Source organism: Salmo salar, chromosome ssa05 (assembly GCF_905237065.1).
Source record: "Salmo salar chromosome ssa05, Ssal_v3.1, whole genome shotgun sequence".
Classification (NCBI taxonomy): Eukaryota; Metazoa; Chordata; class Actinopteri; order Salmoniformes; family Salmonidae; genus Salmo; species Salmo salar.
The window spans coordinates 34,023,417-34,095,505 of NC_059446.1; positions in this window are offsets into that span (position 1 = coordinate 34,023,417).

Sequence of the window (72,089 nt, forward strand, 5' to 3'; positions counted from 1 at the left end):
AAATTGCCCTCAAGGATGAACCAGACTTGTGCAGGTCTACAATTTTTTTTCTGAGGTCTTGGCTGATTTCTTTTGATTTTCCCATGATGTTAAGCAATGAGGCACTGAGTTTGAAGGTAGGCCTTGAAATACATCCACAGGTACACCTCCAACTGACTCAAATGATGTCAATTAGCCTATCAGAAGCTTCTAAAGCCATGACATCATTTTCTGGAATTTTCCAAGCTGTTTAAAGGCACAGTCAACTTAGTGTATGTAAACTCCTGACCCACTGGAATTGTGATACAGTGAATTCTAAGTGAAAAAATCTGTCTGTAAACAATTCTTGGAAAAATGTCTAATGTCAATCACAATGTAGATGTCCTATCTGACTGGCCAAAACTATAGTTTGTTTAACAAGACATTTGTGGAGTGGTTGAAAAACTAGTTTTAATGACTCCATCCTAAGTGTATGCAAACTTCCGACTTTAACTGTATGTACGTAAAATATTTACGTTTAACATTTTAGTCATTTAACAGATCCTCTTATCCAGAGTGACTTACAGTACAGTTAGTGCATTTATCTTAAGATAGTTAGGTGAGACAACCACAGTCAAATATACACTATATGAACATTCCATTCCAGGTAAACAATGGAGATACACTGAGTACACAAACATTAAGAACACCTGCTCTTTCCATTACATAAACTGATAAGGTGAATGCAGATGAAAGCTATGATCCCTTACTTATGTCACATGTTAAATCCACTTCAATCAGTGTAGATAAAGGGGAGGACAATTAAGACATGGATTGTGTATGTATGCCATTGACAGGGTGAATTGGCAAGACAAAATATTGAAATGCCTTGGAACGGGGTATAGTAGTAGGTGCCAGGCTCACCGGTTTATGTCAAGAGCCACAATGCTGCTGGGTTTTTCACACTCAACATTTTCCAGTGTGTATAAGCATGGTCCACCACACAAAAGAGATCCAGCCAACTTGATACAACTGGGGGGAGCATTGGAATCAACACGGACCAGCATCCCTGTGGAACGCTTTTGACACCTTGTAGAGTCCATGCCCCACCAATATTAGGAAGGTGTTCCTAAAGTTTGGTATACTCAGTGTATAGTGCTTTCAAAACAATCTATTTTAATACACATCTAAAATGTATGAATTACGCATCTGAGAACAGTAATATTTTACACACACAAGAAGGTACTCATGAGCAATACTTTTTGGTAAAAATCACAAATCTGAAAAATTGGCAGATATAGCGTTTTGGAACTAAACTCTTAATTTTTTATAAAAACATAGAATATTACTGGTGATTCTTAGTTAGTCCCCAAGTCATGGACAGATCCATAATACATTTCCATTAGTCAATACACTGTCACGTCCTGACCAGTTAAGGGTTATTTGTTGTTGGAGTTTGGTCAGGATGTGGCAGAGGGTATTTGTTTTATATGGTTTGGGGTGGTGGTGTAGGTAGTAGGTCGTTTTATTTATGTATTCCGGGGGTTTTGGGGACTGCTCTGTGTTTATGTATGTCTATGTTTAGTTAGTTAGTTGTGGGTATAGGTTCTAGGTTCGTTTTCTATGTATAGTTAATTGGGATGGGACTCCCAGTTGAAGGCAGGTGTGTTGAGTTGCCTTTGATTGGGAGTCCTATATAATAGGGTGTGTTTGTCTTTGTGTTTGTGGGTAGTTGTTTTTGCACTGCATTTGTATAGCCTGCAAAACTGTTGCACTGTCGTTGTTTCTTGTTTTGTATAGTGTTCACGTTATTGATTAATTAAATTCAAAGATGAACGCGACCTCCGCTGCGTATTGGTCTACTTTGTCAGATGAGGACTTCTCTATTTCTTCTGAAGACGAAGACAACTGTGACATACACCTTTTTCTTCCAATTTCACATCTTTACTTTATTAAATATGTGAAATAATGAAATAATTTGTCAGACCCCAAATGAACTCAAGAGATAGTTTTATTTAATTAGGTGTTTCACAAGGAATCATTTGTAAGATCGTTTTCAACATGGATCTAATTCTAAACTTCACAGTAAAGGATTCAAATCGGAGTAATAAATATATTAATAAAATAATTTCCTTTCTCGTGCCTATTACTTATGTCTCTATAAAACTTGAGATGTGTATTAAGCTGGCAATTATGACTTTATTCAAATCTGTAAATGTAGGATAATTTGTACTGAATAAAGTATCATTCTCCTCTCTATCCCAGTCTCAGTAGCAGATATGTCTAATAAGCATACACACACACGCATACACACACACACACACACACACACACACACACACACACACACACACACACACACACACACACACACACACACACACACACACACACACACACACACACACACACACACACACACACACACACACATTGTTCCCTCCAACGTTATCAGCTTACTCCATCATATTGAACCAAATCCATCTTGGCGCCACGTCCTTCCCGGAATCCCTCCATTGCACATCTGAAGAAGAAACAAGACAAATCTTGGGTGAGTCTGAAAACAGACACACATCAATACAAACCCATGCGCACACTTGCACACATACACTCTTTCTCACTCACATGCACACACACACGTGCACACGCGCACACACACACACACACACACACACACACACACACACACACACACACACACACACACACACACACACACACACACACACACACACACACACACACACACACACACACACACACACACACACACACACATATCTAAAATAGGCAGACAATCTGACGCTGTCAGAAACCTGAATACAATGCTGTGTATTAATATTTCACGATGCTCTCCCCTCGTTGACCACAACATACCAGAAATACATAGAGAAGCAGGTTAACATCTTCTCAGACCACTAAGTGTGTGTGTGTGTGTGTGTGTGTGTGTGTGTGTGTGTGTGTGTGTGTGTGTGTGTGTGTGTGTGTGTGTGTGTGTGTGTGTGTGTGTGAGATAGAGAGAGAAAGAGAGATAAATAGAGAGATAAAGAGAGAGAGAAAGAGATTGTACATGTATGTTTGTGTGTGTTATTTAGCCTATGAGTTGAAGGCATTCAGAATAAAATAAAAATTGAGCAGCATGTATGCTGTAAAATGTATACTATTAGAATATGAATGTGCATGTGTACGTGTGTATGTGTATGTGTGTGTGTGTGACAGTTTCAGTTTCCGTCTATTTTCTCTTGCTATTAGCAGCATTGTAAAATTGCTGTAAATTTACAGCAACAAGATGACAGTTAACTAATGCAAATCTATATTACAATACAGTACTGTAAAGAGCAGTACTTTTAAAATAGCATTTTACAATAAAGAATTGTATTACCTGACGTTTTGACATCAATCTGACGTCTTCCTCAGAGATACCTGACCATTGCACTTAACTCTAGTAGCCCATTGCGACACAACAACAATATACCAAAATAATAATTATAATAAGGTAAATGGCAAATTATATCACAAAATAATAATAATAATAATAATCATAAGAGAAATAGTGTGTCTCGTTAACCAATAGGCCATGTAAAAATTTGTATACAGTGCATTCGGAAAGTATTCAGACCCCTTGACCTTTTGTTATGTTACAGCCTTATTCTAAAATGGATTAAATTGTTTTTTTCCCCCTCATCAATCTTCACACAATACCCCATAATGACAAAGCAAAAGCAGGTTTCTAGAAAAGTCTGCAAAATGTTTGCAAAAATATCACATTTACATAAGTTTTCATGAAACTTTACTCAATACTTTGTTGAAGCACCTTTGGCAGCGATTACAGCCTCGAGTGTTTTTGGGTATGACGTTACAAGCTTAGCAGACGTGAATTTGGGAAGTTTCTCCCATCTTCTCTGCAGATCCTCTCAAGCTCTGTCAGGTTGGATTGGGAGCTATTTTCAGGTCTCTCCAGAGATGTTCGGTCCAGTTCAAGTCTGGGCTCTGGCTGGGCCCCTCAAGGACATTCAGAGACTTGTCCCGTTGGAAGGTGAACCTTCGCCCCAGTCTGAGGAGCAGGTTTTTATCAAGGATCTCTCTGTACTTTGCTCTGATCATCTTTCCCTCGATCTTGATTAGTCTCCCAGTCCCTGCCGCTGAAAACCAGCCCGTTTCTCACAGTTTAAAAGTTCTTTAGGTGCCTTTTGGCAAATTCCATGCGGGCTGTCATGTGCCTTTTACTGAGGAGTGGCTTCCGTCTGGCCACTATAACATAAAGGCCTGATTGGTGGAGTGCAGCAGAGATGGTTGTCCTTCTGGAAGGTTCTCCCTTTTCCACAGAGGAACTCTGGAGCTCTGTCAGAGCGACCATTGGGTTCTTGGTCACCTTCTCCCCTGACTGCTCAATTTAGCCCGGCGGCAAACTCTAGGAAGAGTCTTGGTGGTTCCAAACATCTTCCATTTAAGAATGATGGAGACTATAGTGTTCTTGGGGAACTTCAATGCTGCAGAAATGTTTTGGTACCCTTCCCCAGATCTGTGCCTTGACACAATCCTGTTTCTGACAATTCCTTCGAACTCATGGCTTGGTTTTTGGTGTGACATGCACTGTCAACTGTGGTACCTTATATAGACAGGTGTGTGCCTTTCTAAATCATGTCCAATCAATTGAATTTACCACAGGTGGACTCAAGTTTTCGAAGCATCTGAATGACGATCAATGGAAACAGGATGCACCTGAGCTCAGTTTCGAGTCTAATAGCGAAAGGGTCTGAATATTTAAGTAAATAAGGTATTTCAGTTTTTTCTAAAAACCTGTTTTTGCTTTGTCATTATGGGGTATTGTGTGTAGATTGATGAGGAAAAACATTAATTTAATACATTTTAGAATAAGGCTGTAGTGTATCAAAATGTGGAAAAAGTCACGGGGTGTCTCCAAATTCACAGACACTCAAATATAACCTATATACACGTATATGTATTTTGACATGGCCTATTGATTAACGATACACACTATTTATCTTATTATTAGTATTATTTTGTGATATAATTTGCAATAAACCTTGAAACATATTTTCATTATTATTATGTTATATGGTTGTGACTCAATGAGCCACTAGGCTATAAGTAGGAGTTAACCTTTTCATAAGTGAGTTCCAAATATCTCTAATGGTCACCCAAGCGTCAGTTGTTTTATGCACGTGATGTCAGAATGCACTCACTGTCCCAAAATGTGATTATTACGCAACAGGACAGTTAACATGCGCTGCCTGCTAATTATCTGTAGGCTATGTTTCAACTTGTCAATTTCAAATTATTTCCTTAGAAGTTGTATTTTCTAAAAACAGTTTGAATTGAGGTGTGCCTTCTCATTAATTCACATAGAAGTAGTCCATTTCAGCGTTGTGGACAAGGTATGCTTGAGGCTTTACTCTCTTCCAGGAGAACCCACCGCACTTCACTCATGTTTGCACAGATCAAGTATGCATATATCTGCGCAGTCTTGCAAGAATTGGAAAATGTTCGTGCTGGTGCTAGCTTTGCCTTCCTTGTTGTTTTCCTTTCACATAATAACTTGTGTGTTCCTATCAAAGTAAGTTCCTTATTTTCTGTATATCGTGTTGTCGTTTCTACTGTAGGCACATACAGTATGTATTCATATATATATATGTATATATGTAATGAGCATAATGTATTTACAGTTTTATTCACATGTTTTCAATTACAAATAATGCATTTCTATTACTGCGTATATTGTAATGGACACCTATGATGTGTGTAAAATACTTTTTTGAAGGTTGTACTGATTATAATGTGCTAAGGTACTTGCCAGATATGTGTGGCGGCATGTTTGTTGACATTATATAATGCATTCTGGGTGTCATTTAATCTGCCAGACCAAAGATGTTATAATGAGGTGACAGAATGGTTCATCTTTTGGGTAAACTTCCGGAAATGAATGAAGGGAAGTGGATGATCGTAAACTACACACCCCCTTGAACATGCATACTATAAACAGACCAAACTCATCTTGTCTCCTCTTATTATCTTTGGTTGATGAGAAAAAACAAACTACTCATCGTCGTATTACATTCGATATCTAGAAATTGTTTTACAAACTTTTTCGATCAATGGTGAGCTCACCCGTAATATGATTAATTATAAATAGTAATTGCTATTAGCTAATTCATATTGTAGTTTCTGTCAGCCGAGAGTTAAACATATATGACCGCTTGTGTTATGCCAATCTTTCCTCAGTTAGCGCTAGGACAAATGTAGCCTTCATTTTCCGGTTTAGATGAATGTGTTATGCTGTAGCTACTTCTGTGAATGTCTGAACATTGCATTCAAAAATAAACTGGTCACATTCTGGACATAACTTTGTAAGGACTGTGTTTGTGCAAAATGTTTCTGTGAAAACTGGGTGGCCAGCTCAAATGCTGATTGTTGCGGCAATTGAATCTGGACGTTCTAAATAAGCACTCTAATCACACCGGTTTGAGTGTTGAATGATCACACCCGTTTGTTGGTACGTGTGAAAAGGTTAAGTGCAACGGTTAGGTCACTCTGAGGAAAAAGTCACCTTGACATCGAAACATCAGTCATCTGTCCACATCTTGTACAGTGGATTAAAGTGAGCTAAAATAAATCAATCTCTGCTTTTATTTTTATTTTATTTTTAATTTCACCTTTATTTAGCCTCTCTGGGCTAGGCGGGACGAAATCGTCCCACCTACGCAACAGCCAGTGTAATCCCGTGGCGCGATTTTCAAATACCTTAGAAATGCTATTACTTCAATTTCTCAAACATATGACTATTTTACACCATTTTAAAAACAAGACTCTCATTAATCTAACCACACTGTCCGATTTCAAAAAGGCTTTACAATGAAAGCAAAACATTAGATTATGTCAGCAGAGTACCCAGCCAGAAATAATCAGACACCCATTTTTCAAGCTAGCATATAATGTCACAAAAACCCAGAAGACAGCTAAATGCAGCACTAACCTTTGATGATCTTCATCAGATGACACACCTAGGACATTATGGTATACAATACATGCATGTTTTGTTCAATCAAGTTCATATTTATATCAAAAACGAGATTTTTACATTAGCATGTGACGTTCAGAACTAGCATACCCCCCGCAAACCTCCGGTGAATTTACTAAATTACTCACGATAAACGTTCACAAAAAGCATAACAATTATTTTAAGAATTATAGATACAGAACTCCTTTGGTGCAATCGAGGTGTCCGATTTTAAAATAGCTTTTCGGTGAAAGCACATTTTGCAATATTCTGAGTACATAGCCCAGCCATCACGGCTAGCTATTTAGACACCCACCAAGTTTAGCCCTGACCAAACTCAGATTTACTATTACAAAAGTTTGATTACCTTTGATGTTCTTCGTCAGAATGCACTCCCAGGACTACTACTTCAATAACAAATGTTGGCTTGGTCCAAAATAATCCATCGTTATATCCAAACAGCGGCGTTTTGTTCGTGCGTTCAAGACACTATCCGAAGTGTAAATAAGGGTCACGAGCATGGCGCAATTCGTGACAAAAAAATTCTAAATATTCCATTACCGTACTTTGAAGCATGTCAACTGCTGTTTAAAATCCATTTTTATGCCATTTTTCTCGTAAAAAAGCGATAATATTCCGACCGGGAATCTGCGTTTAGGTAAACAGACGAAAGAAAACAAAGCATTCTGTCGACGCGGGCACGCGCCTGAGTCTCACAGTACTGTAACCAGCCACTACCCAAACGCGCTACTTTTTTTCAGTCAGAGCCTGCAAAGCCACGATTCAGCTTTTTGCCGCCTTCTGAGAGCCCATGGGAGCCGTAGGAAGTGTCACGTAACAGCAGAGATCCTCTGTAATGGATAGAGATAATCAAGAAGGGCAAGAAATTGTCAGACAGGCCACTTCCTGCATGGAATCTTCTCAGGTTTTGGCCTGCCATATGAGTTCTGTTATACTCACAGACACCATTCAAACAGTTTTAGAAACTTTAGGGTGTTTTCTATCCAAAGCCAATAATTATATGCATATTCTAGTTACTGGGCAGGAGTAGTAACCAGATTAAATCGGGTACGTTTTTTATCCAGCCGTGTCAATACTGCCCCCTAACAGGTTAACCAGGTAGGCTAGTTGAGAACAAGTTGTCATTTACAACTGCGACCTGGCCAAGAATAAAACAAAGCAGTTCGACACATACAACAACATAGAGTTACACATGGAATAAACAAAACATACAGTCAATAATACAGTTGAAGAAAATCTATATACAGTGTGTGCAAATGAGTTAAGATATGGGAGGTAAGGCAATAAATAGGCCATGGTGGCAAAGTAATTACAATATACCAATTAGACACTGGAGTGATTGATGTGCAGAAGATGAATGTACAAGTAGAGATACTGGTGTGCAAAGGAGCAAGATAAATAAATAAATACAGAATGGGGATGAGGTAGTTGGATGGGCTATTTGCAGATGGGCTATGTAGAGGTGCAGTGATCTGTGAGCTGCTCTGACAGCTGGTGCTTAAAGCTAGTGAGGGAGATATGAGTCTCCAGCTTCAGCGCTTTTTGCAATTCGTTCCAGTCATTGGCAGCAGAGAACTGGAAGGAAAGGTGGCCAAAAGAGGAATTGGCTTTGGGAGTGACTAGTGAGATATTACTGCTGGAGCACGTGCTACAGGTGGGTGCTGCTATGGTGACCAGTGAGCTGAGATAAGGCGGGGAATTACCTAGCAGAGACTTGTAGATGACCTGGAGCCAGTGGGTTTGGCGACAAGTATGAAGCGAGGGCCAGCCAACAAGAGCGTACAGGTCGCAGTGGTGGGTGGTATATGTGGCTTTGGTGACAAAACGGATGGCACTGTGATAGACGGCATCCAATTTGTTGAGTGGAGTGTTGGAGGCTATTTTATAAATGAAATCGCCGAAGTCGAGGATCGGTAGGATGGTCAGTTTTACGATGGTATGTCTGGCAGCATGAGTGAGGGACACTTTGTTGTGAAATAGGAAGCCGATTCTAGATTTAATTTTGGATTGGAGTTGCTTAATGTGAGTCTGGAAGGAGAGTTTACAGTCTAATCAGACACCTAGGTATTTGTAGTTGTCCACATATTCTAAGTCAGGACGGGCAGGTGCGGGCAGTGACTGGTTGAAGACCATGCATTTAGTTTTACTTGCATTTAAGAGCAGTTGGAGGTCACAGAAGGAGAGTTGTATGGCATCGTCTGGAGGTTAGTTAACCTGTTGGGTCTAGGGGGCAGCATTTGCACGTCTGGATAAAAAAAATGTACCCGATTTAATCTGGTTACTAATCCTACCCAGTAATAGAATATGCATATACTTATTATATATGGATAGAAAACACTCTAAAGTTTCCAAAACTGTTTGAATGGTGTCTGTGAGTATAACAGAACTCATTTGGCAGGCAAAACCCTGAGACATTTTCTGACAGGAAGTGGATACCTGATGTGTTGTATTGACTTTAAACCTATCCCATTGAAAAACACAGGGGTTTAGGAATATTTTGGCACTTCCTATTGCTTCCACTAGATGTCACCAGCCTTTACAAAGTGTTTTGAGTCTTCTGGAGGGAGATCTGACCGAACAAGAGCCATGGAACGGTGATGTCCCATTAGACACCTGGCGCGCTAGTTCATGTTGGGTACCCTCGTTCCAATACGTTATAAAAGAGTATGCATTCGTCCACCTTGAATATTATTCATGTTCTGGTTAAAAAAGGCCCTAATGATTTATGCTATACAACGTTTGACATGTTTGAACGAACGGAAATATATTTTTTCCCCTCGTTCATGACGAGAAGTCCGGCTGGCTTACATCATGTGCTAACGAGACGGAGATTTTTGGACATAAATGATGAGCTTTTTTGAACAAAACTACATTCGTTATGGACCTGTGATACCTGGAAGTGACATCTGATGAAGAGAATCAAAGGTAATGGATTATTTACATAGTATTTTCGATTTTAGATCTCCCCAACTGTATCGCAACGCGTATTTTTCTGGGCGCAGTGCTCAGATTATTGCAAAGTGTGATTTCCCAGTAAGGTTATTTTTAAATCTGGCAAGTTGATTGCGTTCAAGAGATGTAAATCTATAATTCTTTAAATGACAATATAATATTTTACCAATGTTTTCTAATTTTAATTATTTAATTTGTGGTGCTGACTTGACTGCCGGTTATTGGAGGGAAACGATTTCCTCAACATCAATGCCATAGTAAAACGCTGTTTTTGGATATAAATATGAACTTGATAGAACTAAAAATGCATGCATTGTCTAACATAATGTCCTAGGAGTGTCATCTGATGGAGATTGTAAAAGGTTAGTGCATCATTTTAGCTGGTTTTATGGTTTTGGTGACCCTGTCTTTGACTTGACAAAACATTACACACAACTCTTGTAAATGTACTGTCCTAACATACTCTAAATTTATGCTTTCGCCGTAAAACCTTTTTGAAATCGTAAAACGTGGTTAGATTAAGGAGATGTTTATCTTTCAAATGGTGTAAAATAGTTGTATTTTTGAAAAATTTGAATTTTGACATTTATTTGGATTCAAATTTGCCGCTCTTGAAATGCACCTGCTGTTGATGGAGTGCACCACGGGTGGCACGCTAGCGTCCCACCTAGCCCCAAGAGGTTAACACAGTGTCCAACGAAGGGCCAGAAGTATACAGAATGGTGTCGTCTGCATAGAGGTGGATCAGAGAATCACCAGCAGCAAGAGCGACATCATTGAAGTATACAGAGAAGAGAGTCGGCCCGAGAATTGAACCCTGTGGCACCCCCATAGAGACTGCCAGAGGTCCGGACAACAGGCCCTCCGATTTGACACACTGAACTCTATCAGAGAAGTAGTTGGTGAACCAGGCGAGGCAGTCATTTGAGAAACCAAGGCTGTTTAGTCTGCCAATAAGAATATGGTGATTGACAGAGTCGAAAGCCTTGGCCAGGTCGATGAATACAGCTGTACAGTAATGTCTCTTATCGATGGCGGTTATGATATTGTTTAGGACCTTGAGCGTGGCTGAGGTGCACCATGACCAGCTCTGAAACCAGATTGCATAGCGGATAAGGTACGGTGGGATTCTAAATGGTCGGTAATCTGTTTGTTAACTTGGCTTTCAAAGACCTTAGAAAGGCAGGGTAGGATAGATATAGGTCTGTAGCAGTTTGGGTCTAGAGTGTCTCCCCCTTTGAAGAGGGGGATGATCGTGGCAGCTTTCCAATCTTTGGGAATCTCAGACAATATGAAAGAGAGGTTGAACAGGCTAGCAATAGGGGTTGCAACAATTTCGGCAGATCATTTTAGGAAGAAAGGGTCCAGATTTTCTAGCCCGGCTGATTTGTAGGGGTACAGATTTTGTAGCTCTTTCAGAACATCAGCTGTCTGGATTTGGGTGAAGTAGAAATGGTGGAGGCTTGGGCGAGTTGCTGTGGGGGGTGCCGGGCAATTGACCGGGGTAGGGGTAGCCAGATGGAAAGCCTGGCCAGCCATAGAAAAATGCTTACTGAAATTCTCAATTATAGTGATTTATCGGTGGTGACAGTGTTTCCTTGCCTCAGTGCAGTGGACAGCTGGGAGGAGGTGCTCTTGTTCTCCATGGATTTTACAGTGTCGCAGAACTTTTTCAGTTTGTGCTACAGGATGCAAATTTCTGTTTGAAAAAGCTAGCCTTAGCTTTCCTAACTGCCTGTGTATATTGGTTCCTAACTTCCCTGAAAAGTTGCATATCACGGGAGCTATTCGATGCTAATGCACTACACCACAGGATGTTTTTGTGCTGGTCAAGGGCAGACAGGTCTGGAGTGAACCAAGGGCTATATCTGTTCCTGGTTAAAAAAAAAAGGAATGGAGCATGCTTATTTAAGATGGTGATGAAGGCACTTTTAAAGACTAACCAGGCATCCTCTACTGACGGGATGAGGTCAATCATTCCAGGATACGCCGGCCAGGTCGATTAGAAAGGCATGCTCACTGAAGTGTTTTAGGGAGTGTTTGACAGTGATGAGGGGTGGTCGTTTGACTGCAGACCCATTACGCAATGAGGCAGTGATCGCTGAGATCTTGGTTGAAAACAGCAGAGGTGTATTTGGAGGGCGAGTTAGTTAGGATGACATCTACGAGGGTGCCCGTGTTTACAGATTTGGGGTTGTACCTGGTAGGTTCATTGATCATTTTTGTGAGATTGAGGGCATCTGCACATGCCCGCCTGTCCAGCATCACTACTCTGGACGGTTCTGACTTAGAATATGTGGACAACTACAAATACCTAGGTGTCTGGTTAGACTGTAAACTCTCCTTCCAGACTCACATCAAACATCTCCAATCCAAAGTTAAATCTAGAATTGGCTTCCTATTTCGCAACAAAGCATCCTTCACTCATGCTGCCAAACATGCTGCCAAACACTTATCTCCCTCACTAGCTTTAAGCACCAGCTGTCAGAGCAGCTCACAGATCACTGCACCTGTACATAGCCCATCTATAATTTAGCCCAAACAACTACCTCATCCCCCTACTGTATTTATTTATTTAATTTATTTTGCTCCTTTGCACCCCATTATTTATTTCTACTTTCCACTTTCTTCTACTACAAATCTACCATTCCACTGTTTTACTTGCTATATTGTATTTACTTTGCCACCATGGCCTTTTTTGCCTTTACCTCCCTTATCTCACCTCATTTGCTCACATTGTATATAGACTTATTTTTCTACTGTATTATTGACTGTATGTTTGTTTTACTCCATGTGTAACTCTGTGTTGTTGTATGTTGTCGAACTGCTTTGCTTTATCTTGGCCAGGTCGCAATTGTAAATGAGAACTTGCTCTGAACTTGCCTATGTCACGACACCGACAGATGGTGGCGCCCTTCCTCGACCGGGCGGCGCTCGGCGGTCGTCGTCGCCGGCCTACTAGCTGCCATCGATCCTTTTTTGTTTCACTTTCTGTTGGTTAGGTCTAGGTAGGCACGCACCTGTTTTGGTTTAGTTATTAGTAGGGGGGGTTATTTAGTCTAGCAAGGTATGTCTGTGTTTGTGCATGATTATTTTCATCAGGTTGTACGTCTGGGGAACAGGTGTTTTTTCCCTTCTGCCTGTGGGTTTTGTGGCAGTGTGTTTTGGGCTGTGTCCCTACGCTGTGTTTGGGCTGTTTATGGGTATTTGTTTTACCTTGCCCTGCCCTACCTGTTTTTGGCAAGTGTGGATTGTTTATTAAAGACGAGTGTTCACGGACTTGTGTCTCCTGCGCCTGACTTCAACCCTCCTGCTTCCTTGAGCATTCTGACAGCCTACCTGGTTAAATAAAGGTGAAATAAATTAAAATAAATAAATATAGGGAACAGTTCAGAATGCCAGCAAGTCTTAAACCTTTACTGGTTGAGTGTTTTGCCAAGTCCTTTTTGTCTGTTTGTCCAGGGCCAATTTGAAAGAATTTGTTTAGTGATAAAAACATCAAATACTCATAAATATGCTGTAATATACAAATATTGTACACAGCAGTCAACCTACAGTACTTGCACCAATCCCTTGTAATTACAGATAATAATGGCGCCGGAAGGGATGGCTGCCGTTTTACGGGCTCCTAACCAAATATGCTATTTTGTTTATTTCTTCGCATTGTTAGTAACTCATTTTATACATAATGTTGCTGCTACCGTCTCTTATGACCGAATAGAGCTTCTGGACAGTAGAACAGCGATTATTCACCTCGTACTGGACGAAGATTTCTTTCTTTCATGAGTCCGAAGCGAAGGACATACTGCTAAAGGCTAGAGCTGCTGCTTTCAAGGAGCGGGACACTAATCCGGATGCTAATAAGAAATCCTGATATGCCCTCAGATGAACCATCAAACAGGACAAAGATTGAATCCTACTACACCGGCTCTGACTCTCGTCGGATGTGGCAGGGTTTGAAAACTATTACGGACTACAAAGGAAAACCCAGCTGCAAGCTGCCCAGTGACGCGAGCCTACCAGACGAGCTAAATGCCTTTCATGCTCGCTTCGAGGCAAGCAACACTGAAGCATGCATGAGAGCACCAGCTGTTCTGGACGACTGTGTGATCACTCTCTCCATAGCCGATGTGCCCAAGACCTTTAAACAGGTCAACATTCACAAATCCGCAGGGCCAGACGGATTACCAGGACGTGTACTTAAAGCATGTGCGGACCAACTGGCAAGTGTCTTCACTTACATTTTCAATCTCTCCCTGGTCAAGCCTGTAATACCTACATGTTTCCAACAGACCACCATAGTCCCTGTGCCCAAGAAAGCGAAGGTAGCCTGCCTAAATGATTACCGCCCAGTAGCACTCACGTCGGTAGCCATGAAGTGCTTCAAAGGTTGGTCATGGCTCACATCAACACCATCGTGCCAGAAACCTTAGACCTACTCCAATTCGCATAACGCCCCAACAGATCCACTGATGACACAATCTCAATCGCACTCCAGAATCGCACTCCACACTGCCCAAAAGGAACACCTATGTGAGAATGCTGTTCATTGACTACAGCTCAGCGTTCAACATCATACTGCCCACAAAGCTCATAAATAAGCTAAGGACCCTGGGAATAAACACCTCCAACTGGATCCTGGAACTTCCTGACGGGCCGCCCCCAGGTGGTAAGGGTAAGCAACAACACATCTTTTTTTTTACCCCTTTTTCATGGTATCCAATTGGTAATTACAGTCCTGTCCAATCGCTGCAACACGTACGGACTCGGGAGAGGCAAAGGTCAAGAGCCGTGCTTCCTCTGAAACACAACCCAGCCAAGCCGCACTGCTTCTTGACACAATGCCCGCTTAACCCGGAAGCCAGCCTCACCAATGTGTCAGAGGAAACACCGTACACCTAGCGACCGTGTCAGCGTGCTTTGTGCCCGGACCGTCACAGGAGACGCTAGTGTGCGATGAGACAGGAACATCCCTGCCAGCCAAATCCTCCCATAACCCGGACGACCCTGGGCCAATTGTGCGCCACCCTATGGGTCTCCAGGTCGCAGCCGGCTGCGACAGAGCCTGGACACGAACCAGGTTCTCTAGTGGCACAGCTATGCAGTACCTTAGACCACTGTGCCACTTGGGAGAACCTTGGCAACAACACATCTGCCACGCTGACCCTCAACACTGGGGCCCCTGGGGGGTGCATGCTTAATCCCCTCCTGTACTCCCTGCTCACCCATGACTGCATGGCCCAGAACGACTCCAACACCATCATTAAGTTTGTTGACGACACCACAGTGGTAGGCCTGATCACTGACAACGATGAAACAGCCTATAGAGAGGAGGTCAGATACCTGGCAGTGTGGTGCCAGGACAACAACCTCTCTCTCAATGTGAGCAAGACAAAGGAGCTGATCGTGGACTATAGGAAAAGGAGGGCCGAACAGGCCCTCATTAACATCGACGGGACTGAAGTGAAGCGACTAGAGAGTTTAAAATTCCTTGGCAACACATCTGGCCACCAGTGCGCCTCCTAGGCCCAGGCTACCCTACGCCTGCTCTACGCACGGCAGCCATCGGGCCTCTGCACAGCCCAGTTCGCCCTGTGCCTGCAGTCCGCTCGTGCAGGGCTACTATTACCATCCAGCCAGAACGGGTTGTGCAGGAGGTGTGCTCCAGACCTCCAGTGCCTACTCATGGCCCGGTGTATCCAGTTCCTGCTCCTCGCACTAGCCCTGAGGTGCGTGTCTCTAGTCTGGCGCCTCCAAAGCCAGAACCACGCACCAGGCCTCCAGTGCGTCAGCCCAGTCTAGTACGTCCTGTTCCCAATCCTCGCACTAGCCTTGTGGTGTGTGTCTCCAGTCTGGTACCTCCAGTACCAGCCCCACCCACCAGGCCTCCAGTGCGTCAGCCCAGTCCAGCTCGTCCTGCTCCTGCTCCTTGCACTGGCCCTGTGGTGCGTGTCCCTAGTCTGGCGCCTCCTAAGCCAGCCCCACGCATCATGCCTTCAGTGCACAGTCCCCATCCAGAGCTTCCGGCAACAGTGCCCTGTCCAGAGTGTCTGGCAACAGTGCCTCGTCCAGAGTGTCCGGCAACAGTGCCTCGTCCAGAGTGTCTGGCAACAGTGCCTCGTCCAGAGCTTCCGGCGATAGTGCCCCGTCTAGAGATGGGCCACAGTCCGGAGCCAGCAGAGACGGCCCACAGTCCGGAGTCAGCAGAGACGGCCCACAGTCCGGAGCCAGCAGAGACGGCCCACAGTCCGGAACCGACAGAGACGGCCCACAGTCCAGAACCGGCACAGCCAGAGTTGCCCTCCAGTCCGGGGCTCCCAGAGTTGCCCTCCGTCCTAGTTTGGGATTTTTTGGGGGGGTTTATTTTTGTGTTTTTTTGTTTGAGGTGCATCCAGGGTGTGCACCTTTGGGGGGGGTACTGTCACGTCCTGACCAGTAAAGGGGTTATTTGTTATTGTAGTTTGGTCAGGACGTGGCAGGGGGTGTTTGTTTTATGTGTTTCGGGGTTTGTTGATTTATGTTCTTGTTAGTCTATTTCTATGTTAGTTCTAGTATGTCTATTTCTATGTGGTGTTTGTTGGGTTGACCTTCAGTTGGAAGCAGCTGCTCCTAGTTGCTTCTAATTGATGGTCCTATTTAAGAGGGGTGTTTTTCTATGGGATTTTGGGTGGGTAGTTGTTCCTTGTGTAGTGTGTTCCTTACAGGACTATTTCTCGTCATAGTTCTTTTTTTTGTATTTAGTGTTTTGTTTCGTTTTCTTCAAATTTAATAAAGAAGATGAGCATTCATATTCCCGCTGCACCTTGGTCCAATCCTTACGACACCCGTGACAATTGTACTAGATTGTTGCTCTGATATTACAGTAACTTACAGGAAATTGGTGGAAAATTGTTACAGATATTACAGTTACATACTTAGAACGAGCAAAGATGGGCAAAGATACATCAAAAGGCATCTTGTTAGAAATACAAAATACCTTGAAGTCCAATGTATCCTTAACTACAACAACATTATCGATTACAGAAGCGTTTTACTTGCTATGACTGATATGTTTTTTTTTATCAACCTTAGATTAACACACTGACTAAGTTGCTCTGGAGAAGAGCATCTGCTAAATATTCAACATGTAAATGTAAATTAACACTTGCACTTCTGGGTATTATTCTGAGCTATTTGTAATTTGATCAAATTGCGGCGGAGTTTATTAGAATAATACCCAGCAGTGTGCTTTGCAAGTGTTACTTTTTACATTTACATTTTGTAATTTAGTAGACACTATTGTTCAGAGCAACTTACAGTCAGTTCATTAAAATAAAGTAGATATCAATAACATATCACAGTCACAGCAAGTAAAAATATTATGTTACTGTTACTGAGAATGTTGTAGTTATGCGGGCTACTTGCAAGTTAATTTCTGTATTAGAAAATGCAAAAATACAGCTTTTCTAATTAAACTGTTACAAAATACATGAATTGTACTTCAGGCCAGTGAAATACAAATGACAAAATTTGTATCGGAACTATTGAAATACCTACGTATATAAAATTCACCTAACAGAAATACTGCCTATCGTTGGCACTATCTGCCTGCACTGTAAATCTGCAACAGTTTACTAATAACTGTGCTTCCAGCAATGCACCGTAAATTATAGAAATGTTGCATGCTACAGTATGTTGCAGTAGTCATGTGTATGTTGTAAATATGTTGTAAATTAGTGTTTCAGTAAAGGTCCTGTAAATCTACAGTCATTTACTGGCTTCTGTGCTCCCAGCATTGTACTGTAAAGTTACAGTAACCTACTGGCTACTGTGCTTCCAGTAATTAACTATAAAAGTGACAGGTAATTTTTTTCAGCGAGGTAATTGGTGTTTTTGTGTAATAAAGTGTGTTAAGGCAGTATGATTGAACTGAGCTGTGCTGGTCATGAATTGCATGCTGCTGACACAGGGGTCTTTCATCTACTTCACAACAGCTAGCGCCATCCATCTGATCCCACTGAGTCCACTGACTCCCACACACTACACACTACACACTACCACCATTAGGCTAGGTGCACTCAAAGCCCCAACAACTTCACTCAAAGAAAAAAAAGTTGGAACGACGTAACAAGAGAAGTTTAATCACTGTAAAATGGATATTGAGGGACATTTTATTTAATTTCTTTCATGACCACCCCAAGTAAAAAAACATTTGACTATGATAAATGGCCTGTTAATTGGAGAGTCATGTTTCTATCACAACACACAGTCAGAGACAAACATACACAGACCCTTCCGCCTTCCGCCTCCGTCCTCATGGGTCACTAGGGTGCATAGGTCAGTGCTGTTGGGCGGTGTTTGTGCCCATCTCTGCCTGGCATCCAGCGTGGCATACTAAACTAACTGCCGTCTCTCCATTCTACCAGCCCATGCACAGTCCCTCTCTGCCAGCTGCTGCCAAACCCAGCCTGGGCCATCTGGTGCCGTCCAACCTGCTACGGCCATGCCAAACGGAACAAGCTCTGAAGAGATCAAACCACGCTTAACTGCTGTCAACACATCTACACAGGCTATGTGAGGACAGCATGGTCACTTTCTGAGAAATTGAATGAAATTAAGTGAAATGCTGAAGGAGGAAAAACTCAAAGATGAGTGCTTCAGAGATTTGGGGAGATTTTCAAGAGAGAATCATCTGATACATTTTATTGAGGTTGTGTGTGTGTGTGTGTGTGTGTGTGTGTGTGTGTGTGTGTGTGTGTGTGTGTGTGTGTGTGTGTGTGTGTGTGTGTGTGTGTGTGTGTGTGTCTGAAATATGGTTGTTGTGAGGTGCGTGTGTGTGTGTGTGTGTGAAATATGGTTGTTGTGAGGTGCACAGTGCTCTTTCTACCAACAAATTTCATCAGACCTGCAATCCTCTCAAGAGTGGGCATCCTACTCTCTCAACCTCTTACCCAAGGCTGCTTTCACACAAAATGCATACACACAGAAAACATTCACAAACAGAATACATACACACACAGAATACATACACACAGAGAATACATGCACACACAAACATCAGGCACACACACACACACAGGCAGGCACAAATACACACATAAACAGAGAAACACACACATGGCACACAAGGACATACACACACACACACACACACACATACACAGAGATGCACTCACGCACCCACTTGAAAACAAAAGAGGACAGAAAAGCACTAAACAAAACATTGTCTCAAATCTCAGAAGACGAAGGGAATACAACATTTATGACCCTCTCCTTGCATCCCCTCCCTCTGCCTCTGAGCTGGGCTAGCTCTCAGCTCTGATCTATGGGCCAGGGGAAGCAGGGAATGCTGCTCCTTTTCTCTGTCCCTTTCTCTCTCTCTCTCTCTTTTCTTTTCTCGCACTCTCCCTCTTTTTATTGTCTTTTTTTTCTCCTCATCACTATGTTTCTTCATGTGTTCCCATTTCAGCATTTATCTTTGCGTCTGTCTGTCTGTCTGTCTGTCTGTCTGTCTGTCTGTCTGTCTGTCTGTCTGTCTGTCTGTCTGTCTGTCTGTCTGTCTGTCTGTCTGTCTGTCTGTCTGTCTGTCTGTCTGTCTGTCTGTCTGTCTGTCTGTCCCTGCTTGTATTTATTGGATCTGATCTCTTGGCTTTGGCCCATTGATTTGTGGCACTGGGATTTCTATCTGTCTCCCGGCAACCTGTCCTTTTGATCCTCAGAGACAAAGCTACACAAACATTTGTCAACCTTGGAGAAATACTCAGCTGGCCTTGAAGATCCAATCTGGATTGATGTATTCCAGACCTTGCTTAAAATACTATTTAGGGTATTTCAAAGTATTCAGGTATTTTTTTATTCAAAACCCAAGTAGCGATGTATTGGAGAATACAATTGGAAATTATTGGCATGTATTTGTAAATACTAAAATACACACTATTTATACAAATATAAAAATACTCTAACGCATTTGAACCAGGTCTGTTTGGTAGTTGAAATAATTTATTTGGAAAATAAGTATTTGAAATAGTTCCAATAGAAGTAGTTGATTCAGGCCATTGAAGTTCACAGAAAATAAGTTGTATATGTATTCCATAACTGCAGCATTGGTGTAATCTTTGATTCACTCTCGTAAGCTTAATATGTTGTATGCAATGTATGATAGCGATTAAATGACTATAGACGGACAAGCAACATTCCAGCACTAGCTTACCTGATTAAAATAATCTGTTCATTATGGTCTTTCATTCAGACCATGATTAGTTTAATCAATTGTGTTTGAGCTGGACTGGAACAAAAGCCTTTGAGGACCAGAGTTGCCCACCCCTGACTTAGATGGTGGTTAGACTAAAGGGGAAAAGTGGGAGGAAGAGAGGGATACTCTCTCACATGCAGCCAGTCTGCTCTTCGTTTGACTCACTCTGGCTCTGCTTGAGTAGCAGAGACCTCTTAGTGAGCCATGTGTTTCACACCACCCCCTAGTGGTAGTATCACTCACTGCAACCCATCCACCAAACCATAACACTCATCTTTATGAAGTCAGTACAGTATGTTACTATTTTGTTGAAAACTCTGTTTATACATTTTTACACACATTCACACATTTTAATTCAGTGTTAATTAATTTTCAACAGTGATTAGCAATTTGTAATGAATCGCTACTCTTTTACACCTTATCTCTCTCATTCTCTGTTTTTCTGTCAGTCAGTGGAGGCAACTCAGAGGAGGAAGGGGAGGACCATCCTACTCAATGAATTTCACAAAAATAAAATAGTGAAATGTTAAAACAAATTTAAAAAATGTGTGAAACTATACCAAATATACACTGCTCAAAAAAATAAAGGGAACACTTAAACAACACATCCTAGATCTGAATGAAAGAAATAATCTTATTAAATACTTTTTTCTTTACATAGTTGAATGTGCTGACAACAAAATCACACAAAAATAATCAATGGAAATCCAATTTATCAACCCATGCAGGTCTGGATTTGGAGTCACACTCAAAATTAAAGTGGAAAACCACACTACAGGCTGATCCAACTTTGATGTAATGTCCTTAAAACAAGTCAAAATGAGGCTCAGTAGTGTGTGTGGCCTCCACGTGCCTGTATGACCTCCCTACAACGCCTGGGCATGCTCCTGATGAGGTGGCGGATGGTCTCCTGAGGGATCGCCTCCCAGACCTGGACTAAAGCATCCGCCAACTCCTGGACAGTCTGTGGTGCAATGTGGCGTTGGTGGATGGAGCGAGACATGATGTTCCAGATGTGCTCAATTGGATTCAGGTCTGGGGAACGGGCGGGCCAGTCCATAGCATCAATGCCTTCCTCTTGCAGGAACTGCTGACACACTCCAGCTACATGAGGTCTAGCATTGTCTTGCATTAGGAGGAACCCAGGGCCAACCGCACCAGCATATGGTCTCACAAGGGGTCTGAGGATCTCATCTCGGTACCTAATGGCAGTCAGGCTACCTCTGGCGAGCACATGGAGGGCTGTGCGGCCCCCCAAAGAAATGCCACCCCACACCATGACTGACCCACCGCCAAACCGGTCATGCTGGAGGATGTTGCAGGCAGCAGAACGTTCTCCACGGCGTCTCCAGACTCTGTCACGTCTGTCACGTGCTCAGTGTGAACCTGCTTTCATCTTTGCCAGTGGCGAATTTGCCAATCTTGGTGTTCTCTGGCAAATGCCAAACGTCCTGCACGGTTTTAGGCTGTAAGCACAACCCCCACCTGTGGACGTCGGGCCCTCATACCACCCTCATGGAGTCTGTTTCTGACAGTGCTTCTCTTGCTCCTCCTTGCACAAAGGCGGAGGTAGCGGTCCTGCTGCTGGGTTGTTGCCCTCCTACGGCCTCCTCCACGTCTCCTGATGTACTGGCCTGTCTCCTGGTAGCGCCTCCATGCTCTGGACACTACGCTGACAGACACAGCAAACCTTCTTGCCACAGCTCGCATTGATGTGCCATCCTGGATGAGCTGCACTACCTGAGCCACTTGTGTGGGTTGTAGACTCCGTCTCATGCTACCACTAGAGTGAAAGCACCGCCAGCATTCAAAAGTGACCAAAACATCAGCCAGGAAGCATAGGAACTGAGAAGTGGTCTGTGGTCCCCACCTGCAGAACCAGTCCTTTATTGGGGGTGTCTTGCTAATTGCCTATAATTTCAACCTGTTGTCTATTCCATTTGCACAACAGCATGTGAAATTTATTGTCAATCAGTGTTGCTTCCTAAGTGGACAGTTTGATTTCACAGAAGTGTGATTGACTTGGAGTTACATTGTGTTGTTTAAGTGTTCCCTTTATTTTTTTGAGCAGTGTATATTAAAGTAAACAAATAACTGATTAAAACACACTGTTTTGCAATGAAGGTCTACAGTAGCCTCAACAGCAGTCTCTGGGGTAGCACCATGGTGTAGCCAGAGGATAGCTATTTCCAGTCCTCCTCTGGGTACATTGACTTCAATACAAACCTAGGAGACTCATGGTTCTCCCCCCCCCTTCCATAGACTTACACAGTAAGTATGATGACTTCTGGAGAAAGTCCTCCAACGTATCAGAGCTCTTGCAGCATGAACTGACATGTTGTCCACCCAATCAAAGGATCGAAGTCCACAAGCGAAGGGAAAAAGTGCGAGGAGGAGATATACAACAAGAAAAGTGATGATGCTGTTTCAATTTGGCTGCTATGAAAGTGAACTGTGTGTGCGGGTGATCAGGGGTTTATTCATTCTGCCGATTCAGTTGAAAAAAAAAATCATAAACAGAAGCGAACAAAACAGGGATAAACCTACAGTACCTGAATTTGTTCAAGAGAAACTCTCATTTGCCACAGTTTGTATTAATGATTACACCCTAGATCAGCTAGAAGCAGGCAAGAGTATGCAAGGCGGTATTGAATGTGTCACTGTCTGTCACCATGATTACTCAAAATTCTCCCGATCTGTGCACCTACATTATACATTTTCATTCGTAGTCTAGGTTGTAGCAACCTCATGATGGGTATAGGGCTAATTCTAGTATCATGTAGTAGCCTAAACGTATCGATGTTACATTAAGCTGGGTGAATGGAATATGAATGGTAGTCATCGAATATGCTGGAACAGAAATAAAGCCATGCTAATCTTCAACGGCACCGACCACCACTTCTGTCACTTTACCTTTGTTGCACTTCAGTTCATTATTTCTTCAGAGTGGACCTGTCAGTTGATGTCAGTTTGTGGAGGTGTGTGAAGAGAGACCTGGGAGTGATGAAACCGAGGCAAGCATGGTAAGTGACTGATATAAGGACTGGTTCAGAGTCTAGCTGCGTCTGTAAAGGAGCTGAACAACAAACATACAACTCATGTCAATATTTATTATTCTGCCTCAAACACACACACACACTCACACACTCACACACACACAAACATACACACCCGCACACATTCACACTCATTCACACTCATCTGAACCTGTGTCTTTAACACTTAATTTGGGCAGACAGCATGTTGATAACCCTTTGAAACACCAGTCCTCAAGTGACAATACAAACACACACATGCACGCTGGCACACACACACACACACACACACACACACACACACACACACACACACACACACACACACACACACACACACACACACACACACACACACACACACACACACACACACATACCACTCAGTTACCCCCAACCCTCAAAACACGCTGCTCAACCACCACGGCAGTCATAGATGTGTGTGTAAATGAGTGAGTGTTTAGGGATAGCTGAAACCATGAGGGGAGGACAGAGGAGAAAACTGTGATGCTCTGAAGTGTTAGACCCTCCTCACATCCTCCTCCGTTGCAATTATCCTCTTCTTGATGGGAGTGAGATAAAGTGTGTGTTCGTGTACACGCAAGGGCTGTCAGTGTCATGCTGAAACAGCCTCCTCAACTGGACTCACACTGAGTGCTCTTTGGCTGGAGTCTAGAGGGTAGAGGAGGGCTGTAGGGGGTGGAGGATTGCTGGAGGATGAGTGGAGGAGGGCTGGAGGAGGGCTAGAAGAAGGCTGGACCTGCTGCACTCCTTCTGCCTAAGATCTCACTATCTATCTTCATCGAAAAGAGGGCTGGGAGGTCTGGGAGGTGGGAAGGAGGGAAGGAGGCATACACACACAGTGCCGCCTCTAGCATTTTTGGGGCCCTAAGAGGGATTTTGTTGCCCACCCCCCTCCCCCCACCACCAACTCGAGGACATTCCATTTTAGTGCCCCACCACCCCCCTGGCAGTGGATATTTTTTTTGCAGTTTTAAAGTTACTATTCTGCAATTCTACATATGTTCATATGATATCTGAGTGAGAGTGACAAACAAAATCAATGGGGTCCCCTGGAGGTCAGGGCCCCTGGACACATGCCCTGCGTGCCCGATTGGTAATTTGGTGATGATTACTATAAGGTTTAGATAGCTGACTAGACTACCTTACCTAGCAATTAAAAAAATGTTAGCTGATATGGACTGAGTGACTGTGATTGACTGACATAACATGTAGAAAACTGCTGATGCACTACCAAATTTCAAAATTGCACATTTAATCTAGTTTTCTAACTCAGTAAATTGAGAACCCAAATGACTTCCCTATGTGCAGCGCGTAGTCTGCGTATAGGCAGAGTACACACACACACACACACACACCATTTCTTATCTGCCACAGTTCCTGCTTTATGTCTTTACTGGAGGTGTGTGTGCTGGAGCAGAGGACGGGGTCAGTTACACGGTAACATCTGTACCTCCCTGCACGTCTCTGGTCCCCTCTCTGACCTGACGTGTAAACGAGTTAGAGGAGTGGGAGGAGTGGGACGGGTAGAAAGCGGGAGGTTTGAAGGTCTGACATGGCTACATGGGCCTTGTGATCTTTGCATAGCGGGTATCTTCTCATCCTTTTTTATTTCCTCAATCCACTTTCAAAACTTAGTTTCAAAAGCTGAACAAAATGTCACCCCCACCCGAGATGTCATTCTCCGATTTTTGTCAATCTGTAACAGTCACTTGTTAAAAGAGAGGGGTAATTGTAAATGTTCCTCTCAGATGTAACAGGGTCATAGTGGCAGAGTAGCTATCTCCAGGTGTAGTGCCTGTGCCCTACTGTTAACTCAGATCTTATTGTCCCTCTTTCTGACTCTCATTTAATGCTGACAGCTTGACGGCTTGGCACATTGTTGTGTGGGCGTGTTGGCCTCACGCTGCGCTGATTAAATGCTAACGGTGTCACTTCATAAGAATCAGGGACAGGGAGGAATATGTGAAAAATAACGATTTCAGCTGGGGTGAGATATATCACACATTAAAATGCAAACAATTATGCAGTAAAACTTAGAATTAGTTGAGAAATGTTGTAGAGGGAAAGAGAGAATGCGGAAGGTATAGAGAAAAAATAATCAGGACGATGCGTTAGTTATGACTGGACCGGGCCAAAACAGAGTGAAGTGAGCCAAGCGTTGTCTCAGGCTGTAGCTTGATAAGACATCAACAACAACGTCATTTAGAATGACGATCCACTTTCATCAGTCAGCAAGAAAGTGGCATCTGCAACAATCTTGTTGTTTATTTGGGAACCGGTCCCAGCGCCTGCATGTTGGCTTGATTGAATCTACTCGTGTCTTGCCCAAATAATACACCCATCTCAGGGATCCTGGATTAATTTAATCCATAATCTACTGGGATTCTGCCCTTTATGAAATGATAGGTATTTTCTGAAATTAGGAGTATTTATGCTGGGTTGAGAGCACTTTGATGATTACAGTAGTAGAGTTGTAGAATTGGAGTGACTGTACTGTATGGTTGGGAAGTAACCCATCCTAGTGGCTTTATGACGTCCTGTATTGGAAAGCTCTTGGTAGTGTACTAACCTGCAGGGTTAGACCCTCTAAAGGGAATGAGAAAATCATTATAATGGACTGGATTGGATTTCCATTAGGAATATTGACAAACTTCATCAAGAGGTCACAGGAAGATTCAATGTATCATAAAAACACAAAAATATAAAAACATATGGCTTGTTTGTTGGTGGGAGACAGAGGGATTGAATTCATTGGTGAACACAATAGCAGATGTTGAAAGTTTATTTTGTTTTAATACTGTCGACCAGCAAAGTTGAGACGTTGAAAGGCAAAGCTTAACATATTGGATAGATCCCTGGGTGTGTGAATACAATAATTCAGCGATGCATATTGTAGCAACACACACACACACACACACATACATGCATACACACACACACACACACACTGAATGCAGACATAGTATAGTCAGAGTACATCCAGTACATACATTGACAGCCGGTTTTCTGTTTGAGACATCAGATTGCAGAATAAACTCACTCTGATCTTTTCATTCCCATGCTAAACTCATCCACCATTACGATAATGAAACCATAATCTAATCAACCCACGCTCACATAAAAGGATCATCTGCATGGATGAGAGATTAATAACAAATAAATATAAAAATAAAAAAATGACATTCCCACCAAAATAGACCATTCGACTTATTTGGGTCACCAACGCTTGGTGTATTTCGATATTGAGGCAATCAACAGTTTATGGGTTATTAGCATTTCACTGTTACTCTAATTCATGCCGTTAATATACACACGACAAAAGACATGCTAATGCTTCCTATTCAAATACATACCCATGCAGCCATAAGTGACCATTTATAATACTAACGCTTCGTATGCTATTTATCGAAGATAATTGTGAATATTTCATAGTAAAAAAGGCTTACGATAGTACCATGCGAACACCAATTACTGGCAAAAACCTGTGTTTTCAGGTGAAAGCTGTTCTGACACACATACACGTGTATTCACATCAACACACACAAACACACACACACACAGTGAATTGTGAGTTTTTTATTATTGTGCAGCTTGAGGAGCCAATTAGCTACCATCCAGACGCTGATCAGCTAATCCTTCACTGGAGGAGTGCCTGCATAGGGAACAGGCCAAACACACACACACACACACACACACACACACACACACACACACACACACACACACACACACACACACATTCTCACACACACACATGCTCACACACACACACACACACACACACACACACACACACACACATGCTCACACATGCTCACACACACACACACACACACACACATGCTCACACACACACACACACACACACACACACACACACACACACACACACACACACACACACACACACACACACACACACACACACACACACACACACACACACCAGAGAGAGTTGTTGATTGTCACAGTAATAATAGTGGCACTTCCCCCCCCCACTAAACTTCCTGGAGGACAATAGTGTTAACTGGTGCCAGCTTCATCACGGAATATAATAGAAGATGCTTCCTATTCAAACACATAGGCATACACACCGGTTGCAGCCAAAACTGACCGTTTAGAATACTAACAATTGTATGGTATTTATCTGTGATAATTGTGAACATTTCTCTGTAAAGAAAGGCTTACAATATTACCATGGTAATCCCCAATTACCGGCAAAACGTGAAAGCTGTGGTGACATACATACAAGCGTACAGACATCGACACACACACACACACACAAATGTACACACACACACACACAGTGAGGTGTGAGTTTTTTTTTATCATTGTCTAGATAGAGGAGCCAATTAGCAATGTACACACGCACACTCACTCAGACACACACACAATTAAGTGGCCACAGTTTACTTATCAGCATAAATCAATACATCCATTTCCTTAAACGCCAACTGGAGTGTTATAATTGGTCACTCTCTGGCTCTAACAAGTTTAACTTTCTTCAATAAACCAACTTCCTACTCTTTCATAAATCATTACCATAAAATATCATCAACATTGAAACGGCGTATTGACCAAGGGAGACCTCCTGGTAGTGTAAAAGTGTGATTTGATTAAAAATGTGTAATATTAGTATTGAAATATCAAATGGAACAGATGTTATGGTAATGTGGGGGCGCATTGGCTGTCCGTCAACTCCCTCTGATTGACGGTGGCATGCCATTTGAAGGGCAGCCATTTCCTACTGTATCTCAAACACTTATCCTCCACTCAGAGAAGGAACACATATGGGCTCCATAATGGCATGTCAGAGACATGCAGCTCTGTGAATCTTAATGCTGTTTCTTTAACATATCAGAAGGAAGTGGAAAGAGATGAGCTGAAGCCTGAAGTTGTGTTGCCTGGATTTATGATGTGCCATATTCCTACTGTTAACCCACCGCACAGACGGCGGGTTCAAACCCAGGCTGTGTCACAGCCAGCCGTGACCAGGAGCCCCATGGGGCGGCGCACAATTGGCCCAGCGTCGTCGAGGTTATGGAAGGGTTTGGCTGGGGGGATTTCCTTGGCTAATCGTGCTCTAGCGACTCCTTGTGGAGGGCCGGGCGCCTGCAAGCTGACCTTGGTCGTCAGTTGGACGGTATTTCTTCTGACACATTGGTGTGGCCGGCTTCCGGGTTAAGCGAGCAATGTGTTAAGAAGGAGCGTGGCTTGGCGGGGTCATGTTTCGGAGGATGCATGGCTCTTGATCTTCGCCTCTCCTGAGTCCTTTGGGGAGTGCAGCGATGAGATAAGATTGTAACTACCGATTGGATATCACGTAAAAGGGGATAAAGAAAAACAACTAAAACGTTCATTCAACCAGTGTGTGTCCATTGGGAAGTGTACTGTAAATGCACACACTGACGTACACAAAAAACAGACAATGCGCAAGCACTCCCTTTAAGCACTTCATTTCACCACATCACAATCACATTCCCAATAACAGCCTTTTATCTTGCGGTTGGGTATTGGAGGAAATGCAATTCACCCCTGGATACTATGGCTATTAACCAACAGCACCATCATTTGTGGAGAAAAGCACAGTTGAGGCCCACCAGGGATTTCCTGACAGTATAATGCTTTTTACCACAGCTCGTTTGGGAAAAATTATACCGCACATGCACAGAGAGGCACACAGAGAGGCACACACACACACACACACACACATACAAAGGAACACACGCAGAGCCACACACACACACACACAGAGCCACACACTTCGTCATCCCCCTCTGCCAGCATTATGACTGCCTATCCAATCGAAGGACTCCCCTGAGCGTACTTCCTTGCTCTGCGGAACATCACTTCATTTGACCATTTAAATAATCCCCGGGATGCATCAGAGAGATGGGCGGCGGTATAATTACCACCTGGGAGCAGTAAGGAGCCGAGCAGAGTGCAGGGAGTGAGACCTGGGACACACATGCTGAGCATAGGGTGGGAGACCTGCTGAGGAAATATAAAAGGCTTCATACTATGTATCTTTATATCAAGTACTATGTTGTACCGGGGGAAAGAGGCAGAGAGCGGAACAGAAGTGTACACACTTAGGAAAAACGTGCTATCTTGAACCTAAAATGTTCTTTGGCCATAGCTGTGGGAAAATGTTCGGGGGTGGGGTGCTGCAATTGCTTTTTCCCACGCTAGAGACGGCGATATCGGGCCGCTAATACAGGACTAGTAAAGGCCCAGTGCACTACTTTAGCAAATGATTGCATTTTTATTTTATTTATATATACATACAGTGCATTCGGCAAGTATTCAGACTCTTTCCCATTTCCACATTTTGTTACGTTACAGCCTTATTCTAAAATAGTTTAAATAACTTTTTTTCTCATCAATACCCCATAATGAAATGAAAAAGTGAAAAAGCGATAACAGGTTTTTTGAAATGTTTGCAAGTATTAAAAATGTAAAACTGAAGATGAACAGAGCAAAGTACAGAGAGATCCTTGATGAAAACCTGCTCCAGAGCGCTCAGGACCTCATACTGACAGAGCTTGAGAGGATCTGCAGAGAAGAATGGGAGAAACTCCCCAAATACAGGTGTGCCAAGCTTGTAGCATCATACCCAAGAAGACTCCAGGCTGAAATCGCTGCTAAAGGTACTTAAACAAAGTACTGAATAAAGGGTCTGAATACTTATGTAAATGTAATATTTAAGACGTTTTTTTTATACATTTGCAAACATTTCTAAAAACCTATTTTTGCTCTGTCATTATGGGGTATTGTTTGTACTGTAGATTGATGAGGGGGGAAAAAACAATTCAATCAATTATAGAATAAGGCTGTAATGTAACAAAATGTGACCCAATTCAGGAAACTAGGCGTAGGTCGCAAGTCGCAACTTCACAGGAGAGCTGTTTAAATGTAAAAAATATTTTTTTTATCAAAATTAGTTTTTGGGCAAAAATGCCTTCTTGAACATGTGAACTTCCATGTGCCTTAATATCAAACTTATATGCCATCTGTAAATATGAATAAAATTGTTAAATTACGAGCCTAGTTGGTTTAGCTAGCCATGATTGGCTGAGATAATGAGTGGGCTGGACATGCCGTGAGATGAGTTTGGATTGGTCTGTGGTGTAGCACCTTTTTGTCTATAAAATGAGCTGCTCGTGATGCGTAGATAATCCATTCTACTGCAGTTTGTTCTAAAGATACAGCCTTAGCCATGGAGAACTGCAAATATGTTGCTACTGCTCTAAATAACATTGCTGCCCTGAATTTATCAGGCGCTATCGACAAAGGGCAGTAGGAAAAAGTTATGATTTTTGGAGGATGATCATGCCATGCTGACTCTCTGACTCTGGAAATGAGTCAGACGATGAGGAAATCCCTGACTTAGGTAAAAACATTTTCATTGAAGAGTCTTCTTATGACAGTGATGGAGAAGAAACTGCGACAATCAACAGTGTCGTTCTCACGAAAGAAGTTGACAGAGTTTTGAAATCTATAATGTCTTGTAGAAGCAGAGTATGATAAGGAGATACTAGAAATCTGGTGTTTGATTTGCGAATGCATAAGGAGTCGAAAAGAGAACACAGAAGGCTGTTGTATAAAACACATGTCTCCGGACGACATCTTCAAACTAAGGGCAACCATGGCATCGGTGACAGAGATGGAGAAAGATCTGATGATTCTTATGGCATTGCACACGGTCAGTGTGAACCAGAGTGACTTGACAACGGGCCAAACAAGCTGTTCAAACTAAACGGAAATGACACAGGACATCTTATTTAATAAAAGGGGTTGCATGTATACGGGTAAGAATTGAATATTTAACCTATCTTGGTTAACTTTAGCTAGCTATGACAATCGGTGTGTATTGCTAGTTAAAGCTTGCTGTTAGCTAGCCAGCTGGAGTTTGATGGCTGGCTTGCTAACGTTACTCTATGGATAGCGATTTTAGTACATTTTTTAGCTAGCTAACTAATGTTAATGTTACATGTCTAAACAAAAGACCCCAAGTTAAGTTTGTGCTCTGGTATTGTGCCTGGCGGACCATGCACAAGCTCCACCACAGTCTGGACCTTCACTTCCTGATCACAGGCCACACCAAGTTTGCCCCCGACTGGTACTTCGGCCTCATCAAGCAGTGCTTCAGAAAGACCAGAGTGAACACTTTGTCTGAGATTTCTGGTGTTGTGAAGGACAGCACTGTGACAGGTGTCAACATCCCGCAGCTGGTTGGACTGGAGGACGGTACAGTGCTGGTGGAAAGCTATGGCTGGCAACAACACCTGACTTTGTACTTCAGGCCGCTGCCACAGATCAAGCAGTACCAGCACTTCAGATGAATATCATTTTCATTGCATTGTATGAAGTTATTCTCCTTATTTAACCTCTATGGGCTAGGTGGGACGCTTGCGTCCCACCTACGTAACAGCCACTTGCAGCCTGTGGCGCGATTTTCAAAACCTTAAAAATCCTATTACTTCAATTTCTCAAACATATGACTATTTTACAGCTATTTAAAGACAAGACTCTCGTTAATCTAACCACACTGCCCGATTTCAAAAAGGCTTTACAACGAAAGCAAAACATTAGATTATGTCAGCAGAGTACCAAGCCAGAAATAATCAGACACCCATTTTTCAAGCCAGCATATAATGTCACCAAAACCCAGAAGACAGCTAAATGCAGCACTCACCTTTGATGATCTTCATCAGATGACAACCCTAGGACATTATGTTATACAATACATGCATGTTTTGTTCAATCAAGTTCATATTTATATAAAAAACCAGCTTTTTACATTAGCATGTGACGTTCAGAACTAGCATACCCCCCGCAAACTTCCGGGGAATTCGCTAACATTTTACTAAATTACTCACGATAAACGTTCACAAAAAGCATAACAATTATTTTAAGAATTATAGATACAGACCTCCTCTATGCACTCGATATGTCCGATTTTAAAATAGCTTTTGGTGAAAGCACATTTTGCAATATTCTAAGTACATAGCCCAGGCATCACGGGCTCGCTATTTAGACACCCGGCAAGTTTAGCACTCACCATAATCATATTTACTATTATAAAAGTTTGATTACCTTTTGTTGTCTTCGTCAGAATGCACACCCAGGACTGCTACTTCAATAACAAATGTTGGTTTGGTCCAAAATAATCCATCGTTATATCCGAATAGCGGCGTTTTGTTCGTATGCGTTCCAGACACTATCCGAAATGGTAAAGAAGTGTTGCGCGCATGGCGCAATTCGTGACAATAAAATTCTAAATATTCCATTACCGTACTTCGAAGCATGTCAACCGCTGTTTAAAATCAATTTTTACGCCATTTTTCTCGTAGAAAAGCGATAATATTCCGACAGGGAATCTCCTTTTCGGCAAACAGAGGAAAAAATCACAAAGGCGGGGGCGGTCGGGTCACGCGCATAAGCCCAGAGTCCCTTGATCGGCCACTTGAGAAAGGCGATAATGTGTTTCAGCCTGGGGCTGGAATGACGACATTCTGTTTTTTCCCGGGCTCTGAGCGCCTATGGACGACGTGGGAAGTGTCACGTTAGAGCAGAGATCCTTAGTAAAAGATAGAGATGGAAAAGAAGTTCAAGAAATGGTCAGACAGGCCACTTCCTGTAAAGGAATCTCTCAGGTTTTGACCTGCCATTTGAGTTCTGTTATACTCACAGACACCATTCAAACAGTTTTAGAAACTTTAGGGTGTTTTCTATCCATATGTAATAAGTATATGCATATTCTAGTTACTGGGTAGGAGTGGTAACCAGATTAAATCGGGTATGTTTTTTATCCAGCCGTGTCAATACTTCCCCCTAGCCCTAACAGGCTAAACTTGGGAGGTGAATTGATGTTGTGCAAGGTTGTAATGTCTTCAAATTTTTGTTTTGTTATTTTCTGTTTTACAGCTTCGATGCTCTGGAGCCTGGTGTTGTGTTGTGTTGTCGGACTCAGTCTGGACCAGGTTTCAGCTGTTGCGCAACGCTGACATCCTTCCTCCCATAGATGGTCTGCATGTACAAGCACCACCTGGACTGGACGCAGCTAGACAAACGATCAGGGAGTTTGGCGACAAAGAGGCTATGAACATCACATGTCCTGCACCAAAGTCAAGGACAGGACAGAAACAGGCTCTCCGAATATAGATTCCCTTGTTCATGCGTGGTCCGGACGGACCAGTCATCAGCACTATCTGCAGTGCCTCTAGTCACATGACTCTCTCCTAACACGCCGTACGTTGCTGCTACTATTATTTGTTTATCCTGCTGCTCAGCCACTTTACTCCCGATTGTATGCATACAACTACCTTGTTTGTCACTATCGTTATTGATTTTGTTCTTGTACATACTGTATATTATTTCATTTATATTGACACTATCTATTTCTGATATTGCTGCTATGCAAGTAACAATTGGCTGTACCGTTTACACCTTCTGTAGAGACCCATCCACTTAGCAAGACTTAGCAAAATATTTATATATAAAATTAATATTGGTATGTGTGGTCGTAACATGACTTTGTGACATACCACACAGACTCATTAAACACAAATGCTTCATTTGTAAATGATGTTGGAGTGTGGCCCTGGCTATCCGTCAATAAAAAATAAACATACAAATTGAGCCGTCTGGTTTATTAAGAAATTTGACATTTTTTTACTTTTACTTTTGATACTTAAATACATTTTAGCAATTCCCTTTACTTATGATACTTTTAGACTTTTAGTCAAGAAGTATTTTACTGGATGACGTTTACTTTGACTTCAGTCATTTTCTATTAAGGTATCTCTACATCTGGACACTTTCTGTTAACCTGGAATTTTTTCTTATTGTAGACGACTACCATTTTTAGACAATCTTTACTACACTACTCACTCTTTAGTACATGACCTCAAATGTGAATCCTTAAAGAGATGTGTGGGGCTGGCTTAAGATGGTGTGAACAATTCTGAATGGATGTAGACAAAGGAGAGCTCTCGAGTAGGTACCAAAACATTCAAAGGCCTTTTCTCAAAAGTGAATTCACAAGTTTATCAACTTTCAAAGCAGAATTACTTTACTATTGTTCCTCAAAAATGCAGTGTATGAGATATCATTTTGTAGCTCTGAGTCTCTACTTTGTAAAAAACCCCATTTCAAATGTTGCTACATAAGACCACACAGTGCTGCAGCACCCTCATTACCCCATACTTCCCACGGCTATGTCTTTGGCTGTGCCTGTAAAATAACTCTTTGTAGAACCCTTTTGGGTTCCATGAAGAACCGTTTCCACAGAGGGTTCTACATGGAACACAAAAAGGTTCGATCTGAAACCAAAAAGGATTCTCCTATGGGTACAAAATAACCCTTTTGGAACCTTTTTTTCTAAGTGTATAGCTGGGTAAGATATTGTTTTAGCATACACCAGAGGTGTTATTAAAGAAATCAAATAAAGAAAGAGTATTTTAAAAGGTTGGCATTGAAGTTCAAGTAATGGTTTCAGTTGGGCGAGGTCTTAGACATCAGGTTATGAGAGAAACACACAGAAACACACCATTCACAGTGCTCATTGCATTTCAGATAGTTACACAGCCCTGGGGAGTTAGACAGATGCGGTACCCAGCTCTGAGGCATCACCCTGGGGCAAAGCTGCTGTGAGGGTGGTCCTGGGGGATCTGGAGGTCCATCAACAGAGAGTCATGGGAGTATAATCTATCATTTCAGATTGTAATGGGAAAACTGCAGAATCAAAGTGAAGAGGGTGAAGAGCCAGGTCAAGGCCTCTGGATTCAGCCGCTTATCAAACACAGCAGCCCACTGTCAGCATTTATGTGTGTCAGTCGCGTGTGTGTGTGTGTGTGTGTGTGTGTGTGTGTGTGTGTGTGTGTGTGTGTGTGTGTGTGTGTGTGTGTGTGTGTGTGTGTGTGTGTGTGTGTGTGTGTGTGAGAGTGAGTTTGTGTGTCTTTCAACACCTTTTCCTCCTTCAGGCTACTGTAGCCTGAAGGAGGGCGAGGCGGTGGAGTTTACCCTCACGAAGTCGTCTAAATGCCCAGAGTCTGTCACGGTGACGGGCCAGGGTGAGCACAGTGTATAGGCTGTGAGAAGACACCTAAGGGGCAACAGAAACGATGCTCCAATGGGGACAGGTGCTACAACTGTGGAGGAATGCCAAAGAATGCCAGCTACCTCGTCAGCCCAAAAAGTTCAATTTCTGCCAGAGCATCAGCCACATGGTGGCCAACTGTCCAGTCATAGCACAGCAGTCCTTCCCTGGCTCTCAGGGAAGAGCAGGGATTCAGCCAATCACAAGGTTTCATTGTCATGCTGCTGCTGGAGCTACATCATGTTGTCTTTATATATCGAACAAACAGCAAGAAAATTGTACTTTTATTGATGCGATAGTTGCGAGTGAGAGTTAGCTCTGTGTTTTAATGCACAGAGAGACACATCTATCCACCTTCTTTGCAACTCAACTACTTTTAAGTAATTTATTTTCTGTCTATGAAGTTATTATTTCTGTGTTAGATAAAGAAGTATCTTAGCTTAAAACTGAAACAGTCAAATCTCACTGTGTTTACAAACTGCAATAAGCCGTGTAATGTCAGTTTTACCACTGTACCTACAGTTGAAGTCTGAAGTTTACAGACACTTTAGCCAAATACATTTAAACTCAGTTTTTCACAATTCCTGACATTTAATCCAGGTAAAAAGTCTCTGTTTTAGGTCAGTTAGGATCACCACTTTATTTTTAGAATGTGAAATGTCAGAATAATAGTAGAAAGAATGATTTATTCCATCTATTTTGTGAAGTCCACCAGTCCCTCCTGCAGCAAAGCACCCCCACAACATGATGCTGTCACCCCCATGCTTCATGGTTGGGATGGTGTTCTTCGGCTTACAAACATAACGATGGTCATTATGGCCAAACAGTTCTATTTTTGTTTCATCAGACCAGAGGACATTTCTCAAAATCTTTGTCCCCATGTGCAGTTGCAAACCGTAGTCTGGCTTTTTTAAGGAGGTTTTGGAGCAGTGGCTTCTTCCTTGCTGAGCGGCCTTTCAGGTTATGTCAATATAGGACTCGTTTTACTGTGGATATAGATATCTTTGTACCTGTTTCCTCCAGCATCTTCACAAGGTCCTTTGCTGTTGTTCTGGGATTGATTTGCACTTTTCGCACCAAAGTACGTTCAACTCTAGGAGACAGAACGCGCCTCCTTCCTGAGCGGTATGACGGCTGCGTGGTCTCATGGTGTTTATACTTGCGTACTATTGTTTGTGCAGATGAACGTGGTACCTTCATGCGTTTGGAAATTGCTCCCAAGGATGAACCAGACTTGTGGAGGTCTACAATTTTTTTTGTTTAGGTCTTGGCTGATTTCTTTTGATTTCCCCATGATGTCAAGCAAAGAGGCACTGAGTTTGAAGGTAGGCCTTGAAATACATCCACAGGTACACCTCCAATTGACTCAAATAATGTCAATTAGCCTTTCAGAAGCTCCTAACGGCATGGCATCATTTTCTGGAATTTTCCAAGCTGTTTAAAGGCACAATAAACTTAGTGTATATAAACTTCTGACCCACTGGAATTGTGATACAGTGAATTATAAGTGAAATAATCTGTCTGTAAACAATTGTTGGAAAAATTACTTGTGTCATGCACAAAGTCGATGTCCTAACCGACTTGCCAAAACTGTAGTTTGTGAACAAGAAATTTGTGTAGTGGTTGAAAAACAAGTTTTAATGACTCCAACTTAAGTCTACGTAAACTTCCGACTTCAACTGTATGTGCACTGCTAACTTTATTTTCCCTGCTGCAGCTAAATCAGAGCTAGCCTATGTTGATTTTACAGGAGATGATTTTGAGTGTTTTACTCAAAACGTTATGTTAGAAAAAGGTAAAGAAAATACAATCATACAAGTGAATGTACAGAAATAGATTGTTTCTTGTTCAAAAAAAAGAGTGTCTTTGTGCTTATTGAAATGTTCTTTGGGTATTGTAAGTCATTGGCATTTCTTCAGCCAAGTGAATGTTTTAACCCTTTCTGCTGTATGAATGTTGATACAGCATGGTTGCCCATAGGACTCTGTACAATACAGCTTGTCATAACTGCCATAGCCTGGTCATTTGTCTCATTGGTGGTTGGATGTTGCCTCCTCCCATGCATTTTACAAAGCTTTGACACTAGGCTAAATGCGAGACCAGCGTTGGTTGTATGACAGACAGTGTCTTCCTGTCTATCCCATAGCTTTTGCTATAGATGTAGACATGGCTTTATAATATATTCTACATAGTAGGGGTGTTCTCATACCCTGCCCGATACATTACCTGTTTATCATTGTATCAACGAACTCGGAAACTATTTTGAAAAAAATGTGCTTTCTTGGATGGAGCTGAGGGTTCTTTTTTTTCTTCAAGGACATATTTTCATGATTGAGTGCAATGATAAAGGGACTCAGGTGTTAAGATGGTTCTACGTTTAGTCCTCATTCCTTCTTTACAGGAGTGGTTGGAGTACTTTAAACCACTTAAATGGATGTAGATATTGTCATCTTTTTTATATTGATTATTTATTCATTGTCTTAATTCTCTAAACCTCTAATTGATATTACAATTTCTAGCTCATTTCTGTTTAAACTGAAACTGGCTTTGGTTCTAGGGTCTTTAGAGCTTCATGGTGATATTTAGCAAACAATGTGCTTTACTTTTCAGTGTCTCTTTCAATGGGCTTCATTTTCAGTTGACTTCGTAATATATTGTCTGTAAACCATTGCGACAATACTCTGCACTAATCATGTGTAGGAGTATGGGCATTTCTTAAAGATACTTAATTGCTCATTGATCCTTATGACTGCAGCAAGGGTTTTGTTTCTCTGAAATCCTCATGTTGAACTCAGGGAAGCCCCTTTAAAGAGGAGCTACTTTGGAAGGAGTGGTAAAGTGTTTTATGTGTGTACCTATAGCCAATAGGCTGGGTTGCCGGAAAACCCATGCAGATCATTGATTGCCAAAAGAGCCAAAATGGCGATGCACTATTTACACGTTGCTATGACGATACAGTAGTACAGATAGCCATATTTAATGTTAGGGCTCTCGAGTGGTGCAGTGGTTTAAAGCACTGCATCTCAGTGCTAAAGGCATCACTACAGACCCTGGTTCGATTCCAGGCTGTATCACAACTGGCCGTGATTGGGAGTCCCATAGGGCGGTGCACAGTTGTCCGGGTTAGAGTTTGACCGGGGTAGGCCGTCATTGTAAATAATAATTTGTTCTTAACTGACTTGCCTAGTTACATAAAGGTTCAATAAAAATTCTGCACCACATTGTTGGATTTGAAGAACTCTAAGAATGTGCCATTGTGCAGAAATGACATTTCCTCTGAGTTACAATGACTATTCATGATCTTTGTTCCGCATCTATTGTGTCATTTTTAACCCTCTCTTCCCTTGTACTGCTCCCTGTATTTCTGAAGGTAATATTTTTCTCTCTTTGCACAGATAACTCTCTCTATCCAGAGCTGGAAATAGCCGTTTGTCGGTTCTGTGTATCCTGTTCTATCTCTGTGACCCTGCAGTCTGTGAACTCTGACCCTTGCCAACATATCCAGTGCTCCTGGGCAGGGCATGGTGTGGGTGCCGGGCCGTAGGTGCCAAGCGGCCTACAATCTGGGGAGCTGTGCTGTGGTACAGTGGTGTAGGTGGAGCATTTGTGGATGGTGCTCAGCCATTCTCTTCCGGCACGGTGCTGCTCCCTGGCACTTCCTGGCCTTTGATGGAGCACAGCCAGCCGGTATGGTGCTTCTCTCTCTCTGACCCTGTGCAGTGTGTCTGTCTCCCAGGCTTTCACAAACACAACCTCTGCTCCCAGAGAAGGATATAAAATGAATGAAAATGAGGCTATTTGCCTCTTTCTCTTTCCCTCTCTCCCCCTCTATCTATATCTTTCTTTCTCCCACAGTCTCTCTCCGTTTTTCTCTCCCTGAACCCTATAAACTCATACCTTGGGTGGGTCTCCAAACATTGGGTAAACATTGCCTCCACATTGTAAACAAGACAGTTTGAACAACTCCTGTCAGGGAAAGTATTATGAAAGATGGATGGTTCCTAACTATACTTATGTCTGACATTGACTACTACTACAACTTTGATGGATGATGCAATATTGATTAATTTGAATACTGAAAATAACCCAGAGCTCATGAATATATGATGTAAAAGCCTGAATTCACCAGCGAATATACCAGTGGGGAACCGTCAGGGCCCTATACGCCCTCAGAGAGGGCCTAAGGATAGATACAAATCTGTATATATTTTAATATATTATAATTTGTAATTTTCATTGATTTAATCTTTTTTTGTCTTAATTGTAATAATCTTCCTATTGAATTTCTTCCGTTTGTGTTGGAAAAAGAAGGGTTAATATCCAAGAGAAAAAAATATCCAATCAGAATTTTTCTTTGGTAGTCTCTTGGTAGAAATAATCTAGCTGGGCTCAACGCTCATTGGCTAGGTCCTCAGGCTTTGACATCAATTAGAGCAGCATTTTGGAATGACAGTAGAATCAACCAATCACAAATTGTCTTGTAATAAGTGGGACAATTGTATGATGCCTCAAGGCCCTCTAGAGGGCCTAAGTATACGTCACTAATTCAGAGCTAATTGTGAGCCTTGAGCCGAGCTAGCTGGCTATCTTTTTGCAGGGAGTGTATGTAACAACGGCAGTGGCAACTGCAGAGAGAGTAATCGAGGACAATGTGCTGACTAAATTGTTAACATCGCCCTTTTCAAGACTAACTTTTAATGAAAAGTTAAATCTTGTACAGACCGGGAGACCAACTCCTGCACTGCCTGATTTGGTGCAACGAGGAAAGAGTTTTGAAAGGCATTTTCAAGTTAATAATTATGAGCGCTATCTGTGAGCTGACAAAAACGCTTTACTGTTGGAATTTCCTACTCTTCAGCACAGATAATAGCTCAAGCTGGACAACTGGTTTCAAAGTTTGAGAGTCAGCACTTCGACACCAAAACTGAACTTCACACCTGCGAGCTACAGTGAGTTTAAAAACATTTGGGGAAACAAGAGTAGACCTTCTTCTTAACGAGCAGCGGCGGAATGAGACACTTGCTCACAATGATGAAGTCAGACACAACAGGGAGATTCTAAAGTGCCTTATTCATAAGGTTGTGTTTTTAGGCAAGCAAGAATTTGCATTCAGAAGACATGGGTAGGGTAAAGAATCAGCTAATAAGGGAAACTACTTGGAAATACTGGATTTTTTGGTTGAGTATGACAGCACGTTAAACTGCCATTTGGCTATGGCTACCGTGTCCACTTCCAGCAAAATCCAAAATGACCGGTTGCAAATGTAATGACAGGAATATTGAAGAAAAGCCCCTTTGTAACCATCGTGGTTGACAAGACGACAGACATCAGCAGTGTAGCCCAAATGTCTTATGTGTTGCGTTACACTACCAACGGTGGTGTGAAGGAAAGGTTTTTCAAATTTGAGGATGTATGTAACTGAGAAAAAAATTAGCAGAAGCGGTTGCTGCCCGAATGATCATCTTTTTAGAGGAGTGTGAATGCGCGGCCAAAGTTGTGGCACAGTGTTACGATGCGGCCGCAGTCATGGCCTCTGGTATAAACGGAGTACAAGCCAAGGTGAAAGAAACTATCCCGCAAGCTCTGTTCATTCATTGCTATGCGCACACTCTTAATCTGGTGATGTCACAAGGTGCTGGTAAAGTAAAAGAATGCAATCATTTTTTTCTCATCTTAGTGGCCTAGAAGCGTTTTTCTCAAGATCTGTCAAATGAAGAAAACCTCACGATGAAATATGCCATCAAAGACTAGCCAGAGTGGCGCCAACACGATGGAACTTCTCCTCACGCTTAGTTTGCACTGTGTATGAAAAAACGGCGGAACTCATTGATCTCTATGAATACATAGGGGGCCATCACGATGCCTTTGATGAAGACACAGTTCACAGCGCAGATGGATACATGATGCACCTAACAAGCTTCGAGTTCTGCTTCCTGCTATCGGCGATCTACTCCATGTTTGCATAGTCCGACGTGCTATTTGGTATATTGCAGAACAGGGAGTTTGACATGCAGTTCTGCTTGTCCAGGGTGGATGACTTCTGCAACACCACAGAAAGGGAAAAAGGAAAATTCGATTTCATTGACGAGGACACTGAGTGAGATTGAAGTTCCTAGGGGGCGCAGGACACATGTGCAAGGAGACGTTCGTGGGCAGTACCAACAGCTACACAGTGCGATCATGGACAACATTGTCACTCAGCTAAGAAACAGGTTCAATGACCATGAAATGCTCATGTTCCTTTCCCTCCTTGACCCATAAAAGTTTCCAATAGATAGGGAAACACCAAACTTTCCAAACGCTGCGTTCTCAAATCTCAAGGAAAGCTATGGCCTTCATTTTGATTTGTCGCGGCTTAAAACAGAACTTACCGTTATGTACTCAATGTCTGACTTCGAGGGTAAGAGCCCAGCTGATCTGCTCCACTTTCTCCAGCAGAAGAGACTAATTGATAGTATGCACCAATTGTATCTGCTTACCTGTCTAGTTTTGACCATTCCAGTGTCCACTGCATCAGTAGAAAGAACATTTTCTGCACTAAAAAGGCTACAGACATATTCCAGGAACACCACTGGACAGGCCCGACTGTCAGCCCTGGCTTTAATCACAATCGAAAAAGAACTTATTTTGGATTTAAAATCAAAAGACAAGCTATATGAACCTGCCATTGCCCATTTCAGAAGAAAGGAAAGGAGAATGGACTTCGGTTTTAAATGTCAATCATAATGGTGAGTGGACGTTTTGTTTTAATCTAGAGCTTGATTTTTGTTGCTATATCGTTCATATCATTTTGAATACAATGTGTAAAATATTATTTCAACTTTAGATCACTGGTTGTGTGGTAAAAACAAAGGTAATGACGTTTCGTGTTGTGGTGCATTTTCTTTTATTGTTGCATGCTGGAGATAGAACATTGAATACAGCGCAACTTTTTTCTCTCTGACAGCACATACTGTCCGTGGTCTTGAAACAATGTGAGTAGTTGTGTGGTTGAATTTATTCCGCCACTATTTGAGTGACTGTTTGTTTTGGAAAATGTTTCTTTGAAACGACACAACTGTATTTTCTTCTAAAGTGGTTCTTGCTATCGATTTTTGCAACCGTTGTATACGTGTGCTGCTTCTGTGAGCCACAGCCGAGGCATGGCTTAGGACCATTTGACTCTGTCATCAAAGAATTGCTTCTCCTACATACTGTAGGTCTGCAAAAGAAAGGTCTCAAGTCATGCTCTGTATACACAGGCATCCGAGTTCTCTATCTATACGTATGATGACAGATATTTTTCCGCAACTGAGGAACTAGCTCCAATAGTCAAGGTTCGCCACTGGAATATACGGTGCCTTCTGAAAGTATTCAGGCCACTTGACTTTTTCCACGTTTTGATCATCCTTGAGATGTTTCTACAACTTCATTGGAGCCCACCTGTGGTAAATTCAATTGATTGGACATGATTTGGAAAGGTACAAACCTGTCTATATAAGGTCCCACAGTTGACAGTGCATGTCAGTTTGGAACAACCATAACTCTTCCTAGAGATGGCCACCCGGCCAAACTGAGCAATCGGGGGGAGACGGGCCTTGGTCAGGGAGGTGACCAAGAACCCATGGTCACTCTGACAGATATCCAGAGTTCCTCTGTGGAGACCTTCAAGAAGGACAACCATCTCTGCAGCACTCCACCAAAAAAACCTTTATGTTATAGTGGCCAGACAGAAGCCACTCCTCAGTAAAAGGCAAGTGACAGCCCACTTGGAGTTTGCCAAAAGGCACCTAAAGACTCTCAGACCATGAGAAACAAGATTCTCTGGTCTGATGAAACCAAGATTGAACTCTTTGGCCTGAATGCCAAGCGTCACGTCCGGAGGAAACTTAGCACCATCCCTATGGGGAAGAATGGTGGTGGCAGCATCATGCTGTGGTGATGTTTTTCAGCAGCCGGGACTGGGAGACTAGTCAGGATCAAGGCAAAAATGACTGAAGCAAAGTACTGAGAGATTCTTGATAAAAACCTGCTCCAGAGTGCTCAGGATCAGAGAGAAATCAGAGATTGCAACATTCTCTGCTTCATGGCTCACTCGGGATACATTATCAGTCGGTACAGCCACCTGGTATCTTCACGCATCGCGCCGACAAAAACAAACATATCTCTGGTAAGAAGAAGGGCGGGGGTGTATGCCTTATGATTAACGAGTCGTGGTGTGATCATAACAACATACAGGAACTCAAGTCCTTTTGTTCACCTGACCTAGGATTCCGCATTATCTACCAAGAGAATTCTCTTCAATTATAATCACAGTCGTGTGTTCCCCCCCACCCCACCCCCCCCAAGCAGACACCTCGACGGCCCTGAAATAACTTGATTGGACTATGTAAACTGGAAACCACATATCCTGAGGGTGCATTAATTGTAGCTGGGGATTTTAACAAGGCTAATCTGAAAACAAGGCTCCCTAAATATTATCAGCATATCGAATGCGCGACCCAGGCTGGAAAAAACCTGGATCATTGTTACTCTAACTTCCACGACGCATTCAAAGCCCTCCCTCGCCCTTCTTTGGGCAAATCTGACCACGACTCCATTTTGTTGCTCCAAGCCTATAGACAGAAACTAAAACAGGAAACACCATGCTCAGGTCTGTTTAATGCTGGTCCGACCAATCTGATTCCAAGCTTCAAGATTGCTTCGATCACGAAGACTGGGATATGTTCCGGATAGCGTCGAACAACAACATTGATGTATATGCTGATTCAGTGTGCGAGTTTATTAGCAAGTGCATCAGTGATGTTGTACCCACGGCGACCATTAAAATCTTTCCCAACCAGAAACCGTGGATTGATGGCAGCATTTGCGCAAAACTGAAAGCACGAACCACTGCTTTTAATCAGGGCAAGGCGACCGGAAACATGACCGAATACAAACAGTGTAGCTATTCCCTCTGCAAGGCAATCAAACAAGCTATGCGTGAGTATAGAGACAAAGTAGAGTCGCAATTCAATGGCTCAGACATGAGAGGTATGTGGGAGGGTCTACAGTCAATCACGGACTCCAAAAAGAAAACCAGCCTCGTCGCAGACCCCGATGTCTTGCTCCCATACAAACTAAACAGCTTCTGTGCTCGCTTTGAGGACAATACAGTACCACCGACATGGCCCGCAACCAAAACCTGCAGGCTCTCCTTCACTGCAGCCAACGTGAGTAAAACATTTAAATGTGTTAACCCTCGCAAGGCTGCTGGCCAAGACGGCATCCCTAGCCGCGTCCTCAGACCATGCGCAGACCAGCTGGCTAGGGTGTTTACGGACATATTTAATCAATCCCTATCCCAGTCTCCTGGTCTCACATGCTTCAAGAGGGCCACCATTGTTCCTGTTCCCAAGAAAGCTAAGGTAACTGAGCTAAACGACTATCGCCCCGTAGCACTCACTTCCGTCATCATGAAGTGCTTTGAGAGACTAGTCAAGGATCATATCACCTCCACCCTACCTGACACCCTAGACCCACTCCAATTTGCTTACCGCCCCAATAGGTCCACAGACGACGCAATCGCAATCACACTGCACACTGCCCTAACCCATCTGGACAAGAGGAATACCTATGTAAGAATGCTGTTCATCGACTACAGCTCAGCATTTAACACCATAGTACCCTCAGAACTCGTCATTAAGCTCGAGACCCTGGGTCTTGAACCCACCCTGTGCAACTGGGTCCTGGACATTCTGACGGGTCGCCCCCAGGTGGTGAGGGTAGGAAACAACATCTCCCCCCCGCTGATCCTCAACACTGGATCCCCACAAGGGTGCATTCTCAGCCCTCTCCAGTACTCCAGTAAAATTTGACTGGGGTGAAGGTTCACCTTCCAGGACAATGACCCTAAGCACACAGCCAGGTCAACGTAGAAGTGGCTTTGGGACAAGTTTCTGAATGTCCTTGAGTTGCCCAGCCAGAGCCCGAACTTAAACCTGATCGAACAGCTCTGGAGAGACCTAAAAAGGTACTGTATGTAACTAAATATGTAAATTGTAGTTCAAGTTTAATTTTAATGTAAGTGCCATTTGTAAGTGCAAGTACATACTGGAATGTCTATATGTGACGGAATATACCAAGAATGAAGGAGGTATTGTAGTTCAAGATCAACGCCTAGATTCAATCAGATCAAGCATTAACTGACGATAGCCGACACCCGCATCACTAATGTTTTGGCGGTGCCATAAGTGTAACTGCGATGACCAGCTGCTCTTTATAATTGTCACAAAGCCGCACCCATCCTACTCGCGTTAGAAGTTCAGAACGAGAAAGTGTAGGCTATATAGAAATAATGACACTCACATTGAAAATCATCGAACTAAATAATGAGCCTAATTGAGGTGTAGATTACATCTCACATTCCTGTGTTCGAACAAGTAAACAAGGCTGCATGGGATTTCTCTACTCCGTGCAGCCAGTGGCAATGTCCGCCTTAGGTAACATTCCAAGAGCCACTTACGGATTTGTCAACTTTAAGTCAGTTCCACTCTATGTTAATGTATGCCATTTGTAAATATGAGTACTGTACATACATTGGAATGTCTCTTACCCTGACCATGAAATTGTTATTTGTCACCTCTGACACTTATTATGTTCTTGAGCAGATTACTATCTAGTCAAAACCACTCTAGGGGTTAAAAACTTTTCTGAGGTCAGATCTTAGCTATTGAATGACGCTGATCTAGCAATATCCTCCAGCTGAAATACCATAGTAAATATTAGCAATTCACACAACCCTGTCATAACATATTATACAAATGAATAAGCTTTGAAGACATATCTTATCAGAGTGAGAGATTACTTTTCTCTCTCTGGGGAGGTTCACTAAGCAAAGCACACCTTCTCTCACTCTCCCTTCAACCCATTTCCTCTGAGCCTGAGTGGCTTTTCAGCTGTCGCAGGGTTAAACTATGTGTAATACCCAGGGACCAAACACATGGTCGGAAAGGAGGCCACTTTATTTTTCTTACTTCCCTGACCTGTCTCGATTTGATCCCCTGAGCTATCATTTCTAGACCTTGCCATTTATTTTATTTATCTCCAAATGGCACTGTTCATTTCCCCCAAGATAATCAGGTTGCAAATTATTTCAGACAAATGTAGCACTTCAGGAAACAGCAGGAATTATTTTCTGAAAGGTCAAGCAAAAATATTGTATTTCACATTTCAGGGACATACTTCCATAAGGACGAAGCTTTAGCTTAATTAAGCATGGGTTATGTATAGCAACACAGAACATTATTCGAAACATTTGCATTTTTCGGAAATGTGAACAAATAACAGGAAGCCATTTTGAGAATTTGGGGTTCATGATTGAGTCAATGAATGAAGAAGGCCTTCCTTGGTCAGTCTTTCTGCTGGTCTGTAGTCTAGTCCTTAATGCAGCGGTCTGGCTGTCTGAGACAGGGCCTGAAGGAAGTGCTTGATACTGTCAGCCGGTGTTTGGCTCCGACTGGGCGATGGAAAATCTGTGTCAGTTTGGATCCCCGGCGCTCCAGAGAGGCTTTGGCCACAGCAGGATCCTTCCCGCTTGAGCCTGAAGAGACCTGGCGTCTTCTATTCCGCCGACGCTCCCTGGCTGTCTCCAAGGAAACCAGGAATTCTGCAGGAATAGTAGACCACCAGGGGTGGAAAGAGGACTGAAATATCCTGCTCAATTAGAAGGACTGTTACTTTAATGACATTTTACTGAATTAGAAGTACAATGACTGATTACTAAGAAAATTATCAAAAAAGTACAAGTACTTAGAAAACTACTCAATTACAGTAACGAGAGTAGTTGTAATTAGTTACTTTAAACCTCTGAAGACCAGGAGGGTTGGTAATATTAAGGGAAAATAAAAACATTGTCTCTCATTTCAGATCATCAAGTTTTCTTAAGGGCTCCTGAGTGGCGCAGATGTCTAAGGCACTGCATCTCAGTACTAGATGGGTCACTACAGATCCTGGTTCGATTCCAGGCTGTATCACAACCGGCCATGATTGGGAGTCCCATAGGGCGGCACACAATTGCCCATCGTCGTCCGTGTTTGGCCGGGGTAGGCTGTCATTGTAAATAAGAATGTGTTCTTAACTGACTTGCCTAGTTAAATAAATAAAAAGTAACATATGTCATTTATTTTTAAATGACAAATATACAGTTGAAGTCAGAAGTTTACATACACCTTTGTACCTGTTTCCTCCAGCATCTTCACAAGGTCCTTTGCTGTTGTTCTGGGATTGATTTGCACTTTTCGCACCAAAGTATGTTCACCTCTAGGAGACAGAATGCGTCTCCTTCCTGAGCGGTATGACGGCTACTCGATCTCATGGTGTTTATACTTGCGTACTATTGTTTGTACAGATGAACGTAGTACCTTCAGGCGTTTAGAAATTGCTCCCAAGGATGAACCAGACTTGTGGAGGTCTACAATTGTTTTATGAGGTCTTGGCTGATTTCTCTTGATTTTCCCATGATGTCAAGCAAAGAGGCACTGAGTTTGAAGGTAGGCCTTGAAATACATCTGCAGGTACACCTCCAATTGACTCAAATGATGTCAATTAGCCTATCAGAAGCTTCTTACGGCATGACATCATTTTCTGGAATTTTCCAAGCTATTTCAAAGCACATTCAACTTAGTATATGTAAACTTCTGACCCACTGGAATTGTGATACAGTGAATTATAAGTGAAATAATCTGTCTGTAAACAATTGTTGGAAAAATTACTTGTGTCATGCACAATGTAGATGTCCTAACCGACTTGCCAAAACTATAGTTTGTTAACAAGAAATTGTGAAGTGGTTGAAAAACGAGTTTTAATGACTCCAACCTAAGTGTATGTAAACTTCCGACTTCAACTTTATATACTAATTAACAATAATTAGGTGGGTGCTTATATTTGTCCTATTTCATACATGTACAAGTGTGTATTAATACGCACGTGTGAATTGGAAATGTGTTTTACGCGTATCCCAACTCTCCTCTGAGAGTGGGGTCACGGCCAGGGTCAGTACAGTACATACAGGTACTCCTTCTCTAAATAACAGTTAGAAAATGAAGACTTCCTGTATGAAAATGTATCATTGTATTAGGGGGAGAGGTATTTTGGGGGGATACTGTGGTTTAACTGGATAATACCTCTGAATTGGACACTTAACAGAGCTAACTCTGACACTATCGTCACTATCATCAATCTCAACATAAAGATAATCACTTATGAGCCAGCCTCTTCCTAGTATTCCTCCTCTTCCTCATCATCATCCCTACCACCAGCACAACCACCACCACAACCTCCACCCTAATCTGCATCACAACAACTCTGGCCCCTCTAAAACTTTTGTTTGTTTAAAAATTTGAAGAGGCTGTTTCCCTTTGACCGTAATGTATCGCTACATTCGCCCCCACTGCATCGGCTTAATGTGCACTTAGTATGCAGGCAAGGGCCTCATTAAAATGCAAAGTGCGTTCTGGGAAAACTAGCTCATCTGTAAACACGGAACTGTGATTTTCTCCGACCCGAGCCCGAGCAAAACGGAAGCAGGCGGCTCCTCTCCCTCTCTCCCTCTCTCCTTGGTGCTCCATGGAAGGATGTCTCAATCCAGAGGGGCCGGGACTCGAACGGACACAGCAAGGCCTCTAAATTATGCAGGCTGGAACAGTGAGGCATTGTTGCACTTTTAGCAGGGACTAATCTCTCCTCTTATGTGTTTTCCCTCTTTGTTTTTTACTTATTTACGGAGTGCGATCCCTCTCTCTGCTTTGTCCCATGATGTTAAATATTTAGAAGATGCTGTCGTGTCGAATGCCTCTCACCCGGGTTGTGCTACCGGTCTGGGCTGATGGTAATGGAATGAGAGCAGCGCATTTAGAGAAACACAAAGTGTTTGCTTAGTGATTTAATAAAACAAAGAGGTATTAGAATGTGATCCGGACCATTCTGTCACTTAGGGAGTGTGTCTAACTCAAAGCCTAATTTGATGCTCTCCTTCGGAAGGCTTTGTTCACTGCAACTACCGACCTAGGCGGTTCAGTGTCATTTGGAGATGCAACGTGTGTTTTCAATGAACGACACATAAATCTATGTTTTGCTCTTTGATGCCCATCAGGTTCATATGAGGAATATTAGATACAATGAAAAAGAAATGGATCTAATACAGGAAAACCAAGTCAGGGAAAATGGAATACATATAAAAAACAAATCAATCAGATCAATAAACAGCATGTTTTGATGTTCTTGTAGCCTGAATTCCTGAGGTGCTTCAGTAAACAACCCTACTCAGTTAGCCACTTCAACATCTGCAAGTAGTTTACCATGGAATCAATTGCCTCTTCTTTCTACTGTAGCTGTTGAGAGATGAATGAATATCATTTTGTGAATTTTACAGTAAGTATGGCTTTCCATATCTGTAAAAAAAAATATCCCTACAAAATGCATTACCCTGTCTGGTGCCATTGGGCAGATTGTCAAATATTATAAAGTATATATTAAAAATTCTGTGTGACGTCTCATGTGTAGACACTGTGCCTGCTCATGCAAATAAATTCATGAATATTTAACAGAGATGCAAATGAGTACACATGACAAGCAAGGCTTTTAGCTTGGAATTTAATTATAAGTGTAGTCGCTTGCAAATGAGTTTACTTTTTCCCTTTCCTTTTCTTTCTTTCACTCCTTTTCCCTTCACAATATTCCCTATAACCAATTATGTTCCCCATGTTATGAATTCCAATATCTCTGGTGTGACAGGAGGAGGAAATACTTCTCTATTCCAAATACACATCTTGTATTTTTTACAACAAAGTCGCTCTCGTTAGTGGCAGAGAGAGAGGCAACTAAGACGGTAAACGGGGTCTATGCAACAGGTTTTATCGTGTGATGTTCTGACATTCTGATTGTCTAACTCCTAGGTTTCAACCTTCAGGGTGAGTGACTAACCATAATAAGAGATTGGATAAGACGAGCTAACCACTCTTTAAAAAAAAGAAATCTCTCTCTCTCTTTTTTCTTTTTTTCTCCCTTGGCCTAGTTTGGTAGAGGCCCTTATACAATGTGACTGCTCATTAGCACATCTCAAATAAAGGTAACGCTGAAGGTTGGCCCTAACGCCAAGGTCAAGGCCTTTTTAAAGTCTGGGCCAGCCAGCTCTCCTTTTTAGCTCTTTTTCTTCTTTATTTTTTCCTTCTGTTCTGTTTTTTTATTCTCCATTCACAGGAAGGATGAGCCTCTTTCAGGCTGGAGAGAATGTGTTGTGTCTGTCTCGCATACAGACTTCACCAAACTTGATATTTAGAGTTTCCAGAATCAGACAGCTAGAGACAGAGATGATAGCTCGGAAAGGTGAATGTCCTGCAGGATTCATCTCATCCTAACACACCACACTGTATCTAGGTCTCCTTACGGCAATTTAGGACCTTTCTAATCTCATATAGTATTTCAAGATTATAACATAAAGTAAACCTGATCTGAGTCTCTAAGACACTTTCAAACTACTCTGAGGTGTATATGACAGTGCTAGAGAGTCTGAAAGGAACGTTATACTGGAAAGTGAGACTTGTCAGAGACTCCAAAACATATTCGACCCAACGGCAGCACTCATGGCCCTTGGTGTACACACCCGCAGCACTTTGTCTATGTGTCGGTACAGAGAGGAAGGGTTGTAAATAGCACTTCATCTAATTCTCCGTCTTTGAAAGGGCACGGAAATGGCTGCTTTATAGCAGGCAGGGTGAGAAATCTCCTCCTCGTCGATACTAATGCCAACCCAGGCGGTTGAGGAAGAGGCCAGGGGCCAATCAATAGGAGACATATAAAGTATTTCAGATGGTTTCATGGGTCTATGTGAAGCGTCACTATTTATTTGAGTCTCTGTCAGATAGAGAAGGCAGAGTGGAGGAGGGGAGGAGTTGTCTTTGTCCGAGTCATTGAGGAAGACAAACTGGGGTGAACTTTACTGGGCGGAGAGGAGGTCAAAGAGACAGAAGAAAGGAGGAGAGGAGGCAGGACTGATTTAGTGGGCAGTGGAAATGTTTGGTATGAATCACAGAGTAAAGGACAATCAAGTAAATAATGCTTCAGGGAAGTGATTTGCCCATGAGCGCCACCATAACGCATGAGAGGTCATGAGATCCAGAAAATGGTGTCTCTGTAATCAAATACCCAACAAACAGCAACCACAACAACCAAAATTGGATCACTAAGTCTCTATCCTTCCCCTCTCCCCCTCTCAAGCCCCCTCCCCCTCTCTCCCATCCCCCTGTCCCACTCCCTCCTCTCCCATCTCTCAGGCCCTCTCCCCCTCTCAAGCCCCCTCTCTCCCCTCCCCTGTCCCCACTCCCCCCTCTCCCATCTCTCAGGCCCTCTCCCCCTCTCAGGCTCCTTCCCCTCTCTCACCTCTCTCCCCTTTCCCCTTTCCACTCTTCCCTCTCCCCCTCTCAGGCCATATTCCCTATCTCCCCCTCGGGCCCTACCCCCTCTCCCCTTTTCAGGCCCTATCCCATCACCCTCTCTCCCTCTCAGGCACTCTCCCCTATCCCATCTCCCCTCTCTCAAGCCCTCTCCCCCCACTCAGGCCCAGAGAGCCTGTGGCTGTGTGTGTGTGGCCATGGGTTAATCATTTTCTCTGGTCTGCCTCTCTCTTTCTCTCTTTCTCTTTCTCTGCTGTAATTGGGTCAAGAGGAACCTGATAACACTCAAGTAGCAGGCTGACCTAATGTGGACCCATCTCCTCACCCCCTTTTCCCCTCATCATCATCCACAACCCTGCCTCCCATCATTCCCCTACCCGTGACCCTCGACCCCAACCCTCACCCCCACATCCCATCTCTCCTTATCCCACGGTCGTTCTCCTTAGCCCTCCTGCCACTCTCCCTCTTCTCATCCCCCTTTCTGCCCTCATTCCTCACTCTAAAGGAGTGATGGAGGGAGAAGAGAGGAGCGAGAGAAGGAGAAGGAATGAAACATTGACATAGGAAGCTCCTGCAGTTTATTTCATATCAAAGTCAGGATTCATTTGGCCCTGCTTGCCCAGGTCTGCACAGGTTTAGACAGGGGCCAGACCATCAATTAGAAAGTAATTGTGGAGCTAAAGTGTGTGTGTTTTTGTGTGTTATATGAGTGTGTGTCTGTTTGGTTGATGCCAGACAGAGAGAGAGAAAGCATTCCCCAGAACACACTTGGATGCGGTTGGCCTTGGGTCAAGGGTTTTAACTCTGATTCTATATGGATTCGACCTACCGTATCTCATTCATTGCCATGAGGATAGACCACAACATACTGTCAGCCATTTTGTGGTAAGAGAGGAGCAGTCAGAAACACCTGGTTCAGACATCTCTGCCTGTAGATGGTCTCTATCTCTTCCTGTCTGGGGTTATACTGGCCATGCAACTAGACACATAAACTGAGTGTAAAAAACATTAAGAACAGCTGGTTTTTCCATGAAATTGACTGAGCAGGTGAATCCAGTTGAAAGCTTATGATGCTTTATTGATGTCACTTGATAAATCAATTTCAATCAGTGTAAATGAAAGGGAGGAGACAGGTTAAATAAGGATTTTTAAGCCTTGAGTCAATTGAGACATGGATTGTGTCTGTGTGCCATTCAGAGGGTGAATGGGCAAGACAAAATATTTAAGTGCTTTTGAAAGGGGTATGGTAGTAGGTGCCAGACACACCAGTTTGTGTCAAGAACTGCAATGCTGATTGGTTATTCACGCTCAACAGTTTCCAGTGTGTATCAAGAATGCTCCACCACCCAAAGGACAACCAGCCAACTTGACAAAATTGTGGTATCATTGGAGTCAACATGGACAACCATCCCTGTGGAATGCTTTCGACACCTTGTGGAATCCATGCCCCAACTAATTGAGGCTGTTCTGAGGGCAACAGCGGGAGGGGTGCAACTCAATATTAGGAAGGTGCTCTTGCCATGTTGTACAATCAGTGTGGCTCAGTTGGTAGAGCATGGTGCTTGCAACGCCGGGGTTGTGGGTTTGAACTTACAAGTTATTCTGGATAAAAACGTCTGCTGAATGACTAAAATGTGCATGGTGTATTCTATGAAGGCGATACCATATGTAATGAACAATTAAAAATGCTATATTTCTGCATAGCCCAAATTCCCATTGTAGGAAAATGTCACAACAAACAGATAGTCATTTGATTTCAAATGACTAGTGATTCACTGGCGACAGTGTTCTTCTGGACTGTGACTCAGACTAGGCTGTGTGTCCAGCCAGCCGCTGACCTCAATCCTGGGCCAGCCTCCGTGCTACAGTCATAGTGTCAGCCCTGACCTAAATCTTTCTGACTTCTATTCTCTCTTTTACATTCTCTCTCGGCGTCGGTCTCTCTCTCTCCTATTCACTCTTTTTTTCCTCTCTGTCTTTGCCACCCTCGCTTTATCTTCTGCTTTCTAAGTGGAGTGGTGTAGGAAAGCTGAATGTTCCCATCCAAGCGGGAATATTGGACTACTGGCGTCCGTGGCGTGGACACAGTGGTGCCTCTTTATGTCTCCAGTGTATTATCCTGACAGCTGGAAGACTAAGTTTGTCATTCTTCTCTCTCTCTCGCTCTCTCTCTCTCTCTCTCTCTCTCTCAAATTCAAATGGCTTTATTGGCATGGAAAGTGTTACCACATACATTGCCAAAGCAAACATATAGACATATAAAATCAATGATGACGCAGATAAATAATAATAGGAACAATAATAAATTCAATGAGTAGTAACATTTAACAGGACACTACAGTAAGAAATAGTGAGAAAGACACAGGCAGCAATGTTATTGCTCTGGTTGGTCATTCCACTGGCTGTCCCTATGGATGTGGCAGGAAGCTACATATTTTGTAGCTAATATGGTACAAAGGTTTTTTTTTGGTCGCCAATAGTTATTAGATCTCTCGCTCCCCCTCTCTCTCTATCTTCCCCTCTTCCTCTTCTCTTCCCGCTCCCTCTCTCTCCTGATATCACAAATGAAACTGCCTGTAACACAAAATCTGTCTTTTCAGCATCACTCGTACCTGTCATATAGACTTTCATGCAATTTCACCTGTCAAAAGACTTTAATACAATTTCAGACCCAATTTGCATCCCATTTTCACCAATTTATAACATCAAGCTAAGGTTGTTTCCTCTGCAGAGCTGGCTGCTGGAGTCGAGCCAGAGGGCCTGCTGGATGGTAAGCAGTAACCAAACTGTAGTGATGGTGTTCCGTGTGTGTTAGCTGTCTTTTTAAGGCCGTGCCGTGTCCTCACCCCCCCACCTCCACCCCCCTCTGCACCAGAGGACCAATTTCCTCTGTTATTGTCTGCAGCTGTTCTGTCCTTGATCCGCCATCTTCCTCCGGCGCTGTAAAACACTGACGAACCCCCTTTAGGACACTTTCAACAACCAAAGAGCATAAAAGATCCTTAACTGAGTCTCCCTCAATTACATTGACACAGCTGATGGGGAGAAAGGAAAAACAGACCATTAAAAAAAAAAGAAAAAGGAAGGGAAGGCAATTGAAGGCAACTAGGCAGAAGCCTGGCGGTAATGAGAGAAACGTTTATAGGGCAAGCGGGGCCCGCTAAAGAAAACGACAACGAGAACCGCTAAAAGGGGCCTAACAGTATGACTTTGTCTGTTTTACTGTAAGAGAGCAGACAGGCTTGAAGTGATTAATTTAGCTCTGAGCTCTGTCCTGAGTACTGCCTCATCTCTTCTGTACCTAAGCATCTCTAACCTCTAACAAGAGCAACTAGCTCTCACGTCAGAATTGGACGTTCATCCATGTTTCTCAAACTTCAAATGTTGAAGTTGTTGCAAACGTCAAAAGTGTTTAAGGTTAAGTTTAGGCATTAACTCCAAAATCTTGAGGTTAGGTATTAACTCTGAATGGTTAAGGTAAGGGTTAAGGTTTGGGATAGGCTTAAAACAAACATAGCTGGATTTGAACAGGATTTCAACCATCCGCCATCCCTGTCCACAACACACTAGAAAAACCCAAACTTACTTGAAGGTAACAGCTCTCACTGTTGCCCCTAGTGGCCGCTTTCCACATCCTCTCCCGACGTACTCAGATATGGATTGACGTCGAATACTGACTTGTATCACAGGTGACCTGGCTGAAAAAGATAGAGGAAGGGAGCAGAGGAGAGTGTTACTAACCTGCTACTAATAGTCTCCTCAGGTGAAGGGGACAGTCTTATTAGAGCAGTATAGCCTGCAGTCATATCTTTATGTTATCCGGTAATTGAACATTGACTACTTAGTGAGAACTGAAGCATTCATTAATTAACCAATTCACAATTTAAAAAAATGGACAATTAACATAGACACACTAAATATGAACACATATGCAGTGTGTTCACACACACGATTCACGAACGCACACACACATGCATGAACACACAAACACACACACACACACACACACACACACACACTACAAGCTATTGTACCTGAGCTGAGCTTCCAGACTTCAAAATAAAGATAAAGCACTCGGAGGCGTGATGTCCAGTGAGAGGTGGGAGATTAGTCACATCTGATCCCCGGCTGCCCCTGGCACCCTAACTCAGGTGTGTTCTTTACAAGATGGCCTCCAGCCCTGCATGCTCCAGAAAGCCAAACAGCCAACGACAAGGAGAGAAAAGAACCTCTCACTGCTGGGTTGGCTTTCACCTCCGGATGTTTTCTGCAACAACAAGGTGGATATACGTATTTATAGCAAGATTCCACCTTCAGTGCTTCTGTTTCAATTTAGAGATTTCAGACATTCAGAGATGTTGATGGGCTTCGAGGACAGGACCCACCTCCGTGTCTTCCTGTATGTGTTTCCAGTAACACCTCAGTCACTCAGTATGTTGGGTACTAGAAATACCACTTTCTGGCAGTAAATAACATAGCCTGTCATTCATATCCAAAACCATAGGGGCAGATATCTACCCACTTTCATCCCAAACATAAAACAACATTTAAAAAGAACCTGTGTCTGAAATTAGCTATTTCTTCTAATGTCTAGTCAAGAGCCCCTGCATGCGCTTCATTAGTGTGATGAAATTGAGTGTGTGGCTTTCACAGGGCTAATATTTCAAAGAGACTATCAATCATGTATCAGGCTGTCTGGGGGAGAAGCAGACTGTCGTCTACTAGCTGTCAGAGCGGTGCTTCCAGAATATACACCCCTAGATACACCGCAGGTAGAGAGGATTATAGGCAATGTAACAGTGAGCCTCTCTTTAGATCTCTCTTAGGATGAGTCCCTAATAATGTCACATTTATACACATGTATACATGCACATCTTCACACACGCTGTTTAATTGATTGATCGATTGATCTCGGATTTAGCTATACTCTGAAGCCTTCATTTTAACTTCCATTTCATATTAGTCTATTCTACCCCATTACAGAAGCCCTAAACTACAGTATACGAATGCCAGGACTTTCTATTGAATGTACCACTAGATGCTGAGTGTGGCCATATTTCAACCTACCACAGTCAGTGTATCTAACGTCCTGCTGGAAGTAATCAGGCGAGACGCAGCAGGTGAGGAGGTCCACAGCAGTACTATCCCCTCACCATGGCGACAGGCATCTGGTCAGCCAAAGGTAGTCCTCATGGTCTCAGCCAACATCCACAATGACTGGTCAGCCATGGCCAGACCTCCGACTGTATAGCTGGCTCCGGTCCTACACCCACACTGAGGCCCAATACTCCTGAGTGGACTCCTTTCCTCTCTTTTTCTCTCCTCTCTCCTCTCTCCTCTCTTCCTGGTCTTAAACCTTCACAACTTATATCCTGTAATCCTTTTTATTCATATTCACTGGCCAATCATATTCCTCTAAGATACAGAATGCAGATAGTTCAGGTCAGGAATGGAGGAACCTAGTTAAGGCTGCTTGGGTAATGTGAGGTAGGACCGATAATATGTGTAACCTTTCAGACATCACTGACAGCTCTCTCCATCTCCAGGCTGTTGTTTTGGTCACTATAATGCTAATGCCTTGGTATTTCTCTTATGGGGGTTAACACAGGACAATGAGTTACTGAGTTTATTTTCCTTATCTTAAAACCCAACTCTTCTCACTATGTCCTGGTCACAACCATACACAGGGACCATCATCTTGCTTCAGGATAATATCACTGTATGGCTTTGTGTTTCATGTGCAGACTCTAAGTATGGTGGTGCACAGTTTGTTTTTCATGTGATTAATGTGTTATCACAAGCCATGCAGTTTTATAATCAAGTAATTTGACTATAGACTAATTAGAAAACCATACAGGAAACGTAATTCAATAGAAAACCATGCTGTCAAAAGCAACATTATCATGTTGAAGTTAATTTATTTATTCAAGTCTGACAGAAATATGATGTCAAATACAATATTATCATATTACAGTAGCAAGTTTTCGCATTTGTGTTGATGTCCCATTTTGTGTCAATACTATTAACGTTCTCGTTTAATTCCCTGTGAGCAGTGAGGTAGCTGCGGTCTATGTTAAATGGATATGAAGCTTGGTCTCTCTCTCTCTCTCTCTCTCTCTCTCTCTCTCTCTCTCTCTCTATTCTAAGGGCTTTATTGGCATGGGAAACATATGTTTACATTGCAAAAGCAAATGGAATAGACAATAAACAAAAGGGAAGTAAATAAGGGAAATATCAGTAAACATTACACACACAAAGGTTTTTCAAGAATATAGACATTTCAAATGTTACATTATTCGCTATGTAAAGTGTTGTAACCATGTGCCAATAGTTTAAGTATGAAAAGGAAAATAAATATAGGTTGTATTTACAATGTTGTTAGTGCTCCACTGGTTGCCCTTTTCTCATGGCAAAGGGCCACAGATCTTGCTGCTGTGATTGCACACTGGAATTTTGCCCAACAGATATGGAGTTGATCAATGTTTAATTTGTTTTCAAATTCTCTCTCTCTCCCTCTCTCCTCTCTCTCTCTCTCTCTCTCGTTGAAGTGCATGCTGGGAGTGAGTCGGGAAGCAGGAGCGATTGTGAGAGCGACTGAATTTCTTTCACTCTATTGGGTTTTGGTGTTTTCAGTGTGTTTTCAGTGTGTTTTCAGTGTGTGTATATATACAGTTGAAGTCGGAAGTTTGCATACACCTTAGCCAAATACATTTAAACTCAGTGTTTCACAATTCCTGACATTCCTAGTAAACATTCCCTGTCTTAGGTCAGTTAGGATACCACTTTATTTTAAGAATGTGAAACGTCAGAATAAGAGTAGAGAGAATGATTTCTTTCAGCTTTTATTTCTTTCATCACATTCCCAGTGGGTACATACACTCAATTAGTATTTGGCAGCAATAACTTTAAATTGTTTAACTTGGGTCAAATGTTTCGGGTAGCCTTCCACAAGCTTCCCACAATAAGTTGGGTGAATATTGGCCCATTCCTCCTGACAGAGCTGGTGTGACTTAGTCAGGTTTTTAGGCCTCCTTGCTTGCACATGCTTTTTCAGTTCAGCCCACATATTCTCTATAGGATTGAGGTCAGAGCTTTGTGATGGCCACTCCAATACCTTAAATTTGTTGTCCTTATGCCATTTTGCCACAACTTTGGAAGTATGCGTGAGGTCATTGTCCATTTGGAAGACCCATTTGTGACCAAGCTTTAACTTCCTGACTGATGTCTTGAGATGTTGCTTCAATATATTCACATCATTTTCCTGTCTCATGATGCCATCCATTTTGTCATGTGCACTAGTCCCTCCTGCAGTAAAGCACACCCACAACATGTTGCTGCCACCCCCGTGCTTCACGGTTGGGATGGTGTTCTCCAGTTTGCATCCTCGCACTTTTTCCTCCAAACATAACGATGGTCATTATGGCCAAACAATTTCTATTTTTGTTTCATCAGACCAGAGGACATTTCTCAAAATCTTTGTCTCCATGTGCAGTTGCAAACCTGGCTTTTTTATGGTGGTTTTGGAGCAGTGGCTTCTACCCTGCTGAGCCGCCTTTCAGGTTATGTCAATATAGGACTCATTTTACTGTGGATATAGATATCTTTATACCTGTTTCCTCCAGCATCTTCACAGCGTCCTTTGCTGTTGTTCTGGGATTGATTTGCACTTTTCGCACCAAAATACGTTCATCTCTAGGAGACAGAACAAGCCTCCTCCTTGAGCGGTATGATGGCTGCATGGTCCCATGGTGTTTATACTTGCGTACTATTGTTTGTACAGATGAACGTGGTACCTTCAGGCGTTTGGAAATTGCTCCCTAGGATGAACCAGACTTGTGAAGGTCTAACATTTTTGGGGGATTTTCCCATGATGTCAAGCAAAGAGGCACTGAGTTTGAAGTTAGGCCTTGAAATACATCCACAAGTACACCTCCAATTGACTCAAAGTATGTCATTTAGCCTATCAGAAGCTTCTAAAGCCTTGACATCATTTTCTGGAATTTTCCAAGCTGTTTAAAGGCACGTCCAACTTAGTGTATGTAAACTTCTGACCCACTGGAATTGTGATACAGTGAATTATAAGTGAAATAATCTATCTGTAAACAATTGTTGGAAAAATTACTTGTGTCATGCACAATGTAGATGTCCTAACCGACTTGCCAAAACTATAGTTTGTTAACAAGAAATTTGTGGAGTGTATGTAATCTTCCGACTTCACCTGTATATACATTGATTAGTTTAGTTGTACAGATTGTTTTTGTCAAGGGTGCAACCAGCATGTGGGGCTTGTTGAAATGGCCACTCGCAGAGGGTTGGGGTTTGAAAAACTTAGAAGGCGGCATGGAGTAAAGATTCTGGCTGCCGCAGGGTGTTCTGTGGAAGAACGTAACTAAAACAGTTGGCCCTATCATTGGGTATGATAGCATAACATCTGCCTCAAGGATGAACAGCGCTGTAGTGATATTCTTAGATTCCATTGAAAAGGTGAAAACGATAGTTGAGGGTGGTGTTGTATTGCGGGATACGCAGACGTCGGTATTTCCTCTTATGAATCTGTTGAAGAAAGTTATACTTTCTAATGTGCCATCATTTGTTAGGGATGAAGTGTTGGAGCAAGAGTTATCTCGTCACGGTCTACTTGTATCTACAATAAAGAAGATGCGTTTGGAGGAAAATCTCCTTTGCTGAAACATGTCGTGTCTCATAGGAGACAAGTGCACATGATTTTAAAGAAGGATACTGACAAACTGAGTTTAGCGTTCAGTTTTAAGATCTGATTATGTGTTCTATGCTTCTACTGAATCAACGAAACGCTTTGGCTGTGGAAGAAGGGGGGTCATTTAGGTACGTTATTGTCCCGAAAACCAGTGCGCAGATCCAGGTAGCAGCTATTGCGATGGTACAGCTAATGCACCACCATGAAGGGATGAACATACTAAGGTTGCAGGGGAAGGAAGAAGGTGGGCCAGATGTGGTTGGAAAAGTAGGAAAGGAGAGTGGGGTTGCTCCGGGGGCAATTGTGGTGGGTCAGACCAAAAAGGGAGGGGAAATAGCCGGTGAGTCTGCGACTGGGGTCGCTGAGTCGGTGCTGGAAAATGGAAGTGGATTTCAAGAGGAGAATGAAACGATGGAAAATTAAGCAGCTGTGTTTGTTTAAAGTACTGAGGATTAAGAGGAAGAATTTAAGGGGTGATGAAGGTTCTAATTCTAAAACGAAGGTAGAGATTGATAAATCAGTTGAGGATAAAATGGTTGTAGAGATGATGGAGTTTTCTTCTGGGGAGGATAGTGAGAGTGAGTCATTTGACACATCACAACAAAATAGTGAGGGCAATGGGGTGGAAGGGAGGTATGGGATTGAGAAAGTACATCAATTTCTGAATTTGACAAAAGGGAAGAAATATATGCAGGATTATGATGTAACAGATTTTGTTCCTGAAAGTGATTTGTTTATTCAATCAGCAAAGGTTTTGATGTAAAAAATAACAGGGGGAGGTTTGACAAGCCCTGAAGTCGCTAGTTCAGTCGCAGTCTTAACTCTGTAAAGAGACAGAAATAGTTTTATGTCTCTTCCTCTATATTTTTTTTCCCAGCAATAAGCAGTTTTAAGATTTCTTCTTTAAATGTAAATGGGGCGAGAGAGTAAAAAAAGAGCTGTGTTGTTTTAGTTAATGAAGGGAAAGGGAAGTGACAAGTTTTCTACCGGAAACGCGTAAGTAATATTGAAAATTAAGTTGTGGCAACAGGAGTGTGGAGGGGGGGACAGTGGTGTGTAGTCATAAAAGCTCAAAAGTGGGGGTGTGGCTATCCTGTTCTCAAAAGGGTTTTTGCCTTTGTCATATGAGGTTGAAGAGGTAGTTGAGCGGAGGTTATTCAAAGTTAGAGCGAGGTATGAAAACCTCACTATGTGTTTAATAAATGCATATGCCCCAGTGGTGGTAGTTGGCAGGGTATGTTTTGTTGAGACATTATCAAATACCATTGAGAAATGTAACACTGACGATTATTTATTTCTTGCTGGGGATTTTAACTGCACAGTCAGTGATTTAGATAGAAATCACAAAGAACCTTATATAGCCTCAAGCACTTTTTTAAAACGCCTTATTGTAACACATTATATTTGGCAGAGCCAACATGGAGGCACGAGACAGTACACATGGGCCCAAGTGAGAGAGAACACCATCTCTATGTCCAGGTTAGATAGGTTTTATTGTTTTGAGCATCAATCTCAGGTCTGTAAATCAAGTGCAATAACCCCAGTGGGAATTTTTGATCATTGTTTAATAACAGAGGTGGTGTACATTATCGCTGTAAAACCCAAAAGTGCATACTGGCATTTTAACATAACTTTATTGAGTGATGCTCACTTCAGGAAATGTTTTTGTTTTTTCTGGAAGAGGTGGAGGTCTCAAAAGGCCAGTTTTGTATCCCTTCAACAGTAGTGGCATATAGGGAAAATCCAGATTCAACAATTCTGTAATCAATAAACGATGAACGTCACCAGAGATATCACCAGATCAATGAACGCCTTAAGAGTCTGAAATAGTGGAACTCATGACGTTGGTTGAGACCACAGGAGATCAATGCTATACTCAGGCCCTCAAGAGAAAAAAAGCCGCATTGGCAGACCTGCTGGGTTTCAGAGCACAGGGGGCATTGGTGAAAAGTACGTTTCAGAGAATCTCTGAAATGGATGCCTCATCCAAATTTTTCTTTGGTTTCGAGAAAAAGAATGGACAAAGAAGAATTATTCATTGCCTCAAATCAGCTGTTGGAGAGGAGCTCACTAGCCCAAGTGAAATTAGAAAGAGGGCACTAGAGTTCTATGCTGAGCTCTACAAGTGTGAGTACAAGGAGGATTTATTAACAGTGACGCAACAGTTTCTTGATGGGCTCCCACAGCTAGAGCATCTATTGTCTTTGCAGGAGCTACAGTATACACTGCATTGAAAGGCATGGAAAATGGAAGGGCACTGCACATTTGACCTGTTGAATTTTTAAAGTATTTTGGGGCTATGTTGAGAGAGGCATGAGTAGCAGTAGTTAACGATTGTTTGACTGGAGGGTTACTACCGATAACCTGCAGAAGGGCTGTCCTCACCCTACTACCAAAAAAGGGTGACCCTCGGGAGGTGAAGAACTGGAGGCTGGTGGCCTTATTGTGCACTGATTGGCTTTGTCCAACAGGCTGAGGGAGGTGATGGGGAAAATCATACACTACTGTGTTCCTGGCAGGCAGATAGCGGATAATATTTCCCTGATTCTGGATTTAGGCTACCTGCTGCCCCATATACAGCCACTACTAAATAGCATTAGAAGTCAGATTGAAGGGGTATACCTTTCAGAGGATATTCCTCCTGTTCGTCTCTCAGCCTATGCAGATGATGTAGTTATTTTAGTGAAAAATCAAGCGGAGGTGGATAGTTTGAGTCTAATGGTTGATCGGTTCAGGGGAATATCCTCTGCAATGGTAAATTGGTGAAAAACTTGTGCTTTACAGATTGGGAAATGGTCTGGAGGGATTATGGCTTTGCCAGAGGGGCTAGAATGGTGTAAGGGGGGTTTTAAGTATCTTGGAGTGTACCTAGGGGACTATGGAAAAAAAACGGAATATAGTGGCGTTGGTTGTTATCTCGTATGCCATATAGGGGGCACACTTTTATTGTTAACAATGTGGTTGCCTCTGCACTGTGGCATGGGTTGTCATGTTTAGAGGCACCATCTGGCCTTCTGGCTAAGATACAGGCAATTATTGTAGATTTTTGGGGGGATAAATATCATTGGGTTCGACAGTGTAACGTCTGCTTCCAACTCACACTCTCGAACACATAGATCCCCTGAACGCATCTCACTTTCCAGCCCACTTTCCAGCTCACACTCTCAAATACATAGATCCCCTGAACGCAGTTCACGCTCCAGATCCCAATCACCTGAATTCTGATCACCTGTTCACACACCTGTATGTCATCATCACACACTATTTAGTTCAGTTCTTTGCACCCCATCATTGTGAGGTGTTTGTTTTGTGACACACTTCCATTCGGAGCTCTGTTTTTGCCGTAATGCAATCCTCCCGTGTATGATCGCTTTGGCCTGCCTCACTAATGACGCTTTTTGTATATTCCCTGCCTGTACTTTAGCTTATCGGATTTCCTGTTATCAACCTATTGCCTGATCTCCTTGACGACATTACAAGCCTTTTCCCTGCCTGTACTGTTGCCTTTTTGGACCCCCTGTATAACCTTCTGCCTGCCCCTGGACCCAGCTACCTGCCTCCTCCTGTGGTCCTTTACCAATAAACACCTGCTGCGCCCTGCTCTTGAAACCAGCTCTCTGTCTCCCATCGTGTTCATTACAGACAGGTTTTTTTTGTATTTGTCGAAAGAGGAGGGGGGACAAGGTCTTGTACATCTTGCTAGTAGGGCTGCTGCTTTCCGGTTCCACTTTATTCAAAGGTTGCTTTATGGACCGAAAAATGGGGTTTGGAGAGGGGTGGCAGGTCTTGTAATACAGCAGGAAGGGGGATTAGGTTTAAAGAAGGCTTTATTTTTGGTTGATAGTAGCCAGATTTCTAGGGAGGGAGTACCTCTGTTTTACAGAGGCCTTCTTAGGGTTTGGAGTATAATGATGGTGTCCAGAAGCACTACAACGGAGTCCGTGCATCGGCTGCTGGAGGAACCTCTGGTGTATGGGGCAAGATTGGATTGTACAATTGCAGCTGTTCCACATTTCTCCATGATTCTGGTGAAGGGCAAAATTATCACCATAAAACAGTTAATGGACATGGCTGGGCCATGGCTGAACATTTGGGGGTGAGGTCGGAAAGGGTTTTTGGACAACTGCCTGGAAGCTGCAGGAAGGCTCTGTCAGCAGAAGAGTGGATTATGCTTAACAGTCACAAGGAAAAGGTACAAGATGAAAACGCCCCATTTCCAAGACTAGGGATTACACCCAATATCTCAGAGTCAGAAAGAAAGGCGTTATTAGTGGATTTGAGAGGGTTGGAAGAGGTGGGTTTGGATGAGGTGAATGGGAAGGATTTATATGGGGGTGTGTCAAGGTTTTGAATAAAGATAAATAGAAAAATAGAAAAATAAAGCTGGGCCTTGATGACAAGGTAAAGCCAGCTTGGAGAGCACTTTACAAACCACCGTTACAAAAGGGTACTGGTGATATACAATGGAGGGTTTGGCATGGCATCATTGCAGTCAATGCTTTTGTTCCTGTCATTAATTCAGATGTTGGAGATGTATGTCCTTTTTCTAATATAAGATAAACCATTTCTATTGTTTTATGGAGTGTGAGAGGATAAAGTATCTTTTGAAATAATAGAGTCTTTGTTTACAGCTGTAGGGGAGATTTTCAAAAACACTGTTTTTATTTTGGGGTTTCAATATAGTAAGCAACAGAAAAGAAAATGTCAACTTGTCACAGTATCTAATGAAGGTGGCGCCCCTCCTCGGTCGGGCGGCGCTCGGCGGTCGTCGTCGCCGGCCTATTAGCTGCCACCGATCGTTGTTTCTGTGTCTTTTGGTTTTGTCTGTCTATCCCGCACCTGTTTTGTGTCTGTCATTAGTGGGGGGTTATTTAGTGTGTATTTTCAGTTGGGTTTCTCGTGCGGGATTGTTTATTGTCTACTCTAGACAGTTGCGAGTGTAGCGTTTTTTTCCCGCTGGTTATTGTCCATTGTATTGCCGGGCTGCGCCCCGTGCGCCTTTTCCAGAGCGTTTATTTTGGGAATGTGTTTTCCCCTGGCGGACTTCGTCACGCGCCCTGTGCCCTACGGCTATTGCGTTTTGCATTTATTATTAAAACACTGTTGCTCCGGCCCTCTGTCTCCTGCTCCTGATTCCACATCTCCACCGGTCCTAGACATCCGTGACACAAGCTAAGATGTCAATTTCTCTGAGTAGGGAACATAAGATAGACACGGGATATAGGCAGGATGTAAAATGTATTTTTAAGGGATTAGTCAAAACGAGAATAAAAGTGTATTTAGAGTTCTTCTCGGCTGTAGAATATCTCCCATTGTTTGAGGAGAAGTGGGCTTACGAAGGAGCTGTTTGTTTTGTGGAGGAGGGGAAACATTTTTTTGTTGTTGATGAAATTAGTTGGATGTAAATTGTTTTTTATTTGTATTTATTCGTTTTTTTTATGTTCATTTAAGAATGACACATTTGTTGTTTAACTTCTGAAAAAGCCACAGTGTGCCATTATTTTGTTAATTTTTATTATCTTTATTTAACTAGGCAAGTCAGTTAAGAACAAATTCTTATTTTCAATGACGGCCTAGGAACGGTGGGTTAACTGCCTTGTTCAGGGGCAGAACAACAGATTTTTACTTTGTCAGCTCGGGGATTCGGTCTTGCAACCTTTCGGTTACTAGTCCAACGCTCTAACCACTAGGCTACCTGCCGCCCCAATTTAATTGGTTAATTCATGAATACAAAATAAAGGTTTTATAAAAACTCAAATCTCTCTCTCTCTCTCTCTCTCTCTCTCTCTCTCTCTCTCTCTCTCTCTCTCTCTCTCTCTCTCTCTCTCTCTCTCAAACTTTTTGTTTCTTTCTCCAAATTTCCTGAGTTCTATTCCATGTCCATATAAAGGTTTCCAGATTAAGACATATCCACATATTACACCCCCTAGACTCTATTCATGCATCTTTTCAAACATCCTTTGTATTCTTCCTATATTAGTCTTGTTAAACTTTGCATCCAGGGAAAATAGCTTGGAGAGCATTGTCAATGGATTTCTTAATCTGAATATGAATGTACTGTATAACCCCCCCCCATTGAATGGAGAAAAAGCACGGCTAAATACACTTGACCTTGGCAGAGCAGCGGGTGTCATGAAACGATGCCCAGCTCACGCATCTCCTCTTGGCACGGCGCCATCGCTGACGGTGCTCTGAGGGTTGGCAGGGATTATACTCTTAGGGTGAAGATCATTGTAACATGTTCAAATAAGGCCGTCTGCCAAGAGGCAGTGCTGCATATTCTTCTTCCAGAGATACACACACACACACACACACACACACACACACACACACACACACACACACACACACACACACACACACACACACACACAGTACACATATACACACACACACACTGCACGCATGCACACACACACACACACATACATACACACACACATACTGCACGCATGCACACACATACACACACAAAAATACACCCAACTAGAACAGCGTGACATTCCTGAAGTCTGGGGTTCACTACAATGAACTATGGAGCAACATGGATCGAAGTTCCTTGCTCATTACAAAGTCATGTGCATTATATTGTTCAACTTAAACCAATGCTAACACAATTCTAACTGTACAGCTGGTGTATGTGTGTTACTGTATGTGTGTTACAGCATCAAGGAATACAATGAAATATCAGAAAATATCCACTCTTTACAATAGATATGCATTCTGCTCATGCTATCAGATTGACTACTGTCGCAGCAAGTGCTGTCATAATGATATCAACGGTATATCTAACCAGAGTTTGAGATGAAGACCAAAGTGGAGGAATAGGGCACATACAGTACTTCATCAGTAAGTGTGCTAGATGAACCAGTCGGTCGGTCTCTATGTGGAGCCTGGGCTCTGAGATATGGAGAGTGACAGAGAGAGTGAAGACGACCAGGTCTCCAGCCTCATCGCTAGGCTTTAATTTGGGCTGTGGGGGAAATACAGTGTCTTGTTCCCAAGGTAATAGAATTTGATCTGCTGCCTGGCTCATATTGCAGCTTTAGTTGAGATAAGCCATGGTTTCTCCTTGTGTCTGAAATGATTTGATCAGCTACTGGATGATTTCTCTCTCTCTCTCTCTCTCTCTCTCTCTCTCTCTCTCTCTCTCTCTCTCTCTCTCTCTCTCTCTCTCTCTCTCTCTCTCTCTCTCTCTCTCTCTCTCTCTCTCTCTCTCTCTCTCTCTTTCAATTCAATTCAATTCGCTTTATTGGCATGACGTAACAATGTACATATTGCCAAAGCAATTTAAAACATATTTAAAACAATTTAAAACATATTTAAAACAATTTAAAACATATTTAAAAAATTAGAATCAAAATTGTCAACGGGACAACAGTAACAACAATAACCAAGGGTCAAAATAACCATACATTGAACAATAATAATAAGCATACAGTAGAGAACATGTGCAGGTTGATTGGTCTGTCAGACACTGTCCCTCAACTTATGGCAGGCAGCAATGTAGTGTGCTGCCAACCCACAGCTCTCTGCGTCCTCCCCACAGGACGGGTAGCCTATCCTCATCAGAGAGGTCTTTGAAACCTTGAATAAGGGTTTCACATTTGGTTTCACACTCTCTAATTGTTTTATATTTTTTACATTTTGTCAGGAAATCCAGCTCTGTCTCAGGTTCTGCTGTTGTGCAGTGGTTGCACAGCCTTTCCTCTACAGGGAGCCAGGTTTTCCTGTGTCTACCCTTCTCAATGGCAAGGCTGTGCTCACTGAGCCTGTACTTTGTCAAGGTTTTTCTAAGGTTTTGATCAGTAACATGGTCAAATATTTAGCCACGGTGTACTGTCGATTTAGGGCCAGATAGCACTGCATTTTGCTTTGTGTTTGTGCTTGTGTTTCCCAATAAGCAATGTAGTTTGTTTTAACTGTGTTGTAATTTGGTTTATTCTGATTGATTGGATGTTCTGGTCCTGAGGCTTCAGTGTTAGTAGAACAGGTTTGTGAACTCAGCCCCAGGACCAGCTGGATGAGGGGACTCTTTTCTTTGCTCAGCTCTTGGCATTACAGGGCTTGGTAATGATATGAGAGGGGGTCACTGTATTTTAGATATTTCCTAAACATAATTGCTCTTTTTTGAGTTTTTATTATTAGTAGATATTGGCCTAATTCTGCCCTGCATGCATTGTTTGTAGCTTTCCTCTGGACATGTAGGAGAATCTTACAGAACTCTGCATGCAGGGTTTCAATGGGGTGTTTGTCCCATTTGATGAAATCTTGTTTTGCAAGTGGACCCCACACCTCGCTGCCATAAAGTGCAATTGGTTCAATGACATATTCAATTAGCCACATTTTAATAGGTATTTCAATTTGAATTTCCTTTTTAATGGCATAGAATGCCTTGCGTGCTTTCTCAGTTCATTCACTGCCTCATTAAGGTGTCCAGTTGAGCTTGTTTTTAAACCTAAGTAATTGTAGTGTGTACAGTACTCTATATATTTTGTACCAATTGAGAACTTTGGTCTAATTCCCTGAGATCTGGATCTTCTCTGGAAAATCATTATTTTAGTCTTTTTGGGGTTTACTGCCAAAGCCCAGGTCTGGCAGTACTGCTCTAGCAGGTCCAGGCTCTGCTGTAGGCAATGTGCTGTGGGTGACAGCAGGCATAGGTCATCTGCGAAGAGTAGGCATTTAACTTCTGAATTGTGGAGACTACAACCAGGGGCTGAGGATTTTTCTAGAATAGTGGCCAATTCGTTGATGTAAATATTGAAGAGTGCAGGTCTCAGATTGCAACCATGACGAAGGCCCCGCCCCTGGTTAAATAATGATATTATTTTCTTGCCAATTTTGATGCTACACGTATTTCCAGTATACATTGATTTAATTACGTCATATGTTTTACCCCCTATACCACTTTCAATAACTTTGTAGAACAGTCCTGTATGCCAAATAGAATCAAATGCTTTTTGGAAGTCGATAAAGCAAGTGTATATTTTGGTATTATTTTGGTGTGTAGGGTGTAAATATGATCAGTTGTGCGATGTTTTGGTATCAATCCAAATAGGCTTTTACTCAAGACATTGTGCTTATTAAGGAAGTTTAGAACTCTTACATGTTTAATACTACAGAAAACCTTCCGCAGGTTACTGTTCACACAAATGCCTCTGTAATTGTTAGGGTCAAATTTGTCTCCGTTCTTAAAAATTGGGGTTATGAGTCCTTGATTCCAGATGTCTGTCACGTCCTGACCATAGTAAGTTGTTATTTTCTATGACAGAGTAGGTCAGGGTGTGATTGGGGGTGTTTGTCCGTTTTTGTATTTCTATGTTTAGTTTCTAGTTTTGTATTTCTAGGTTGGTTTTTGTTTGGCATGACCTCCAATTGGAGGCAGCTGGTTGTCGTTGTCTCTAATTGGAGGTCATATTTAAGTTGCTTTTGTCCCACTTGTGTTTTGTGGGTGATTATATTTTGTGAGTGTGTTTGTTCCTCCTGCGTCACAGTTTGTTGTTTTCTTCCTTCAGTTTATTTTTGTATCGCATTAAGTTTCACAGTCCAATAAATATGTGGAACGAAACCGACGCTGCATTTCGGTCCGATCATTCGAACAGCCGTGACAATGTCAGGGAAATAACCTACACTCAGGATCAAATGAAACGGTTTTAATATAGCCAATTGAAATTTTGCACTAGTAAGTTTGAGCATCTCATTTAGGATGCCATCAGGTCCACATGCTTTTTTAAATTTGAGAGCCTGAAGTTTCTTATAGAGCTCCTGGTCAGTAATTGGGGAGTCCAATGGATTTTGATTGTCCTTTATAGGTTTTTGTAGTCCATTCAACTTCTCATGAATTTGGCGTTGTTCTGCGTTTGTGTCAATTTGAACGGTGTTGTTGATTGTTTTAAAATGGGTTGTCCATATGTCACCATTTTGTATCGCTAATTCCTCTTGTTTAGATTTTTAGATTTTTTTCCAATTTTGCCAGAAGTAGTTTGTGTTTATGGACTCCGCAAATAGTATCAGCTGCTTGCTGTTGTACTGTGCTTTTTTGGTTCTGAGTGTACGTTTATAGAGTTTTAAAGTCTCACAGTAATGAAGGCGTAATTCACCATTATTTAGGTCTCTGTGCTTTTGGTTGGATAGTGTTCTAAGTTTTTTCCTTATAATTTTATAATCTGCCATTTGTCATCTGTGATCTTTTTTGTTTCTCTCTCTCTCTCTCTCTGTCTCTCGTTAGCTATCTCCATCTCTCTGGCATTCTCTCTCACCCTCTCTCGTTCTCTCTCTGTCTCCCCCTCTCTCCGTCTCCCTCGCTTTGTCTCTATTCCTCACTCTCTCTGTAGTTCTCCCTATCTCTCGATTGCTCTGTTTCTGTCACTATGCCTCTCCCCCTCAGAAAAGCTCACCCACACAGACATATTGAAACTCATAGTTAATGCAGTTTAAATTTGTAGTGTTTTGCAGACTACATACTCTCACATGGGGGATGTCACTTTTGCAAGCTGTTAATCTAAGAGACAAGTTCATTTCCAGTGCACTTAAGACACATTAATAAGATTAATGAATCACAAGCTACTTTTGTTTTTCAAACTAAATGTGTGTAGATGTGTGTGTGCGTGCATGCGTGTGTGTGCACAAGTGTGTTTGATTTATCAGCAAGCTAAGTGCTCTGCATAACTTCATCCTCTCTATCACTTGTTTCCTCCCACTCCCAACCAGCTAACCCCCCACCCAAAATAAAAAAAACATGCACATTTGTTGGAAACTTAAAGGGACAGAGTTAATGATTAAGAGTTTGGCAGGGGGGCATTACGAGTCATTAGCATCATTAGTTTCAACTTATATCTGTGTCACATCTTTCCTGCCATGCTGGCTAAGCGGGGGGCACAGGTCTGTTAGTGCTATTAGCATCAGGCTATGATAGATATGACTGTCTGGGGGTGCTAAATCGCTAATTTAGCCCAGTCAGCATCCCTCCATCCCTACCTCCAAGCTGGGGGAAGTAGTGAGAAGTGCTGGGGCGTCGATAGACAGGTAAAACTGCAAGCGCTAGACAGGGCTGGAGGATTGGAGGATTAGCATTGCTACACTAGAGCTCTCTCAGCTCATTACAAGGCCTAAACACAGCGATGGACGGCTAACAACATTAGCATCTCTTCTTCTATGCTGTAAAACGGTACCTATAACAATATCTCAAGAAAGAGAATGACCATTACAGTTGTTAGCTTTATTTTCTGATCCACTATGCTGGATAGAAAAGGCTGAAGTATCACAGCTAGCCAGTTAGCATTAGCTACACTACAGCCTTTACTATGGCAGTTAGCCAGTTAGCGTCATTACTCTAGGGAGTAATCATGCCTAAGTCCCATCAGAGCTTGGCCCTGCTCCAGGGTTTATGAAGCTTTAAGAGTGGACGGCATATGCTGCTGGATTTGGGCCGCAAGCAGTTTCGGTGTGTTCTTAGTCTGGTGTCAATTTTAGTGTCAATTAAAACGATTGCTTTTCTCTATTGTTGTTTTGTTTATACCGTTAACATTTTAGGCAGATTGTGCCAATCATATTTCATTTCAGTATGTTATAAACTATGCTCTGAATCTTTTTCTGTCCACACCAACGAGAAAGAGAGAG